Source organism: Diplotaxodon limnothrissa, linkage group LG23 (genome assembly GCF_057381915.1).
Source record: "Diplotaxodon limnothrissa isolate DT_005_m linkage group LG23, D_limnothrissa_male_GT1.1, whole genome shotgun sequence".
NCBI classification, from domain to species: domain Eukaryota; kingdom Metazoa; phylum Chordata; class Actinopteri; order Cichliformes; family Cichlidae; genus Diplotaxodon; species Diplotaxodon limnothrissa.
The window spans coordinates 41,242,562-41,303,509 of NC_140617.1; the positions used below are offsets into that span (position 1 = coordinate 41,242,562).

Consider the following 60,948-nt stretch of genomic DNA (forward strand, 5'->3'; position numbering starts at 1 on the left):
ATTTGTCTCCTATATATGATACACCTATATATGCACTGTCAAAGATACTTGTCTTTGAGTGAAGATTTAAGGTGATAAGACATAAATAACTGCAACTTGAATCTGTACTGAGGCTCAGTATTTGACACAGAGTTCATGTTCACTGCTGTAATAGCTAATAATGATTAATATAATAACTATAATATTGGCCATATTATATTTACATTACCAAAGTGATATGACTTTAGTCTCATGAACAACATTAGCTAATTCTTATTTACTAACTAATCTTAAATGACTGTTCAGTACAGAAATGAAGCCCAAAAATCATGTTTTACTGTCCTGTGGTCTCAGCCTCAGATACTTATCAAATCACACAAAGCTCTTGTAGAAACAAACAAACAAATGAACAAAATATGTTCTCCTTCATTTCTGTCAAACAAAGTTGTATGACACGTTTCCAGCAGTTAGTATCATGGTTGCTAGGCAACCTGGGAAGCGCGACGGAGACTAGACCGTCCCATTTCACAAGCCTCTCACTTCCGCACGTCTCGTACTTATAGTACGCACCGTACGTAGTGCGCGTACTTCAAGCGTGCAGACCCTGCCACAGCCTGAGAACCGTCACAGACAACGGGGGCGGGGCTTAAGCTCGGACAGATCAAAGGCCTTTGCAACGTCACATCAAAGGCCTTTGCAACGTCACAACAAAGGTGCTTCGAAGGAGCTCCCAAATAGCATAAATAGAGCCTTGGCGACACTCTACACCAGTGCACTCCAAAGTTGGTCCGTCTAAAGTATCGCTGAGTCTAAAATACTGCTGAAAGTCAACCGTTATTAAATATGTCTCACGTTTATGGTAGAGCTAACGATCACGTTTCCCGTGCAAAGGTTTGCACAACTGAAGAATTGCGGGCTGAAAAAGAAGCCACAAAAGAGGAGAAAAAATGCGTCAGGTTTGCAACGCTCCCATCACTCCACAACGGCTGGGAGCACACAATCAGACCAACGACAGAGAGAGTGCGGGACGTACAAAGGGTAAGTCGGGAGTGGGGTGAGGCTGGCAGTAGTGATCGGGTTGGTTTCTTCCGTTGTCAGCAACGGAGCAGCTCAGAACAAACAGCACCTAAAACGGAATGCCTGTTTGTTAATAAATCAAATAGGGTTGTGTCTGTAGCTAAAGACTCACCAGCTAAGAATTTAATCCCACCCCTGCCTCCTCTTCCTATTAAACCGCAGAAAACACAGCGTGCCCCTATTATTAAAAAGCAACACGAGGTTGTTGCACCTTATGCACCACGCATATTAGAGACGTGGGACATAAACACAAATAAAAATGTACTTCCACCCCTACCTCCTCTTCCTATTAAACCGCAGAAAACACAGCGTGCCCCCATTATTAAAAAGCAACACGAGGTTGTTGCACCTTATGCACCACGCATGTTAGAGACGTGGGACATAAACACAAATAAAAATGTACTTCCACCCCTACCTCCTCTTCCTATTAAAACGCAGAAAACACAGCGTGCCCCTATTATTAAAAAGCAACACGAGGTTGTTGCACCTTATGCACCACGCATATTAGAGACGTGGGACATAAACACAAATAAAAATGTACTTCCACCCCTACCTCCTCTTCCTATTAAAACGCAGAAAACACAGCGTGCCCCTATTATTAAAAAGCAACACGAGGTTGTTGCACCTTATGCACCACGCATGTTAGAGACGTGGGACATAAACACAAATAAAAATGTACTTCCACCCCTGCCTCCTCTTCCTATTAAACCGCAGAAAACACAGCGTGCCCCCATTATTAAAAAGCAACACGAGGTTGTTGCACCTTATGCACCACGCATATTAGAGACGTGGGACATAAACACAAATAAAAATGTACTTCCACCCCTACCTCCTCTTCCTATTAAAACGCAGAAAACACAGCGTGCCCCTATTATTAAAAAGCAACACGAGGTTGTTGCACCTTATGCACCACGCATGTTAGAGACGTGGGACATAAACACAAATAAAAATGTACTTCCACCCCTGCCTCCTCTTCCTATTAAACCGCAGAAAACACAGCGTGCCCCTATTATTAAAAAGCAACACGAGGTTGTTGCACCTTATGCACCACGCATGTTAGAGACGTGGAAATATTAACAGCAGTAAAATATAAATAACACCCCCCCCCCCCCCCCCCCCCCCCCCAACCGGCTGCAGCAGATAGCCGCCCCTCCCTGAGCCTGGATCTGCTGGAGGTTTCTTCCTGTTCAAAGGGAGTTTTTCCTTCCCACTGTCGCCATGTGCTTGCTCATAGGGGGTCATTTGATTGTTGGGTTTTTTTTTTTCACAACAACAGTTGTGAAAATATTCACAACTGTTGTTGTGAAAATATAACGGTTGTTGTGAAAATATTCACAACAACAGTTATATTGCAAAGTCTTCACCATCCATCAGCCATTACAATACAAATAATAAAAATCTTGAAATACATAAAAATGTTGATGTTTGATTTTGTTTACTTTAGTTTTGTTTACTACTACGTGTCTGATAGTGATTGTCTGAGTAGATAAAACAGTGGTCCTGTACCACCAACATCATTATGGAGATGTGTGAAAATGACTGGGAGACAGACTGGAGGACTACTGTGAAATCAGAAAAAGCAGAGTGGGGAGGTACTTCCTGTACATTGCTTCTCCAGCTGTGTAAATTACATTTTTCTCAGCAGCAACAGCTTTGGGGTTAGGAGAATACCAGGACCAGTTAGTGCACAATTACCAATTCATCAGCTGCATAACAGCAGCTGGAGCCTCACAGCTGGAGCGCACTGTACTGAGTGAAACATTTTCACACTTCGGCGGCTCCGCTCTTTGTGTTTGTCTTTTTTGCGCTAGATTCTGAAGCTGCAGGTTTGATCTATCTTCAAACAACATTGACTGAACCAGCAGCAAAAGAAGATCCAAACTAGCTTCACGTTTCGCTTCACATAAACATTAAATAAACACCTTAAATTCCCTCTTACTTTTGCAGTTTTAACTCCACCACGATAAAAATCACACGTCATGCAGAGCTCTCCGTCTCTCTCTCTCAGGAATAGATTCCCATAAAAAAAGTCTGTTTTCTGCGTTATTCGCTTGCTTATTACCCACCAGGCTACCGTTGTTTACAGCGCTGTCTGCCACTGGTTTTTGTTTTTTAAATTTCCAACACGTAAGCCTAATTTCTTCACTTCAGTACTGAACAAATGTATCTACTGCAGAATATTTTTAAGGTTATCTGCTATAAAATCCCAGGCCAGGAAAATCTCCTTCATGTTTTTCTGTTTTATCCTCAGTTACTTTGACACAAAGGCATCTGCTGAGATGCTTACACCTTTGATCAAGTCTCACAAGTGTCAGCTTTGTTTTTATAGATGTAAAAACAAGGATATGTACTGATAAGTGATCAGAAATACAATATTTCTGACTGTATGGGGCAAAATTTCCCTGATTCAAATATAATCACCGAAATTCAAAAATTGCAGTTTTAATTTTCGCAAATGGCGCTCAATGACTCATTAACTGACGCTACTTATCAGCCAATCGGTGGCATGTAGTCTGACGACGTCACAGTGTAGTACCTGATCAGAATGCTTGGAATCCCGGGCTGTGAACTACTATGACCTAATGGAGAACCCAGAAAAGCATTCAGGATTTTCAGACGGAGCAGAATCATGGTTCCATCAATTGTTTGATGTTCATTTTATGAAATACTGTGTTAGCTTTATGGCCTGTATTTTGGTAAATGGCCTGTATTTATATAGCGCTTTACTAGTCCCTAAGGACACCAAAGCGCTTTACATATCCAGTCATCCACCCATTCACACACACATTCACACACTGGTGATGGCAAGCTACATTGTAGCCACAGCCACCCTAGGGCGCACTGACAGAGGCGAGGCTGCCGGACACTGGCGCCACTGGGCCCTCTGACCATTTATGATCTCACTACCACAAATAACAGAATTCAAACTATCCACAAACTGTCTCATGACTCCACAGAATATTTTCCCTAAGTACTTGAGGATCATCTATCTGTTTTTTTTTTGGAAAACTTAAGGGGAGGTGTTATGACCCGGCTCGAGGCTGCAACATAAAAAAGGAGACGAATATCAGAGTGTAAGTGAGAAGAGGTTTTAGCTTAAAATGACATCCCAGGTTGGCTCAAATGGCTGTTGCCACAAAGGCAACGACTAGTGAGCTTCCTGAATAGCCTGCCACAGGTATGCGTTTATTTATACCTTACTAGGTGTGGCCAATTAGCAACAGCTGAACACACTGAGGAGATTAGGGGCTGCAGAGGGGCGTAACACCACCTCACTCAAAAGGGTTCCTCTAGGACCCCTAAATTTATTAAGCCAAAGCCAAAACTTGAGCAGTTTATTACCTGCTCTCCTGACACAAAACTAAATACTCGCATTTCTTAAGTTGGCATCTTTTTTTTTTTTTTTTTTTCATCCTTTTTTTTTTTTTTTTTTAGGACAGGGGGAAAGAATGAAAGAAAGAGGGGGAGAGAAAGAAAGAAAACCAAAGGGGAGAAGAGACGGTGAGAAGGGGGGGAAGAGAGAGAGAAAAAAAAAAAAAAAAAACCTCCTGGGTCACCTGTATGGAGAGAGAGAAAAACAAAAAAAAACAGGGGAGACAGCAAACAACAAAGAGCAACATAATAATAGAAAAAAAAAAAAAAGCACCATCACAATAAACTAGCTAGTCATAGATATCAATAGTTACTAAATAATAAACGATATTGTGCAGCACGCAAGATAGACAGCGCACAGTGTGCTTTGAGGCAGCAGCCAAGAAAGCTGTAGTCCGCATCTGTGAATACCCATGTGTACACCTGTGTGCATACCTGTGTCCTGGAGGTGTACAGGTCCTGCAGAGATGGGAGTCTGCAGCCAATCACCTTCTCAGCAGAGCGCACAACACGCTGCAGTCTCTGTTTGTCCCTGATAGTGGCTCCAGCGTACCACACGGTGATGGAGGAGGTGAGGATGGACTCGATGATTGCGGTGTAGAATTGTATCATCATCCGTGTTGGCAGGTTGAATTTCTTCAGCTGCCTCAGGAAGTACATCCTCTGCTGGGCTTTCTTAATGACGGAGGTGATGGTGGGCTCCCACTTCAGGTCCTGGGTGATGGTGGTACCCAGGAAGCGGAATGAGTCCACAGAGGTGATGAGGGTGTCAGTCAGGATGATGGGGGGAGTGGAGCTGTGTGCTTCCTGAAGTCTACAATAATCTCCACTGTCTTCTGGGCATTCAGCACCAGGTTGTTGTGGCTGCACCAGGACACCAGACGTTCAACCTCCCTCCTGTAGGCAGACTCATCCCCATCCGAGATGAGTCCAATAACGGTGGTGTCATCTGCAAACTTGATTAGCTTGAAAGACTGGTGGGTGGAGGTGCAGCAGTTGGTGCACAGGGAGAAGAGCAGAGGGGAAAGGGCACAGCCCTGAGGGGAGCCGGTGCTGATGGTCCGGGAGTCCGAGACATTCTTTCCCAGCCTCACATGCTGCTTCCTGTCCGTCAGGAAGTCAGTGATCCACCGGCAGATGGGATCAGGCACATTCATCTGGGAAAGCTTGCCTTGGAGATGGTCTGGAAGGATGGTGTTGAAGGCAGAGCTGAAGTCCACAAACAGGATCCTGGCGTAGGTTCCTGGGGAGTCCAGATGCTGCAGGATGAAGTGTAGAGCCATGTTGATAGCGTCGTCTACAGACCTGTAACCTACGTTGTTGGAGAGAGAAATAACATCGTGGAAGAGGAGGTGAGTAAAAATGTCCTAAATGCATTTCGAATTTATTTAGAACTACAAATTAAATTTCTTTTAGGAATTATTGTTTTTTAATGTCACAATTCCAACCCTGCTCCTTTATCCGGGCTTGGAACAGCAAAAGTGACCTGAAATTGGCACTCTGGTGAAATTAATTTGTGTGTGTGGGTGTGTGTTTATTAGTAGTTTTAAACCTTGTGATCCACAAAAATGCATAACAGTAATCTATTTATACCGCCCACCCCTAATTCAAACCTCTTGCCAAGTTTGGTGCCACTAGTTTACTGTGAGCAACTCCCAGCCTAAAGCGCTAAAAACAATAAAACCCTACCCTTACTTACATAGTCTTCAGTGGTGTACTGAAGAGCAAGTATCACACCGGAAAACAAAGCGCCCTACAGGAGTTTCCCCACCGGAAGTAGTATATGCTAAGGTGCACTGTATTCAGGGTCTGCAGCCTTAAAGGCCGCATTTTAAGGCCGATTAGGTCACAGCGATGCAACGAAGGCTGTCCCAATTCAAAGGCTGCTCCAAATGCGGCCCTCATTTTCCTGAATTTTAAGGATGGGTTGGTGTATCCTCCATGGCCCAACATATCCAAGACTTTATAGCGCGGCGGTGGTGTGGATAATTTTGCCGGAAAAAAACGGCAGAAGCGTGGCACCCGAAGAGTAAACTTTTTTTAAAGTAAGTACTGAATATTATGTCACTTATTTACGCACAAATGTTTAATAAAGAAGAACGTTAAAACATTACTGTTGGCCACATACCGGCAAAGTTAAGTGCCATTAGCAATTTTAGTACTAACTGGGTTTTAAAGCCTTACTTTAAAATATACGCCGTTCAATACTTGACATTAATCTTACAGAAAATGTGATACTTTTATGGATAATTAAAGTCAGTCATATATCCACAAACACAACAAGCTGAAAGTCAGTGAATGCTGCCAAATATCACGGCACAAGCAGGATCCACTGCACTGTTAATGTTAGCTATGTTATATTGCTGCCTCTGTTCGGTGGTGTAACGTGGTTTAACGTGTGTTTGAACGAGCTGACGGTTCACTCGTTAAGCTGAAAGAAAGATGTTTTAATCACAGGAGTCACACATGTGTCCACTGGGAACTCTTCTTGTTTAGCACTCGTAATAACACAAACACTAAATCCTCCTTCTCTTGTGCTGTTTTGTAGCAGTGTGTACACCTGAGACTGTCACCTGTCTGTCTGTCCTGCACTCTCTCTCTCTCTCTCTTTCTCTCTGATTGTGGAATAAAAGTATGAACATGTATTTATAAGTTACTATTCTGCCCCTCGGTTGTTACTTTGTTGGGTTTCTTTGGCTGGCGCATTTCTCAGGTTTCCCAATAGTGGGCAGTATTACCCCTTCAGTTTGTGGCTTCTTCTTTGGTTGTTTGGTGTGCGCTACACTGCCCCCTTTGGTGATGTGTTGTAAGCAGCAAGCAAAGTTCACGCGGGCAGTGTGAGAAAATGCATGGAGCAGAAAACAAGCTGCACAACTTTAAGCCCAGTTTACATCGTTGGGGAGTTTGTTGAGCCATAATCTGTAAGTAAGCAATGTCTAACTTCATTTTCTGTAAGATTGTTACTTTCATGTTACTGTGGCGAGACGAGGATGGGGTATAAAGTAAACACTCTTTGCAGTTTTAAAAAGACAACGCCACCCTGGGAATTTCACCCAGAGAATACTGAAAGTAACACTAAATCACCAGAAAGGCACTTAGGTTCGCTATACTCAGTCCAGAGACGATGTTCAATGATCAACAAATTCACAATTTAATAATAATTATTTAAAACACCATATAAAAGCACAATCATAAATATTCAAATACAAATATGCTTAAAAAGGTATTCAGAGCTGAGGCTTACCAGTGGAGGGGCAGGGATGCCACACACAAACTAAAGAAAGAAAACACACCCAAAACACAAGTGCAGCACACTATCACACACACACTCACACTAATAAACTAGACAAGGCAGGTGTGTACACTCAAGGGATCCCACCACCAAGGCACCCTAGTCTCCTCCACGTCGGCACTCCGCATCTGAATAAAAGAAACAAAGAAAATGTTAATATATTACAACAAACTAATGTGTAGCACCGGGGGATAACCCAACTGCAGGACCACACTGGTGATCCACAGCTAGAAAAAGGGCCTCCCACCAGTGGTGTAACAGAGAATCCAAACTACAAATCAAAAAGCAATAAAACATACAATCTGAATAAAACTCTAAAATCTGGAGCAAACGGAATCGCCGTACTGCTCCAACTTGCCGTCCACACGACGATAAGTTAACAGTCAATCAATATGCACGCCAGCTGACTCCGATAACCGGCATGCATATGGCCGTTGTCCACGCCGACGTCCACTGTAAAAGCTGACAGCAGCAGGGAAGAATTCTCACAACGGGAACAGACGGTAAAAGCACAGCAAGGCAAAACAGCAGCACTTCAGTTCACGTAGCTTGGCGCAAAACTAAGGCCCACACTTCCTGCGAAACATAATAAATAATTACTATAAAAGAACAATAGAAGGCAGAGAGCGTAACAAAAGTTGATTACGTACCAAGTAAGCCGGGTCACAGAACGTAAGCAGAATAGCTCAGAGGAGGCTTCTATAGCTACGACCAGCCGCGATGGAGACTTTAGAGGAGTAACCCACAAACGATCTCTACCACCCCGAGGAAGTCAGGTGACCAAAAAGGAGATCACAGGCAAGCAATGCAGAGACACTCAAATGGCCACTATTTATACCAGCGCCCCCTAATGGGCCAGGCTGAAAGTGGGTTGGACCGAGGGATAACATTCATCCTGCCACATTCTACCCCTCCTTCTTGCATCGTCGCCCCGACGATGAATTACAAAGACACCCAGATTAGTCCCAAGGCCTAAAAAATGCAGAGACAGCATGTACCCTAGGCTCAGAAATAGAGTTAGCAGCCCCTTGTGCCACCTCCCCTGTTGGTCTTGGGAGATGATGGATGTTTGAATGCTGGCCAGCTGTGGACCGGGTTGTTTTTCGCACCACCACATTTCTTGTATCAGAACTCGTAGAGAGAGCAGGAAGAGAGCTAGATGGAACTGGTGCTACACTCGGAGTAACTGTACCAGTGGCTGGAACATCGGAAGTTCGGTCTTCTGGTGGAAGCAACAACTCAGGGCTACTTGGAATCACTGCCACTGGGCTGTAAGATGGTGAAACATTTACTTGAGGAGCTCCTATGCTCAGGAATAACAGGTCACTGTCACATGATGAGTCATGTCCTGGTTCTGGGGAGGATATTTCTGGGCCATGTGAGCTACTGCTTGGAGCAGGCCCTTCTGATGGTGTAGCTGCCGTTACCACAGCCTTCAACAAGGTACGATGAACATGCTTCACACTGCTGGGATCATCTGCAGGTGCAATGGTATATACTGCCCCACCTCCTTTAGGTGCCTTCAGGATTCTATATACCACGGGTTTCCATCGATCTTGGATTTTACATCTCCCTCTTCCACTCAGATCGCGCAGGAACACCAACTGGCCGTCGTTCAATGGTGCCTCTTTCACCTTTTTGTCATGGTGCCTCTTTCTGCGGTCGGCAGCCAATTGCAATCGTTCCTTGGCTCCTTCGTGTACAACCTGTAGCCGGGCTTGATGCTCCTGAATCCACTCGTGCACATCTCCACTGATGGGGTCCGGTACTCTGCCCAACAGAAAGTCCACTGGCAACCTGGGTTCTTGCCCAAACATCAATAAGAATGGGGTTTCCCCAGTAGCCTGATGGGGAGTGGTATTATAACAGTAGAGTAACTGGGGCAAACATACATTCCAGTCTCTTTTTCTGGATACTGGCAGGGTCCGCAACAAATTGTGCAAAGTCCTATTAAAACGTTCACACTGACCATTTCCAGCCGGATGATAAGGAGTAGTGTGGGACTTCTCGATACCATAAAACCTGCAGAGCTGCTGGATCAGGGAGCTTTCAAAGTTACGACCCTGATCGGAATGGATACGCGCTGGTACACCAAACTTCGAAAACCACTCAGTCACGAGAACCTGGGCCACTGTAGCAGCACATTGGTCACGAGTGGGGACAGCCAATGTATACTTGCTGAAAACATCAGTCATCACCAAAACGTTCTCCAGCCCATTCCGGGAAGGTTCGAGCAAGGTGTAATCAATGGCCAAGATTTCATTTGGTCGAGAAGCCAACAAATGTCCCATGAAACTTTGAGCTGCTGGTTGGGTGTCTTTTGCAACTTGGCAACGTTCGCATCTCTGACACCAACGAGCTACCTCAGCAGACATACCGGGCCAGTAGCACCGTGAGCGGAGAAGCGCTAGGGTCCTTTCCACCCCTTGATGGCCATGGTCCTGATGAACATGAATCAACACCTGCTCAATCAGTGCACTAGGCAGCAAAAGCTGAAGTACCACCTCGGCACCGTCAGGGCGATGAACCTGACGATACAGAACTCCTTCCCTTTCAATCAGACGATCCCATTGTCGTAGCAGCACCAGAGCAGGTGGAGCAAGCTGCTGCCGCTCCTCAAAGCTGGGTCGCTGCTTCCGTCTCCAGAACACCAAGATCTCCTTTATCACTGGGTCGACCTGTTGGAGGGCATGAAGATCAGGAGTAGTGAGATGGGGCAAAACCGTAATGGCAGCTTGTGATACCTCAGCTGGTCCCAGCCGCAAGGCTTGTTGAAGAGGTCCAGGCAAGGCTGTACCAGGAACCATGGCTTTAATCTCCTGAGGATCAGGTGGATGCTGGCGAGATAAAGCGTCTGCGTTCTTATTACTCCTTCCTGACCTGTACTTTAAGTCGAAGTCGAACGAAGCGAGCTGAGCTGCCCAGCGCTGTTCAGTAGCCCCAAGTTTAGCAGAAGACAAGTGACTAAGAGGATTGTTGTCGGTGTAAACAATACACTTGTGGCCCAACAAGTACTCTCTAAATTTCTCAGTCATGGCCCACTTAAGTGCCAAAAACTCCAGCTTCATGGAGCTATAATTTAGCATATTGCGCTCAGGGGGCCTCAAACCCCGACTGGCATAGGCTATTGGCCTCACTTTACCTCCCTGCTCCTGGGAAAGCACTGCCCCTAGGCCGGCATGGCTGGCATCCACTTCTAAAATAAAAGGCAAAGAGAAATCTGCATAAGCCAGCACTGGTGCTGTCGTCAGCTTAGTCTTTAATGCCTCAAAACTTTGAGCACACTCTGCAGTCCAGTTCTCCGCGACACCATGCTCTGACCTCTTCTTTGATTTTCTGCCTCCCCACTCTGCCACCAGTCTATGCAGAGGTGCCGCCAACTTGGCAAAACCCTCCACAAAACGGCGATAATAGCTGGCAAACCCAAGGAAGGAGCGTAGTTCCGAAACAGTCTTAGGAGGCTGCCAGTTAGCCACCACTTCCACCTTGCTAGGGTCCGTAGAGACACCTTGATCGGAGATGACATGGCCTAGGTAGCGAACCTCCCGCTGGAAAAAGGCACATTTGGCAAGCTTGGCTTTTAAACCTTCCTGCTGAAGCCGACCTAGCACCACATCCAGCCGCTCAAGATGTTGCGATACTGTTGATGAAAAGATTACAATGTCATCAAGATAGAGAAGCAGAGACTGGCACTGTTGATCACCGAAAAGGCGTTGCATTAGTCTCTGGAAGGTGCTAGGGGCATTACAGAGCCCAAATGGCATTCGGTTCCATTCAAATAGGCCGAAAGGAGTACAGAAGGCAGTCTTGGGCCTATCCTCTTCCGTAACTGGGACCTGATTATAGCCACTTGCTAAATCCATGGTGGAAAACCAACGGGCACCAGTCAGCGCATCTAAGGATTCTTCAATGCGCGGCAGGGGGAATGCATCTTTCCTTGTCTTGTTGTTCAGTTGCCGATAATCAACACACATGCGCGGGCTGCCATCCTTCTTCTTAACGAGCACAATGGGAGAAGCATAGGGGCTGCTACTCTCTCTAATCACCTTGGCCCCTAACAACTGGTTAATATGCTCTTTCACAACCTCGTACTCTGAAGGGGGGATGCGCCTGTAACGCTGCCGCACAGGGATATCGTCTAAGAGTGGAATGTCATGGGAGATCAAGTTAGTGCAACCCAAATCAGTATCATGAGCAGAAAAGACAGAGCTGTATTTCTTAAGGAGAGACCTCACCTGTCCCTGTTCCTCTGCTGACAGTTTAGACAAATCAATCCCTTCCATCTGATCCTGCACAGTAGGAGTGGCGGTGTGAGATGCCATTGTGGCTACGTTAGGGGGTATTTCTGTCACACCAGCGGGCAAACTGACCACATGAACATCTTCCAGGGTCCCTATAACGGTCCTGGGGTGAAGCAAGACCGCCGTGGTCCCTACATTAACAACTGGTATGTATGCAGTACCTCTAACCACTCGAACCAATGCAGGGGACGCTAAAAGTCCAGCAGGCAAGTTAACATCATTAGGTTCAAATAACACGGTGGCACCTGAATATTGCTCCGAACAGGTGGCGGCCACTACTTTCATTACACCACCCGGAATGCAACATGCTCGCTTACCCCTCACTCTCACATGGCCAGACAAATCCAGTGGGGCTCTTATACTAACATCATGGCACTTTTGCAGCGCCTGCACAAGGGGTTTAGGGGCCTCGGTGACAAAGCCCAAACTAAACAATGCTTCACCGTGTTGCCCAAAAAGCTCGTGGTAACACTTCCGAATGACATTCATCCCCAATACACCCGGAACCGTGGAAGGTCCTGCACCTGGAGGATCTTTAACGACCAACACGCCACACTGTGGAAGAAACTTGTCACAGAGCTCTACACTTAGCTCGATATAGCCAAGGTAAGGAATGGACAACCCATTAGCCGCTTTAAGCTGCAACCAATGACAAGCTTGGAGACGCTCTTGACCCCAGGACTCAAAATGCTGGCGGAAAAAACTTTCAGTAATGGTGGAGACCATGGACCCCGTATCAACCAAACAAGGTACTTTTATACCGCCCATGTCCACATCTATATGAGGACAGGATGAAATTAATTTGGAGACTGCCTCTGGACCATTAGAAGCAACCCTTGAGCCAATAGACACCCCACCCGAACTGTGGCTCGGCAATACGGAGGGTGCTAGTTTTCCGAAGCCGTATTTAAAGGAGAGTGCCTGCGATTATGCAGAGGGGCCTGCGAAGGAGGCCGGGAACGAGGGACGCGTTCCCCATCACACTCCCGAGCAAAATGTCCAGGTTGCTGACAACGACGGCATATAATGGAGTCGCCCCGTCCTGAGCGAGGCATTCGATGGGGGCCCTGCAATCGAGCAATGCTCTGAGTGAGCTGATTAAGTTGCTCCTGCTGGCGCTTTAACAATTCCTTCATCTCGCTCATCTCAGACAAATGGGTAGACTGAGCTATTCCTGAGGGACCGCTATGGACCCCATACTGAATGCCATAAACAGAAGGGACAGAACTGCTTCTATGCCTAACGCCACTAGGCAACCCTTCACGTTCCCACCTAATAGCTTCCCCTCTAATCTCCAGCAATGTCAGTGTTGGCTGCCTCCTTACTAGCTGCTTTAACTCCCGCCGCAAGGTACTATCTAAGACCTGTTCAACAAATTGATCTCTTAATAAAACGTCAGCATTGGGCATGCCATTGGGGGCACTCGATTTAACTTTTTCCATAAGACCCAAGAGAGCGAGGGAAAACTCTTGCAGTGTCTCACTTTCCTGCTGTTTTCTAGAGAAGAAAGCTTCCTGCAATGCTACATAGGAGTCTGAACAGCCATACAGTTCTTGCAATATAGTGATTATCTTAGCAGGATCAGTCCTCTCTGCACTAGAGCGATATTTGATCTCCTCACGTGCTTCCCCTTCTAGGTGGTCAAACAGGAAAAATGCTTTATCAGCCAAAGACAAATGACGTGCTCTAGCACAACCTTCTATTTCCTCCAACCATTCATTCAACCCTATACCTGATTTTCCTCTAAACATAGGGCACTTTCTGTCACGGGGCACAAAAACTAGTCTCTCTGCTACAGAGACACCAGCCGTAGGGGGGTTAACAGATGATGCAGTTGAAGTAGAAGGTGTAGCACTAGTACCTGACCCATCAGCCCTCTCCTGACGCAGCCTCTCATTGTCTGCTTTCAGCTGCGCGATCAAGTCCCTGAGTTCCTGTAACTCTTCCTCCATCTCTGTAACACAGCTGTGAAATCCCACACCAAAGTAGCTGCTGCTTTGCCTTTATTCTGTACAAAATAATATAAAAAAAACAATTTACGTTACACCAAACAAAAAAAGAAGAACACACGTCTCTGTTTTAAAGAGTATATCCTGTCGACAACGCCAAGTTTGTGGCGAGACGAGGATGGGGTATAAAGTAAACACTCTTTGCAGTTTTAAAAAGACAACGCCACCCTGGGAATTTCACCCAGAGAATACTGAAAGTAACACTAAATCACCAGAAAGGCACTTAGGTTCGCTATACTCAGTCCAGAGACGATGTTCAATGATCAACAAATTCACAATTTAATAATAATTATTTAAAACACCATATAAAAGCACAATCATAAATATTCAAATACAAATATGCTTAAAAAGGTATTCAGAGCTGAGGCTTACCAGTGGAGGGGCAGGGATGCCACACACAAACTAAAGAAAGAAAACACACCCAAAACACAAGTGCAGCACACTATCACACACACACTCACACTAATAAACTAGACAAGGCAGGTGTGTACACTCAAGGGATCCCACCACCAAGGCACCCTAGTCTCCTCCACGTCGGCACTCCGCATCTGAATAAAAGAAACAAAGAAAATGTTAATATATTACAACAAACTAATGTGTAGCACCGGGGGATAACCCAACTGCAGGACCACACTGGTGATCCACAGCTAGAAAAAGGGCCTCCCACCAGTGGTGTAACAGAGAATCCAAACTACAAATCAAAAAGCAATAAAACATACAATCTGAATAAAACTCTAAAATCTGGAGCAAACGGAATCGCCGTACTGCTCCAACTTGCCGTCCACACGACGATAAGTTAACAGTCAATCAATATGCACGCCAGCTGACTCCGATAACCGGCATGCATATGGCCGTTGTCCACGCCGACGTCCACTGTAAAAGCTGACAGCAGCAGGGAAGAATTCTCACAACGGGAACAGACGGTAAAAGCACAGCAAGGCAAAACAGCAGCACTTCAGTTCACGTAGCTTGGCGCAAAACTAAGGCCCACACTTCCTGCGAAACATAATAAATAATTACTATAAAAGAACAATAGAAGGCAGAGAGCGTAACAAAAGTTGATTACGTACCAAGTAAGCCGGGTCACAGAACGTAAGCAGAATAGCTCAGAGGAGGCTTCTATAGCTACGACCAGCCGCGATGGAGACTTTAGAGGAGTAACCCACAAACGATCTCTACCACCCCGAGGAAGTCAGGTGACCAAAAAGGAGATCACAGGCAAGCAATGCAGAGACACTCAAATGGCCACTATTTATACCAGCGCCCCCTAATGGGCCAGGCTGAAAGTGGGTTGGACCGAGGGATAACATTCATCCTGCCACATTACTTAAAAGGTTATTTGAACGTATAAGGAAAGATGTTAATGGTGAATGTAAAGCATAAGGAAAGCTATGTTGCTAACTTCTGTTTTGTTTACAAAATATGTTGATACTGATGCTACGTATTATTTTACTGTATGTTCACAGTCTTACAAATTAAAAGAGGAAAAAACGGTCTTCAGTTAAAGACACAAAGACAAAGCAATGTGTCCTGTCGTTCCTGGAACCATCTCCTCTTATGTTAAGCTCGCTGCATAGGGTGAATAGCCATACATTCACCTGAGGGCAGCAGAGTAAGAAGATTATCTACCTATCAAGCACCCAAGATGTCTCAGCCTGAGGCGTCACCGCCTCTCTCCCAGATGGTGGTCCGGTCAGAGTGCCACTCACGCTCTTCACGCTCTTCACGTCGTTCATCCACCAGTCAAGCTGCAGCCCGAGCCAGAGCAGAAGCAGAAGCCGCCCGCACTAGAGCACAGTACGCCAAACGCCAGATCGACATGGAGGTTGAGAAGGCACGCATCGAGGCAACACTAAACGCTCTAAAGAAGGAGGGTGAGGCTGAAGCAGCGCTCGCCGCAGCTCATGTCCTGGAAGCGGCAGCCGATGAGGAGCATGACGCCGTTGACCTCACAGAACAAGGAGTCTCCTCTAAAACACCTCCTTCCATCAGACGCGCTCAAGATTATGTGAACGCTCACTTCGCTAACCGCAGCTTGGTAGTTAATGAAGACGGAAAGCCTGATACAGGACAACTGGTTGGTAATAACGACGCTCAGCATCTACGACAGAGTCAACCACCAGTTGCCTCCTCTCCAGGTGAACATCTCACTGACTTTGTAAATCAGAAGCAACCAAAGTCCCCTCCTATAAACAGAAAAACTGACATTTCAACCGAGCCTAAATCTTCATTGCCTCCAAAGACTGAACTCTCAGATCTCACAGCCTATCTAGCACGTCGTGATCTGCTGACAGCGGGATTCAAGGTTTTTGACAACCGTCCTGAGTCTTACTTGTCCTGGAAGTCCATTTTCCGCAACGCCATAGAAGGCCTCAACCTCAAGTTCAGCGAAGAGCTTGACCTTCTCACGAAGTGGCTCAGCGGGGAGTCACTACAACATGCGCTGAGGATCAGGGCGGTCCATGTGAACAACCCACACGCAGGTCTTCAACGTTTGTGGCAACGCCTGGACAAAAGTTTTGGTTCTCCAGAGGTAGTCGAAGCGTCACTTTTCCAATGCTTACAGTCTTTTCCAAAAATATCTAATAAGGACACTCACTTATTGCAGGAGCTTGCAGATCTCCTGTTGGAGTTAGAGTATGCACAAAGTGAAAATTATCTACCCGGCCTTAGCTTTCTGGACACCCCAAGGGGGATAAACCTGATAGTGGAAAAGCTCCCCTACGGACTCCAGGAGTCCTGGGTGAAACAGGGGACAAAATACAAAAGGGACAACGGTGCAGTTTACCCACCTTTCTCATATTTTGTTCAGTTTATAAATGATTATGCAGAAATGAAAACAGATCCTAGCTTTATGTTACAAAGTCCAAACATAGTAGCTCCAAAACCTGATAAGCCATTGTTGAAACCAACTAAATACAGAGGTGCGGTTGCAGTGAACAGAACAGATATTAGTCAAACAAATGTCACAACTCGAACGTCAGTTCTCAACCCAGACAGACAATGTCCTATTCACCACAAGCCCCATTCACTTGCCAAATGCAGGGGTTTTAGGTCAAAAACACTAGATGAAAGGAAAAGCATCCTCAAAGAACATGCTATTTGTTATAAGTGTTGTTCTTCCACAGGTCACCGAGCTAACGATTGCAAAGCCATTATCCAATGCTCGGAATGTAATAGTGACGCTCATGTGTCTGCTATGCATGCTGGTCCACCTCTGTGGACAACCAAGGACTCTAACCTCCTGCCTCAAAGCCACGGCGGGGAGTCTGATCCTTCAAGCCCTGTAACCACAACTGCTTGCACAGAGGTGTGTGGCCCAGCTCTGAAAGGCAAATCGTGCTCTAAGATTTGTTTAGTCAACGTGTATCCCCGCACAAATCCTGAAGAGAAAAGGAGGATGTACGCCATGTTGGATGATCAAAGCAACTCATCCTTAGCCAGGTCTGCTTTCTTCGACATGTTTAATGTAAAAAGCGCTATGCTCCCATACACCATGAAAACATGTGCAGGTTTGTCAGAGGCTGGAGGACGCAGAGCAACTAATTTCGTTATTCAGGATGTAAATGGGGAAGTGTCCATGGTGCTGCCCACACTAACAGAATGTGATCACATTCCAGATAATAGAGATGAGATACCCACCAAGGAGGCTGTGTCAGCTCACCCTCATCTACACGCACTCGTTTCACAGATCCCTCCTCTGGACCCAGCCGCGGACATTCTCCTCCTCTTGGGCCGGGACATCATCCAAGCTCACAAGGTTCGCAGTCAGGTAAATGGTCCAAACAGTGCACCTTATGCCCAACGCCTCGATCTGGGATGGGTGGTTGTAGGCGATGTCTGCCTCTCAGGTGCCCACAAACCCACAGTAAACTCTTTCAAGACAGACATTCTGAATAACGGGCGCCCTACCTTCCTTAGCCCCTGTGCAAGCAAAATCTATATAAAAGACAAATACACAGAAAGCTGTCCTAAATTCGAGAAGACACAAGCAGAAGTAGGCAGACACATTTTCCAGCAAACAGCAGATGATGACAAAACGGCTCTGTCAGTAGAAGATGCATTATTCCTGGAAATTATGCACAGAGACTTTACTAAAGATGAGGCGAACAATTGGGTAGCTCCACTCCCATTCCGCTCCCCCAGACAGCGTTTACCCAACAATAGGGACCAAGCCCTCAGTCGCTTAATGACGCTCCGCAAAACACTGAAAAAGAAACCTGAAATGAAAGAACATTACGTTGAGTTTTTAGACAAAACTTTCAGTAAGGGCCACGCTGAACCAGCTCCAGCTTTAGCTCCAGAACAAGAATGCTGGTATCTCCCTAGTTTTGGCATTTATCACCCTCAGAAGCCAGGAAAAATTAGGGTGGTTTTTGATTCAAGTGCGCAATACAACAATGTTTCTCTCAATGATGTGCTACTAAAAGGGCCAGATCTCAATAATACTCTTGTGGGAGTTCTGATGCGTTTCAGGTCCGACCCATATGCAGTCATGGCCGACGTGGAGCAAATGTTTTACAATTTTGTTGTCAGAGAAGACCACCGCAACTACCTTCGCTTCTTGTGGTTCAAAAACCATGATCTGGATGGAGAAGTACAGGAATTCAGGATGAGAGTCCACGTGTTTGGGAACTGCCCCTCCCCATCAGTGGCCATTTACGGACTGAAACGAACAGCGATGGAGGGAGAAAAAGAACACGGCAATGATGTAAGAGAGTTCATTGAACGCCACTTTTATGTGGATGATGGACTAAAATCATTTCCTTCCACTGATGAGGCCATCAACATTCTCTGTGGGGCTCAGAAGATGCTGGCTCAGTGTAACATACGCCTGCATAAAATCTCATCCAACTGTCCTACCATCACAAACGCTTTTCCAAGTGAGGACCTTGCAGCTGACATGCAGGGCCTTGACCTTGGGCAGACACCCATGCAGCGAAGCTTGGGCTTGGGCTGGGACCTGTCTACAGACTTGTTCAGGTTCCAGATAACCGTCAATGAGAAGCCCTTTACCAAGCGTGGAGTATTGTCAGTCGTTAATAGTGTGTACGACCCACTCGGCTTTGCTGTCCCTGTCATTGTAGAGGGCAGGGTCATACTCAGAGACATTTCCACTGACATTCGTGAATGGGACACTGAACTCCCTAAAGACAAATTACAACAGTGGAAACACTCTCTCAAACATCTACAACAACTTGAGATTCCCAGAATGTTCACCTCAATACCACTCTCTGCAGCAGTAACTAAGGAAATCCATGTTTTCTGCGATGCCTCTACCAAGGCAGTGGCCGCTGTTGCCTACCTTAAGCTCACAGACAGAGATGGTCATAATGAAGTGGGCTTCCTTCTCGGCAAGGCACGGCTTGCCCCAAGACCAGACATCACCATACCCAGACTTGAGCTCTGTGCAGCGGTCCTGGCTGTCGAGGTGGCAGAGTTGGTCGTGGATGAGCTGGACATCGCAGTTGATCAGGTGAGCTTCTATTCAGACTCCAAAGTAGTCCTTGGTTACATCTTCAACACAAAGAGGCGTTTTTACATCTATGTGCACAACAGAGTGGAACGCATCAGGCGATCCACACAAGCTCACCAGTGGCATTATGTGCCCACTCACTTAAATCCTGCTGATCATGCCACGCGCGCATTACCTGCTGAGCACCTTTCTACCTCCACATGGCTCAGTGGACCCGCTTTTCTTACCAAGTCAGAAACAGGTCAGTCTCAGGCAGAGTCATTTGATCTTGTAGACCCAGAGACTGACAACGAACTGCGTCATGCGGTAACTACTTGTGTTACCACTCTTGCAAAGGATGTTCTCAGTGGTGCCAGATTCGAAAGGTTTTCTAGTTGGAATGTACTACTGAAGGCTATATCTAGACTCCGACACATTGTTCAGTCCTTTAAGCAGAACATAGAAGGCACCTGTCAGGGCTGGCACAGCTGTAGTGAGCATTTAACTGAAAAGCAGCTCGATCAAGCTAAGATCATTATCATTCGCACTGTCCAAAGAGAAGTCTATGCAGAAGACATAAGACAGCTTGAAAAGAGTATGCCCCTCAAAAGTTCAAGCCCACTTAGCAAACTGAACCCATTTCTTGACACAAATGGAATCCTCAGAGTGGGTGGGAGACTAAGACGAGCACAGTTGACTTCAGATGAAACAAATCCGATCCTCATGCCTGCCAAACACCACCTTGCCCAGCTCATTATAAGACACTTCCATGTGAAAGTATGCCATCAGGGCAGACATTTTACTGAAGGAGCAGTCAGAGCTGCAGGCTTTTGGATTGTGGGAGGAAAAAGAGCAATAAGCAAAATGATATTCAGCTGCGTGACATGTCGAAAACTAAGAGGCAGACAGCAGGAACAGATTATGGCTGAGCTACCAGAGGATAGGCTGTCCACTGACCCTCCGTTCACACATGTAGGGCTTGATGTATTCGGTCCCTGGTCTGTCACTGTCAGAAAAACGCGTGGTGGGCAAGCGGATGCAAAGCGATGGGCAGTCATATTTACGTGCATGAGTACACGGGCCATTCACATTGAAGTTATAGAATCAATGGACACGTCATCATTCATCAATGCCCTGCGTCGTTTTTTTGCCATCAGAGGTGCAGTCAAACTTCTTAGGTCCGATTGTGGGACAAATTTTGTGGGTGCCTGCAAAGAGCTGCAAATAGACAAACAGGGCTGCTACAACAGCAAACTAAACAGCTTTCTTGAAGACTCTGGCTGCAAATGGCTATTCAACCCCCCACATGCGTCGCATATGGCTGGCTCCTGGGAGCGAATGATTGGGGTCACACGCAAAATCCTTGATGCAATGCTCCTAGAACACAGGAATGCAAAGCTTACCCATGAAATACTAGTGACCTTAATGGCTGAAGTCACTGCAATAGTGAATGCTCGTCCGTTAACAGCAGTTTCTGCAGATCCAGATAACCCAGTCATCCTTACCCCAGCCATGCTGCTCACGCAAAAGGTTACGACCCCACCAATCCCACCAGGTCAGTTTGGAAACAGTGATCTGTTCAAAGCTCAATGGAGGCGCGTACAATATCTCGCTGATGTCTTCTGGAGACGATGGAAAAAAGAATACATCTCAGGACTTCAGGACCGCCGCAAATGGAAAACAGTAAAGCCTAACCTACAAACAGGAGATGTTGTTCTTTTAAGAGAGACACTCGAACATAGGAACAACTGGCCACTTGGACTTATCACCAAAACCTTTCCCAGTGAGGATGGGCTTGTAAGGAAGATAGAGGTGAGGATTTTCCGCAAGGGTGAAAACAAGTGCTACATAAGGCCTATAAGTAAGGTTGTGCTATTGGTGTCTAAGGATTGTACTTAGAAGCAGAAACTTTGTTTCATTGTATGTCACTTGCCTTTTACATGTTAGTTGAGGGTGACATTCCATGGATGTCAGGCGGGGAGTATTCTGCCCCTCGGTTGTTACTTTGTTGGGTTTCTTTGGCTGGCGCATTTCTCAGGTTTCCCAATAGTGGGCAGTATTACCCCTTCAGTTTGTGGCTTCTTCTTTGGTTGTTTGGTGTGCGCTACACTGCCCCCTTTGGTGATGTGTTGTAAGCAGCAGGCAAAGTTCACGCGGGCAGTGTGAGAAAATGCATGGAGCAGAAAACAAGCTGCACAACTTTAAGCCCAGTTTACATCGTTGGGGAGTTTGTTGAGCCATAATCTGTAAGTAAGCAATGTCTAACTTCATTTTCTGTAAGATTGTTACTTTCATGTTACTTAAAAGGTTATTTGAACGTATAAGGAAAGATGTTAATGGTGAATGTAAAGCATAAGGAAAGCTATGTTGCTAACTTCTGTTTTGTTTACAAAATATGTTGATACTGATGCTACGTATTATTTTACTGTATGTTCACAGTCTTACAAATTAAAAGAGGAAAAAACGGTCTTCAGTTAAAGACACAAAGACAAAGCAATGTGTCCTGTCGTTCCTGGAACCATCTCCTCTTATGTTAAGCTCGCTGCATAGGGTGAATAGCCATACATTCACCTGAGGGCAGCAGAGTTACACTTGTGTTTGAATCCTGCAGCTTATCACACATTTGATTTCCATGTGTGACAACTGCAAGTGTCCAGAGTGAGGACAGACTGAGGGACCCACTGCTGCACATCACCTGTGAGGCTTTGCACCCCTGATGATCCACCAGGACAAACTCAGCAGTGAGGAAGAGGAGGAGGAAGAGCCAGCAGCAGCTGACAGATGGAGAGAATAGACAGACTGTTCCCTGTTTGTGAAGGACTGCTAGGAAAGTTTAAAATAACTAATTGCCTGTCCTGAATCAGTCTCATTAGGTAATGTTCAAAATATTTTATCATTCCAGTGTTTTCAGTGTGGGAGAAAGTACTCAGGGCCTTCAAGTTACACACTATGAAAGGCAGCAACAAGTTTAATATTCAGAAACCTAAAGTACAAACCGGATTCCAAAAAAGTTGGGACACTAAACAAATTGTGAATAAAAACTGAATGCAACGACGTGGAGATGGCAAATGTCAATATTTTATTCAGAATAGAACGTAAATCACAGAACAAAAGTTGAAACTGAGAAAATTGATCATTTTAAGGGAAAAATATGGTGATACAAAATGTCATGGTGTCAACAAATCCCAAAAAAGTTGGGACAAGGCCATTTTCACCACTGTGTGGCATCTCCCCTTCTTCTTACAACACTCAACAGACGTCTGGGGACCGAGGAGACCAGTTTCTCAAGTTTAGAAATAGGAATGCTCTCCCATTCTTGTCTAATACAGGCCTCTAACTGTTCAATCGTCTTGGGCCTTCTTTGTCGCACCTTCTTCTTTATGATGCGCCAAATGTTCTCTATAGGTGAAAGATGTGGACTGCAGACAGTACCCGGATCCTTCTCCTACGCAGCCATGATGTTGTGATTGATGCAGAATGTGGTCTGGCATTATCTTGTTGAAAAATACAGGGTCTTCCCTGAAAGAGATGACGTCTGGATGGGAGCATATATTGTTCTAGAACCTGAATATATTTTTCTGCATTGATGGTGCCTTTCCAGACATGCAAGCTGCCCATGCCACACGCACTCATGCCACCCCATACCATCAGAGATGCAGGCTTCTGAACTGAGCGTTGATAACAACTTGGGTTGTCCTTGTCCTCTTTGGTCCGGATGACATGGCGTCCCACATTTCCAAAAAGAACTTCGAATCGTGACTCGTCTGACCACAGAACAGTCTTCCATTTTGCCACACTCCATTTGAAATGATCCCTGGCCCAGTGAAAACGCCTGAGCTTGTGGATCTTGCTTAGAAATGGCTTCTTCTTTGCACTGTAGAGTTTCAGCTGGCAACGGCGGATGGCACGGTGGATTGTGTTCACTGACAATGGTTTCTGGAAGTATTCCTGAGCCCATTCTGTGATTTCCTTTACAGTAGCATTCCTGTTTGTGGTGCAGTGTCGTTTAAGGGCCCGGAGCATCCAGTATGGGTTTACGCCCTTGACTCTTACGCACAGAGATTGTTCCAGATTCTCTGAATCTTCAGATGATGTTATGCACAGTTGATGATGATAACTGCAAAGTCTTTGCAATTTTTCGCTGGGTAACACCTTTCTGATATTGCTCCACTGTCTTTCTGCGCAACATTGTGGGAATTGGTGATCCTCTACCCATCTTGGCTTCTGAGAGACACTGCCACTCTGAGAAGCTCTTTTTATACCCAATCATGTTGCCAATTAACCTAATCAATGTTAATTGGTCTTCCAGCTCTTCGTTATGCTCAAATTTACTTTTTCCAGCCTCTTATTGCTACTTGTCCCAAGTTTTTTGGGATTTGTTGACACCGTGTAATTTTAAATCAACATATTTTTCCTTTGAAATGATACATTTTCTCGGATTAAACGTTTGATCTGTCATCTACGTTCTATTCTGAATAAAATATTGACATTTGCCATCTCCACATCATTGCATTCAGTTTTTATTCACAATTTGTTTAGTGTCCCAACTTTTTTGCAATCCGGTTTGTATGTATCAGCAGCAGAATGGACCTAAAAATAAATGTACTTCTGCCCAGTTTGACCCATTTAGCAGAAGCCAGCCTGTTTAAGGCTCTGATATCTATTCTGTATGACTTAAAGCAGTTATGACATGGTCTGATTTTCTCACCCAATAAAGGAATATTTAATATATCAGTCTACTCTTCATTTTATCAGAAACAGTTATCACAGCTTGTACATTTTCTTTTTATAAATGTATGTAAGCAATGAGCCAAATTTAGTAATGCCAACATACTGAAGGAACAACATTTGTCTCCTATATATGATACACCTATATATGCACTGTCAAAGATACTTGTCTTTGAGTGAAGATTTAAGGTGATAAGACATAAATAACTGCAACTTGAATCTGTACTGAGGCTCAGTATTTGACACAGAGTTCATGTTCACTGCTGTAATAGCTAATAATGATTAATATAATAACTATAATATTGGCCATATTATATTTACATTACCAAAGTGATATGACTTTAGTCTCATGAACAACATTAGCTAATTCTTATTTACTAACTAATCTTAAATGACTGTTCAGTACAGAAATGAAGCCCAAAAATCATGTTTTACTGTCCTGTGGTCTCAGCCTCAGATACTTATCAAATCACACAAAGCTCTTGTAGAAACAAACAAACAAATGAACAAAATATGTTCTCCTTCATTTCTGTCAAACAAAGTTGTATGACACGTTTCCAGCAGTTAGTATCATGGTTGCTAGGCAACCTGGGAAGCGCGACGGAGACTAGACCGTCCCATTTCACAAGCCTCTCACTTCCGCACGTCTCGTACTTATAGTACGCACCGTACGTAGTGCGCGTACTTCAAGCGTGCAGACCCTGCCACAGCCTGAGAACCGTCACAGACAACGGGGGCGGGGCTTAAGCTCGGACAGATCAAAGGCCTTTGCAACGTCACATCAAAGGCCTTTGCAACGTCACAACAAAGGTGCTTCGAAGGAGCTCCCAAATAGCATAAATAGAGCCTTGGCGACACTCTACACCAGTGCACTCCAAAGTTGGTCCGTCTAAAGTATCGCTGAGTCTAAAATACTGCTGAAAGTCAACCGTTATTAAATATGTCTCACGTTTATGGTAGAGCTAACGATCACGTTTCCCGTGCAAAGGTTTGCACAACTGAAGAATTGCGGGCTGAAAAAGAAGCCACAAAAGAGGAGAAAAAATGCGTCAGGTTTGCAACGCTCCCATCACTCCACAACGGCTGGGAGCACACAATCAGACCAACGACAGAGAGAGTGCGGGACGTACAAAGGGTAAGTCGGGAGTGGGGTGAGGCTGGCAGTAGTGATCGGGTTGGTTTCTTCCGTTGTCAGCAACGGAGCAGCTCAGAACAAACAGCACCTAAAACGGAATGCCTGTTTGTTAATAAATCAAATAGGGTTGTGTCTGTAGCTAAAGACTCACCAGCTAAGAATTTAATCCCACCCCTGCCTCCTCTTCCTATTAAACCGCAGAAAACACAGCGTGCCCCTATTATTAAAAAGCAACACGAGGTTGTTGCACCTTATGCACCACGCATATTAGAGACGTGGGACATAAACACAAATAAAAATGTACTTCCACCCCTACCTCCTCTTCCTATTAAACCGCAGAAAACACAGCGTGCCCCCATTATTAAAAAGCAACACGAGGTTGTTGCACCTTATGCACCACGCATGTTAGAGACGTGGGACATAAACACAAATAAAAATGTACTTCCACCCCTACCTCCTCTTCCTATTAAAACGCAGAAAACACAGCGTGCCCCTATTATTAAAAAGCAACACGAGGTTGTTGCACCTTATGCACCACGCATGTTAGAGACGTGGGACATAAACACAAATAAAAATGTACTTCCACCCCTACCTCCTCTTCCTATTAAAACGCAGAAAACACAGCGTGCCCCTATTATTAAAAAGCAACACGAGGTTGTTGCACCTTATGCACCACGCATATTAGAGACGTGGGACATAAACACAAATAAAAATGTACTTCCACCCCTACCTCCTCTTCCTATTAAAACGCAGAAAACACAGCGTGCCCCTATTATTAAAAAGCAACACGAGGTTGTTGCACCTTATGCACCACGCATGTTAGAGACGTGGGACATAAACACAAATAAAAATGTACTTCCACCCCTACCTCCTCTTCCTATTAAAACGCAGAAAACACAGCGTGCCCCTATTATTAAAAAGCAACACGAGGTTGTTGCACCTTATGCACCACGCATATTAGAGACGTGGGACATAAACACAAATAAAAATGTACTTCCACCCCTACCTCCTCTTCCTATTAAAACGCAGAAAACACAGCGTGCCCCTATTATTAAAAAGCAACACGAGGTTGTTGCACCTTATGCACCACGCATGTTAGAGACGTGGGACATAAACACAAATAAAAATGTACTTCCACCCCTGCCTCCTCTTCCTATTAAACCGCAGAAAACACAGCGTGCCCCTATTATTAAAAAGCAACACGAGGTTGTTGCACCTTATGCACCACGCATGTTAGAGACGTGGAAATATTAACAGCAGTAAAATATAAATAACACCCCCCCCCCCCCCCCCCCCCCAACCGGCTGCAGCAGATAGCCGCCCCTCCCTGAGCCTGGATCTGCTGGAGGTTTCTTCCTGTTCAAAGGGAGTTTTTCCTTCCCACTGTCGCCATGTGCTTGCTCATAGGGGGTCATTTGATTGTTGGGTTTTTTTTTTTCACAACAACAGTTGTGAAAATATTCACAACTGTTGTTGTGAAAATATAACGGTTGTTGTGAAAATATTCACAACAACAGTTATATTGCAAAGTCTTCACCATCCATCAGCCATTACAATACAAATAATAAAAATCTTGAAATACATAAAAATGTTGATGTTTGATTTTGTTTACTTTAGTTTTGTTTACTACTACGTGTCTGATAGTGATTGTCTGAGTAGATAAAACAGTGGTCCTGTACCACCAACATCATTATGGAGATGTGTGAAAATGACTGGGAGACAGACTGGAGGACTACTGTGAAATCAGAAAAAGCAGAGTGGGGAGGTACTTCCTGTACATTGCTTCTCCAGCTGTGTAAATTACATTTTTCTCAGCAGCAACAGCTTTGGGGTTAGGAGAATACCAGGACCAGTTAGTGCACAATTACCAATTCATCAGCTGCATAACAGCAGCTGGAGCCTCACAGCTGGAGCGCACTGTACTGAGTGAAACATTTTCACACTTCGGCGGCTCCGCTCTTTGTGTTTGTCTTTTTTGCGCTAGATTCTGAAGCTGCAGGTTTGATCTATCTTCAAACAACATTGACTGAACCAGCAGCAAAAGAAGATCCAAACTAGCTTCACGTTTCGCTTCACATAAACATTAAATAAACACCTTAAATTCCCTCTTACTTTTGCAGTTTTAACTCCACCACGATAAAAATCACACGTCATGCAGAGCTCTCCGTCTCTCTCTCTCAGGAATAGATTCCCATAAAAAAAGTCTGTTTTCTGCGTTATTCGCTTGCTTATTACCCACCAGGCTACCGTTGTTTACAGCGCTGTCTGCCACTGGTTTTTGTTTTTTAAATTTCCAACACGTAAGCCTAATTTCTTCACTTCAGTACTGAACAAATGTATCTACTGCAGAATATTTTTAAGGTTATCTGCTATAAAATCCCAGGCCAGGAAAATCTCCTTCATGTTTTTCTGTTTTATCCTCAGTTACTTTGACACAAAGGCATCTGCTGAGATGCTTACACCTTTGATCAAGTCTCACAAGTGTCAGCTTTGTTTTTATAGATGTAAAAACAAGGATATGTACTGATAAGTGATCAGAAATACAATATTTCTGACTGTATGGGGCAAAATTTCCCTGATTCAAATATAATCACCGAAATTCAAAAATTGCAGTTTTAATTTTCGCAAATGGCGCTCAATGACTCATTAACTGACGCTACTTATCAGCCAATCGGTGGCATGTAGTCTGACGACGTCACAGTGTAGTACCTGATCAGAATGCTTGGAATCCCGGGCTGTGAACTACTATGACCTAATGGAGAACCCAGAAAAGCATTCAGGATTTTCAGACGGAGCAGAATCATGGTTCCATCAATTGTTTGATGTTCATTTTATGAAATACTGTGTTAGCTTTATGGCCTGTATTTTGGTAAATGGCCTGTATTTATATAGCGCTTTACTAGTCCCTAAGGACACCAAAGCGCTTTACATATCCAGTCATCCACCCATTCACACACACATTCACACACTGGTGATGGCAAGCTACATTGTAGCCACAGCCACCCTAGGGCGCACTGACAGAGGCGAGGCTGCCGGACACTGGCGCCACTGGGCCCTCTGACCATTTATGATCCCACTACCACAAATAACAGAATTCAAACTATCCACAAACTGTCTCATGACTCCACAGAATATTTTCCCTAAGTACTTGAGGATCATCTATCTGTTTTTTTTTGGAAAACTTAAGGGGAGGTGTTATGACCCGGCTCGAGGCTGCAACATAAAAAAGGAGACGAATATCAGAGTGTAAGTGAGAAGAGGTTTTAGCTTAAAATGACATCCCAGGTTGGCTCAAATGGCTGTTGCCACAAAGGCAACGACTAGTGAGCTTCCTGAATAGCCTGCCACAGGTATGCGTTTATTTATACCTTACTAGGTGTGGCCAATTAGCAACAGCTGAACACACTGAGGAGATTAGGGGCTGCAGAGGGGCGTAACACCACCTCACTCAAAAGGGTTCCTCTAGGACCCCTAAATTTATTAAGCCAAAGCCAAAACTTGAGCAGTTTATTACCTGCTCTCCTGACACAAAACTAAATACTCGCATTTCTTAAGTTGGCATTTTTTATTTTTTTATTTTTTTAGGACAGGGGGAAAGAATGAAAGAAAGAGGGGGAGAGAAAGAAAGAAAACCAAAGGGGAGAAGAGTCGGTGAGAAGGGGGGGAAGAGAGAGAGAAAAAAAAAAAAAAAAACAAAAAAAAAACTCCTGGGTCACCTGTATGGAGAGAGAGAAAAAAAAAAAAAACAGGGGAGACAGCAAACAACAAAGAGCAACATAATAATAGAAAAAAAAAAAAAGCACCATCACAATAAACTAGCTAGTCATAGATATCAATAGTTACTAAATAATAAACGATATTGTGCAGCACGCAAGATAGACAGCGCACAGTGTGCTTTGAGGCAGCAGCCAAGAAAGCTGTAGTCCGCATCTGTGAATACCCATGTGTACACCTGTGTGCATACCTGTGTGGATCAGCATGCTTGCATTCCAAAGGTTTCTCCATGCAATGATCTGCTATAGAGTGTGGGGAGCCACAGCCCTGTCCTCTATGGTATCAAGCAGGTATGGAGGAGATCAAAACTCCAGACATCCAGAGGCCCCCAGAACACAAGAGACCAAGGAAGACCCACAGAGGGGCAGCTGCGCCACTGTCCCAGTAAGAGCTAAGGAGAGTCCCAGATGAGGGCTCATTCAGCAGCCGCGGAGCAGAAGCCAGGGGGAGTTGCAGTGACGCGCCCGTGAGCTCCGCCGGCAGCCAGCTGCGCCTGAGTGACCGAGCCCCAGGCCGAGAGGCCGGGGGCACCCCACCTCCGAGGTGGCCCGAGCGAGCCCCAATAAGCGGCCGCCAAGGAGTGAGCTGGTGTGTACCCGGACGCCCACCCCCAGATACAAAGAACCACCAACGCACCGATACCTGAGGGAGTCCGCCACCGGCAGGGGAAGTGGTGGTGGGTGGAGATAGGCCTCCAAACCTTGGAGGGCCCGAGATGTCCCCAGAGAGGTGGCGTCTGATACCCAACCTGACATATAGACACAGACATACAGGCACACACAGACACAAACATCCATTCCCACCCTCATGCTCTCATATGTACTTCACACTCAACCGACGTGGAGACAGACATAAAGGGACGCTGTATACACGATCACACTCCCCAAGCGTACTCTACTAACCGGGTCTAGGTACCCTTGCCCCTGGAGGGGGGAACTGCACCCAGACCCAGGTGGTGTTACCCTTTTCCCTGCGGTGGGGAGAGGCAGACCGCCCCGACTCCGCAGCAGCAGGGAGGCCCCAGACCGCAGTCGGACGGCCCACTCCTCCTAGCCCCCCCGCTCCAGTAGGCCGCAGAGAATGGGGGTGAGAGAAGACTCCAAACCTTGGAGTTGGCATCTTTAAGCAAGGATGCCTTAGGATTTAAAGTTGCCACACTGAATGCACAAAGACTAACATGTGACCAACATAAAGGGGTACAAAGGTCAAATCCAAAACGATTATTCAACCTGCTACAACACAAAATCAGAGCAGCCACGAATAATCACATTCACAAGTGATCGGTGGTTCCACCACACAAACGGTCACATACAAGTGGCCTCATACCACAACAAGTTGCTGTAATATACAAAATTCATTAAAGCAACGCTAAAAACAATAATACCCTAACTTTACATACCTACATGCCGGCAAAGTTATGTGCCATTAGCGATGTTAGTACTAACTGGGTTTTAAAACCTTTACTTTAAAATATATGCCGCTATATATATACCTGACATTAATCTTACAGAAAATGTGATACTTTTATGGATAATTAAAGTCAGTCATATATCCACAAACACAAAAAGCTGAAAATCAGTGAATGCTGCCAAATATCACGGCACAAGCAGGATCCACTGCACTGTTAATGTTAGCTATGTTATATTGCTGCCTCTGTGGTGTCGAGCCAAACGGGCTTTAACGTGTGTTTGAACCAGCTGACGGTTCACTCGTTAAGCTGAAAGAAAGATGCTTTAATCACAGCAGTCACACGTGTCCACTGTACCATCTGGGACTCTTCTTGTTTAGCACTTGTAATAACACAAACTGTTGGATTGTGTGTCCACAGGTGTTTGTACTTTGCATCGTAATAAAATGACGGTAAAAGGCCCCGCCCATAACCTATCCATGTCTTACCATGCAACGACTCTGTGAGTGGACTGGGGAAGGGTTGTGGTAGAGTCCTCCGTCAGGAATGAGATATGTGTGCCAACCTTTTATTCTTCCTTACAATTATTATGCCATAATGTTGTAAGGAGCCGCTCTGCTAACAGGTTATGGGCCCAGAGCAGCAGGAAAGAGATCCTGGAACTGCCAAAGGAAGGGCAGCGTTTCCTGAAACCGCAAGTTACCGGCAGGTGTTAACAGTTTGGCACGATCGAGTGAGTAAGCGTTTTTGTGCATCATGAGCAGACGCACGGCAGAGTCGGGCAGTCGATATTCCCGTTTGCAGTTTGATGGAGATGAAAGGAAATATGAGATATGGGAAACGAAGTTCCTTGGTCATCTCAGGCTACAAGGTTTGAAAGATGTCATCTTGAAGGCTGAGGGTGATGAAGAAGCCGATGGTGAAGATGATGACAAAAATGCAGAAGCATATGCAGAGTTGATACAATTTCTAGATGACAAAAGTTTATCGTTAGTTATGAGAGATGCAGTGGATGACGGACGGAAAGCCCTAAAAATTTTGAGAGGTCATTATGCAGGAGTGGGCAAGCCGAGGATCATAAGTCTGTACACCGAACTTACTTCTCTCACAAATGAAAAGGATGAAAGTGTGACGGACTATATTATCCGAGCAGAAGCAATTATCACAGCGTTAAAAAATGCGGGCGAGTCATTAACTGATGGACTTCTGATCGCAATGGTAATGAAAGGTCTACCAGAGATGTTTAAACCTCTGATTGTGCACATTACACAGAGCGAAGCAAAAACCACATTTTCAGAGTTTAAAGTAAAACTCAGAAGTTATGAAGAAACCGAGAGAATGCGTGCGGCTGTGACGGATGACAACGTAATGAGGACAAAAGTGCAATTAGACCAGGATCCTACTTCATGGCGAGCAGATGACCGAAGATCAAAGAATAATGAGATTGTGTGTTTTAAATGTGGACTAAAGGGACACACTGCAAGAACGTGCCGATCCAGAGTATGGTGCAGTTTTTGCCGGAGTAGTACACACAAAGATGCGACCTGTAGAAGGAAGCTAATACGGGATGAAGCGAGAGGGGTTGTGGAGAAGGACTACGCGTTCAAGACGGGATCCGAACCTCTGAGGGTCCCGGACGGCGGCCAAGAGATGCTGGATAACCAGCTACTGGTGGATACGGGAGCGACGTCACATATCTTTACGAAGATCGAGAGTTTTAAGACTTTTGATGACACATTTCGACCCGAGGCTCATTGTGTAGAGTTGGCTGACGGGAGGCGGAGCAGAGGAGCTGCAAAGCGGCGTGGAGATGCTGAGATAAGTATGATTGACAGTAAAGGACGCAGTCACAAGGTAACATTGAAACAAGCACTCTACATTCCATCGTTTCCACAGGACATTTTTTCAGTAAAAGCAGCTACTAGTAACGGAGCCACTGTGGTTTTCAAACACGGGGACAGTTTTCTTAAACATGTTGATGGAACAAAATTCCCTATATATGAACATGAGAGACTGTTCTTTATAAACACTGTGCAAGAGTTTGAAGAGAAATGTAATGGATGTTTTGATATGCAAACGTGGCATGAAATTCTAGGACACTGTAATTATGAGGATGTTCAAAATCTGCAAAATGTCGTTGATGGAATGGAAATTAAGGGTAAAATCAACAAAAATATGCAATGTGAAACCTGTATACAAGGGAAGTTCATTCAAACTAGGAATCGAGAACCAGATGAAAAGGCCAGGGCAGCATTAGAGTTGGTACATACGGACTTAGCTGGTCCGATTACGCCGAACTCTAAAGAAGGGTTTAAGTATGTTCTGTCGTTTGTTGATGATTATTCAGGTGCAACATTTGTATATAATCTGAAACACAAAAGTGATACAACTCAAGCAACTGAAAGATTTATTGCAGAGATGGCGTCATATGGGAAAATCAAGTGCATTCGTTCTGATAATGGAACTGAATTTACAAGCAGACAGTTCAGAGATTTATTAAGTAGACATGGCATTAGGCAGGAAACTTCGGCGCCATATTCGCCTCATCAAAACGGAACAGCAGAGAGGAACTGGCGTACACTTTTCGACATGGCGAGATGCATGTTAGTTGAGAGCGAATTGCCAAAGTCTTTATGGCCATATGCAGTACAAACCGCGGGAGTGATTCGGAACCGATGTTTTAACAAACGTACAGGTCAGACAGCGTATAAGATGTTAACTGGAAAAAGACCTGATCTTTCTAGAATGAAAAAATTTGGATCATTGTGCTATGCTTATAAACAAAATAGGGGAAAGCTGGATCCAAGATGTGATAAAGGTGTTTTCTTGGGATATGACAAAAATAGTCCAGCATATTTGATCCATTTCCCAAAGACCGGGAAGGTTGAGAAGCACAGATTGATAAAAATACTAAATCCCACGACAATGGATCAACAAACACAGAGTGATCAGATGTATGAAGATGAGGTTTATGAATCCAGAAAAGATGGTGAACCCAAACAGACGAAGGATGAGGATATTCCAGATGGTAGTGAAAGCAGTCAAACTGAGTCCGAGGTTAAAACTGATGATAAAGTAGATGCTGGAGCTACACGTTATCCATCCAGAATTAGAAAGAGACCTGATTATTTGAGTGATTATATCACGGATGTGAAAGAGTGTGAAAATGAACAGATGCAAATCAGTGTTGATTATTGCTACAGATTGTTGTGTGAAATACCCACATCATTTAGTGAAGCTATTGTGTCAAGTGAGTCAAAAGAATGGGAAAGGGCGATGAATGAAGAAATTCAATCCCTTAAGGAGAATGACACATTTACTTTAACCACTTTACCAGAGGGTAAGAAAGCAGTGGGGGGTAAATGGGTCTATGCCGTTAAAAAGAACTCAGACAGATATAAAGCTCGATTTGTGGCTAAAGGGTTTAGTCAAACAAAAGGAGTTGATTATGAGGAGACTTTTTCACCGACTGCTAACTTATCGAGTGTGAGAGTTTTGATGCAGAAAGTGATTCAAGATGATATGTTGGTTCACCAGATGGATGTCAAAACCGCCTATCTACACGCACCAATAAATGAAGAAATATATATATACAACAACCAGAAGGTTTTGAGACAGAATCAAGTGAGACTAATAAACTGGTGTACAGACTAAAGAAATCACTTTATGGGCTGAAGCAATCAGGTCGTAACTGGAATCAAACCTTACATGACTATTTAAGCAGTTGTGGATTTAGACAAAATATTGCTGATCATTGTGTGTATTCAAAAGAGACTGAAAGTGAAAAGGTAATCATCATAGTGTGGGTGGATGATTTACTCATTGCAGCTAACAATGAAAATGTGCTTTCAGGCGTGAAAGAAATGCTCTCTTCTAAATTCCAAATGAAAGATCTGGGGAAACTTAACCATTTCCTAGGAATAGATTTTCTTCAAGAAAAAGAATGTGTCCAAATGTCACAGAAAATATATATTGAGAACATTTTAGAGAGATTTAACATGCAAAACTGTAAGCCAAGGTTAACACCTTGTGAACAGAAATGGGCTCATTCTGATAAATCCGAGACATTACCAGATGTGAGGAGATATCGTGAAGCGGTAGGTTGTCTTATTTATCTGAGCTATTGTACGCGACCTGATTTATGCTATGTTGTCAGCAAACTGTCACAACATTTCAATGCGCCAACTGCTGATGATTGGACAGCAGTGAAACATGTTTTGAGGTATTTAAAAGGTAGTCGAGGAAAAGAACTGTGTTTTAGGAAATGTTCAAGTGGAAAACTAGGTCTACAAGCATACAGTGATGCAGATTGGGCATCCGATGTTTCTGATAGACGCAGTATGACAGGTTATTGTGTAAGCCTAAATGAAAATGGTCCTTTGATATCATGGAAAACCAAAAAGCAGACAACTACAGCATTATCAACTTGTGAAGCCGAATACATGGCATTAGCAGCAACAATTCAGGAATGTATGTATTTGACTTATTTGATTCAAGATCTTGATGAGTTTAAGTATGAAACACCTATGATATTGGAGGACAATCAGGGAACAATCGCTTTGTCAAAAAATCCAGTGAACAGACAAAGATGTAAACACATTGATGTGAAATATCATTTTATAAGGTCAGCTGTACATGAAAGGAAAGTGCTCATTGATTACTGTCCAACTGAGTCAATGGTAGCAGATATGATGACGAAACCAGTTTCAAAGTCTAAGCTAGAAAAATTCTCTGTATTTGTGTTTGGAATGTAAGATGTTTTTTTGGAGGATTGTTCTTCCCAACCTGTGTACAAGTGGGGGTGTTGGATTGTGTGTCCACAGGTGTTTGTACTTTGCATCGTAATAAAATGACGGTAAAAGGCCCCGCCCATAACCTATCCATGTCTTACCATGCAACGACTCTGTGAGTGGACTGGAGAAGGGTTGTGGTAGAGTCCTCCGTCAGGAATGAGATATGTGTGCCAACCTTTTATTCTTCCTTACAATTATTATGCCATAATGTTGTAAGGAGCCGCTCTGCTAACACAAACACTAAATCCTCCTTCTCTTGTGCTGTTTTGTAGCAGTGTATACAACTGAGACTGTCACCTGTCTGTCTGTCCTGCACTCTCTCTCTCTCTCTTTCTCTCTGATTGTGGAATAAAAGTATGAACATGTATTTATAAGTTACACTTGTGTTTGAATCCTGCAGCTTATCACACATTTGATTTCCATGTGTGACAACTGCAAGTGTCCAGAGTGAGGACAGACTGAGGGAGCCACTGCTGCACATCACCTGTGAGGCTTTGCACCCCTGATGATCCACCAGGACAAACTCAGCAGTGTGTGAGGAAGAGGAGGAGGAAGATCCAGCAGCAGCTGACAGATGGAGAGAATAGACAGACTGTTCCCTGTTTGTGAAGGACTGCTAGGAAAGTTAAAAATAACTAATTGCCTGTCCTGAATCAGTCTCATTAGGTAATGTTCAAAATATTTTATCATTTCAGTGTTTTCAGTGTGGGAGAAAGTACTCAGGGCCTTCAAGTTACATACTATGAAAGACAGCAACAAGTTTAATATTCAGAAATCTAAAGTATGTATCAGCAGCAGAATGGACCTAAAAATAAATGCTTGTTTCAGCTCTATGAAGCTTTGAGTATTTTGGATTAGTAGCACTGCTGTGTTTGTTGCATCATATTGCCGTAATTGTTTATATGCTTTATATATTCTGAGGTAAGTTGATCGGGTCTCGAACCAGCGACTTTCTTCTTACAAAACGAACGCCCAACTCTTGAGCCACGATCGCCCCGTTTAAGGCTCTGATATCTATTCTGTATGACTTAAAGCAGTTATGACATGGTCTGATTTTCTCACCCAATACAGGAACATTTAATATATCAGTTTACTCTTTATTCTGTCAGAAATAGTTATCAGAGCTCGTACACTTTCTTTTTACACATATACGTAAGCATTGAGCCAAATTTAGTAATGCCAACATATTAAAAGAACAATATTTGTCTCTTATGTCTCAGCTATCTTTTACGGTGTGGTCTGCTGGGGCGGCAACATCTCTGCTGCAACAGGAAGAAACTGAACAGGCTGATTCGAAGGGCCAGCTCTGTTGTAGGATGCCCTCTGGACTCAGTGGAGGTGGTGAGTGACAGGAGAATGTTTGAATGGTTAAGCTTTCATCCCTGTTGGACAACATCTCCCACTCCATGCAGGAGAATCTGACAGCTCCTTCAGTGGCAGGCTGCGGCACCCACGGAGAGGTTTCGCAGGTCTTTCCTCCCCACTGCTATCAGACTCTACAACAAAGACTTTTGCAGCTGATCAAGCCCACACGTGCAATAAGACTGCTATAAGTGCAATTCTTTTTCTGACAAAGTTGTACTTTTGTATTTTCTTACTCAGCCGTATATAGCATTTGTATTCTATTGTGTTCTATTGTATATATTATTCTATTTCATTATTTTGTTATAGTTTTATCTTATCTTATCTTATTGTATATAGTATTTTATTTTATTTTATTCCATTCCAGTGTTTTCTAATTTCTGCTACATAACTTTGCACTTTTGCTGTAACGAAACAAATTTCCCACCTGTGGGACTAATAAATAGAATAGAATAGAATAGAATTCAACTTTATTGTCATTGCACATGCACAGGTACAGGGCAACGAAATGCAGTTTACATCCATCCAGAATTGCTTTAGTGATATAGATATATTACAATATATATTAGCAATAATATAGATATGTAAGTATATTACAGAAATGGGTCTATTATGGTATGTTATAATGTACATGGTATGAAGTATGTTGTGAATATTCTATAACTATAAGTATGTACAGGCTGTAGTGAGTACAAGCTATGTACAGGATATGAACAGGATATAAATATGAAAAACTATACAGAATATGAAATAAATAACTTTACAGAATCTGGGATATACAGCTATACAGAAATGGGAACTATGCAAGTTGTAAACAGTTGTAGGATTAAAAATTATCGTATGTACAGAATGATTATTTACACAGAGCTATACAGTAGTGCAGTTAAGATAAGTGAGGGTGTGGATAATTTCTACAGAGGCTATATAAAGTGCTAGTGGTTGTGAGTGGTGGTTCAGTCCATGTTATTATTGTGTGTTTGAGGGTACAGTTGTCCATTGTGGGTGTGTGTATGTTCAGTCCATGTGTTAACGTGGGTCAGATGTCAGGAGGCAGAGTTCAGGAGTCTGACAGCTGTGGGGAAGAAGCTGTTCTGGTACCTGGTGGTCTTAGTCCGGAGGCTCCTGTAGCGCCTCCCAGAGGGCAGGAGGGTGAAGAGTCCATGTGATGGGTGACTGGGGTCTTTGATGATTTTCCCAGCCCTTTTCAGACACCGCTTCCTGTAGATATCCTTTATGGCAGGAAGTGGTGCTCCGGCGATGCGCTGGGCAGTTTTCACGACCCTCTGCAACGCCTTCCGGTCCGAGGCAGAGCAGTTCCCGTACCAGACTGTTATACAGTTGGTCAGGATGCTCTCGATGGTGCAGCGATAGAAGTTCACCAGGATGTCTGAGGACAGGTGGTTCTTCCTCAGAGTCCTCAAGAAGAAGAGGCGCTGGTGAGCCTTCTTGACCAGCTTGGAGCAGTTGGTCGTCCAGGTGAGATCCTCGGAGATGTGGACTCCCAGGAACTTGAAGCTGCTCACACGCTCCACAGCCGTCCCCTTAATGTGGATGGGTGGATGTGGGTCAGCATTCCTCCTGTAGTCCACGATGAGCTCCTTGGTCTTCTCGGTGTTAAGCAGCAGGTTGTTTCTGTCGCACCACTCAGCCAGACGATTCACCTCCTCCCTGTAGGCAGCCTCATCGTTGTCACTGATGAGGCCAATCACCGTGGTGTCATCTGCAAACTTAATGATGGTGTTGGAACCATCAGCCGGTCTGCAGTCGTGGGTGAAGAGGGAGTAGAGGAAAGGGCTCATCACACAGCCTTGTGGTACACCGGTGTTCATTGTGATGGTAGATGAGCAGCGGTTATCCAGCCGGACATGTTGGGGGCGGTTAGTCAGGAAGTCCAGTAACCATTTGCAGATGAGGGAACTGATGCCCAGGTCTGTCAGTTTCCTGACAAGATAAGATAAGATAAGATAAGATCTTATATATAATACATCTACATATACACTGTCAAAGATACTGGTCTTTGAGTGAAGATTTAAGTTGATAGGAAATATAAATAACTTCAACTTGAATCTTTACTGAATCTCAGTATTTGTCAGAGTTCATGTTCACTGCTGTAATAACTAGGGCTGGGTATCGTCACTGATTTCTAGAATCGATTCAATTCCGATTCACAAGGTCCCGAATCGATTCGATCCACGATTCGATTTAATTCGATTCGATTCGATTTAAATCTGGGAAATTTTGACAGTCAGAAATATAATTCAGATCAGTACATTTACATATTTTTGTATCAATAAAAAGGAAGCTGACACACGCAAGACTTTATCAAAGGTGTGAGCGTCACAGCAGATGCCTTTGTGTCAAAGCAGCTGAAGATAAAACACAGAAAAACATGAAGGTGATTTTCCTGGCCTGGGATTTTATAAAAATATTCTGCAGTACATCAAAAACGAAAGAAAACCATTAATCAACATATGAACATTACCTCTGACGTTACAGCGGTTTTATTAGAGACACGGTTAAGCGTTTTGCATTTTGAATAATTTTAAAAAGTTTAAATTTGTTCAGTATTGAACAGCAGAAATGAGGTTTTCTTTTCGGAAGAATGTAAAAGGGAAAAAAACAGCGGCCGACAGCGCTGTAAGCAACAGTAGACTTGTGCGTAACAAGCAAGCGAATAATGAAGAAAGGGAAACTGTTCGAGAGAGAGAGAGAGAGAGAGAGAGAGAGAGAGAGAGAGAGCTGTGCATCGTGTTGGAAGCAAAACAGTAAAAGTCAGAGTGAATTCATGACAATGTTTATGTGAAGCTTCTTTTGCTGCTGGTTCGGTCAATATTGTTTGGAGAGACATCAAACTAACAGCTTTAGAATCAGCGCATAAAGGGCGTGAACACAAAGCGCGGACCCGCCGACAGATCAGAATCAGCGAGCTGTCGGCTTTCAGCCCGGACCGTGAGAAAGGCGACATCTAACTGATTCTGATCCGCGGGTCGCGCTGTCTGTTTAAGTCTATGTGCAGAATCCGTGTACCTGCTCTCATTTACTGTCTTAACTGTTTGGTGGTTCTTGAAATTTTGTGATCTTTCACCAGAGATTCTGGCATTTCGGGCAAAATAAATTTATATTAAAAAATCGATTCAGGATTTTAATGAATCGATTTTACGTTATCCAAGCCAGAATCGATTTTAATCGATGAATCGATTATAAAAACCCACCCCTAGTAATAACTAATAATGATATAATTGATTAAATATAATAATAACTTTAATATTGGCCAATAAAAAAATACTACTATATTGGAACATAGTGAAGACCAATTATTTAAGAGAATAAAGAGAGGTTAGTTTATTTTGGAGACAAGCTCCACTTATTAAGAAACTTTTAAAAAAGGCAGGAACGCTCTTTAGAGGTTTGTGGGTGGCTCTTAAAAGAGCCGTTGTGGGGAAGTCACTGGGACTTCAAATAGGCTATTCTTTTGGCTGCCAAGACACTGCTCCCTCCGCCAAGAAGTGGGCCATGAACTTCTCCCTCACCGGGACAACCTCTCTGGAGAAAATGTTGGCTGCTACACGACCCAGGCCTTGCAACGGCCAGAATTAAACCAGGTCTAAATAAAACAAAAAAAAAAGGACTTTATAAGATAGACCTTTGAGTTAAGGCTGGGCGATATGGCCTAAAATCCATATCACGGTATAATTTGAAGCATGTGCGGTAACGATATATATCGCAATATATTCTTTTTACTGTATAATGTATTTTGCACACTTTAAGGCACACTTACAATCCCTTAATTTTCTCAAACATCGACAGTGTGCTTTATGTATGAATTCTGGGTGTGCTTACTGACGTCGAACCGATTTTATGTGGTACACGGCGCGCAGAAATCTGTCAAAAATGTTTTAGTACGACTTTGGTAAACTATGAAGGCACACCACTTGATGGATTATTGGAGCATTACGGCTGCCGTAGTCAGGAGCCTCGCGGAGTAATCTGGGTCCTAAACTCCAGCAGGTCCCAAAGTCAAACGAAAACTGCAGCATCACTGAGAGTTAAAACTGTCTAAATTCTTTCATCTTTAATAAAAATGATCGGCGTTGCTGCTTTACCAGGTGTAACAATTAAACGTAACATCCAGACATCCATGAAATCAGAACTTATTAAATTCAACGGAGTTAGAAGTTAGCAGGAAGTTAGCTCGCTAGTTTCCACCTAAACAGATATACCATGTTCTGACAGATTTCTGTGTGAATGTGTGCGTAAATGGGTGGATGACTGGATGTAAAGCGCTTTGGGGTCCTTAGGGACTAGTAAAGCGCTATACAAATACAGGCCATTTACCATTTTTGAAAAATTGAAAACGTACAGCTCTGCTAATGATGTGCTACGTAACCACTAGCAAAACAGCTACGTTAGCATAACATTAGCACATTGAAGCTGAAGGATGAACACTAACTTCTTACCACTCGATAAAAGTTAACGTGAGGAGTTCTGGTGGTTAGGGACAAATGCAGTTCCATGGCAGAATGCTATAAACAGACCAAACTTCAGTCAGGAGAACAACTGAGATGATCCATCCACAATATGAGGTTAGTGATTAATATACTGCAACAACATGGGAATAGAGCAGCTGCGAGAGAATTCAGCACTAATGAATCAATGGTAGGGAAGTGGAGGAAGCGCATTTTTTGGCTTTCCCCATATTCCAAAAGTGCTTGTCTCTTTGCTATTACTGTCGCCCGGCATAAGTGGCTGATGATGTTGTTTGCAGCTGCTGCAACGCTTTCGACCAAAACGTGGAATAGACCTTTTGTTACGTTGTGACTTTGATTGCAGTTCGTTACCTGTTAAACTCTCAGCTTTCCATCAGCAGGTCCTTCTCTACTGGAAATTAATCTATAAACATAACTTTACTCCTCACAATACCCCTATATGGAACAACAGGTATATCCGTTTGTGTAGGAAATCTGTGTACGTGGATGAATGGAGATCTAAAGGGATTTGGGCTGTAGCTCATTTTATGGATGATAATGGGGTCTTATTAAAACATGAGACGTTTTGTGAGAAATTTGATGTAAGATGTACTGTTAAGAGATATAAATCCCTAGTGAAAGCCATCCCAGTCCCTTTGAGATCAATGATAAAACAAGATATTGTGCACTCTAAAATTTCTCCTGGACTGAGGCAGCTCTGCTGAATTTGGTGACAGCAGGTTTACAAACAAAGTGATCAGAAATATTTTGATCAACGACATTTGCCCTAATCCGGTTAAAAGAAATTATATCCTTAAAGAATTTGAGACCATGGAGGTTAAGGCGATAAGAAAAAAGTATATCTCACTTCCTCTTTCCCCTAAAGTAAAAGAGGTTCACTTTAAAATCATTAATGAGGTTTATCCAACCAATGAATTCTTAAGACGGAAATTTAACTTAGATGTGAACGCCTGCACATTTTGTGAAAATGATATTGAAAGTCTGGATCACTTGTTTTTCAACTGTGAATCAGTGCACTCCTTCTGGACTGACACACTGGCGTGCACAGATAGAGACGAGGTGGTGCTGAAGCACTTGCCCTTTTGCCCTCAGTCCAAAAAAGTGCCCTTTTGAAAGACGTGATTTTTTTTTTTTTTTTTTAAAGCTGCGCGATTTAAAAAGGTGTGAAAATAATGGCTTGATTTGTGCCCCTTCTTCAAAGACACCCGAACCCTGTCGCTTTTTCACTGTCACCGTGTCACGTGAACACGCTTGCAGTTCATTTGTTGTGAGGCGTGTAGCAGCGGCATGACATAGGAGTACTTGGAGTAGGCATAGTAGGCTAACTATAGCGACTGGGAGCCACGGCGGACAACACGGCAGCTCTTTCCCTTCCCAACCAGTCAGGTAACCCATGAATTGAGTGAAATTATTCTGTTTGCCCTCTAAGACCAACCTGCAATTGTTTTGTTGTGAAGTAGCCTGTCAGAAACTGCACATGACAAACTTTGCCAGCTTGCCCCCTCCATCCATCCATATGGATAAACAAAAAAACGACACATTTAAAATGTAACCTAAACCATTTAGGCAACCCCACTCTCCATCAATTCCGACCTTTTTGCATACACTATTGAAAATATCACGTTATGCTATAGGCTACATGCCATTAGGCAGAGGGCTCTTTTGAGCCCATTTTTCGTTACAAATTTTAGGATGATCTCACGGAAATCTGTGAATAAATACAAAGTTTTCAAACTGAAGTCAGTGACGGGAAGACATCACACTTTTTAGAGATGGAACTGCAGAAAAACCTAAAACCTTGACATGATTATGAATAATAGAATTATGGACGTTTCTCCGTTTTTGTGGATTAGCCTTTCCATAACTAACGTCAACTACTGTCCTACTTTGGTAAGATTGAAATTAATGTCTTTGACTGTCTTTAGTAGGTGTCTCCTGTGAGAAAGTTAGAACACCGTCCAACTGTCTAAAGATGCAGTCTTTAGCCTAACTGGTTGTTACTGACTCAGCGATGCTCGCAGACATTTACGCACTGTGTTGTGACCTGATTGTGACAGAACAGTGACGTTGTTATTGGTAGTTTGAAGGGTACGGTGTTGGGGGTGGTGCATGTTAAAAGTTTTGAGAAGCACTGGTTAGACATGTTAATTTTTTTTGGTGTAACATATTGGCAACATTAACACATTAATTTGCTAAAGGAAAAATAGGCAGTTCCCAATTGCCTGTGAAAACGACCATTCTGCCCTGTTCTTGTAATGACCACAGTCAGTCTTATTCGTTCTCATACATTTTGGTCTATTTATTTACTAATTTCAGCAAGCATAATGCCTAGGAAAGAGAGGCTGAGAAAGGAGAAAGAAAGGGATCTACAACAGGCAGCCCAGGGAAGCAGTTCTCTGCTCTCCTGGATGAAAGCAAAGGAAAATGAAGATGAAAGGTCAGAGTCAAGGGCAGAGTCAGGTTCTATTTTAATGTTTTAATGTAACCTGCTCCTTGCAGTTAATTCTATTGAAAAATCTTAAAAGCTGTTCACACTTAGTTTTTAATGAACTTAATCAGCAGGCATTGAGCTAACTATTATTTTGTACCTACGAAAGTTATTTCTATGTTACAAGACTTGCAGTATGGGTTATTATTAAAACTATCTGTTTAAGCTTATTATTATGATAAATAATAATACTATTATTATTATTATTGTTCCATTGTAGTCAGTCACAGCAGGGAAGCAGCTCTATGCCATCTACCAGCATAGCAGAAGAGGGAGATATAGAAACAGATGAAGCCGCGACCAATGCAGCAACAGGTTCAGTTAGGCCTACAGACACTGATGTAGTGCTCTCTGAAGACCACAATGAGGAAGAACAGATCGATCACATAATGTCAAAGTTAGCAGCTTTACAATACCCAACAGATCCAACACACATCCATACATTTAAAATAAAGCGCAATGACAGATACGTTTCAATGTGCTGCAATGTGGGCCCATGTCAGCCTGATATACCTTACCCAAAAACTGAGGGGAGATCATTCCAGAAACAGTGGTTTTCTGCTAATGTGTGGCTGGAATACTCACCCACTGCTAATTCAATGCATTGTTTTAGTTGTCGGCTTTTCCTCTCGGATGAAAAATATAAAAGCAGAACAGCCTGGACAACTGATGGCATCAGAAAGTGGAGTACTGCTCTTGAAAAAATCAAACAACACTCCAGCGCAGAGATGCACATGACAAGCATGGTTAGATGGATCAATTTCCAGAAAAAGGCCCTTCAGTCTGCATTTGATGTTTCAGACGTAAAAGGGGTGGAAGTTAGAGAGCGAGAGAGGCAGACAAACAAAGAAATCCTGACAAGATTAATTGACCTAACAGTGTATCTTGCACGTCAGGGACAAGCATTCCGAGGTCATGATGAGAGTGAGTCCAGTGATAACCGTGGCAATTTTCATGAATTAGTCAATGTATTTTCCCGCTACGATAGTGTGCTGAAAATGCATTTGGAAAAAATTGCCACAGTTAAAGCCACCAAGACAAGGCCCCAGGTGTCACTGCTTTCCAACAGAAGTCAAAATGACATCATTGCAGCACTAGGAACTTACATCAGGAAGGAGATACAACGTGAAATAAAAGAGGCTGAAATGTATTCCATTCTACTTGATGAAACCTCTGATGTTTCACACAAAGAGCAAGTGTCATTTGTTGTGCGATATTTTCATCATATGCAAATAAAGGAGAGATTCATCGAAGTGTGCAATGTTGATACAACTACAGGCCAGGAGCTGGAGAATACAGTGTTCTTGCTTCTGCAAAAGAATGGCCTAGAGATGAAGAACATGTATGGTCAAGGCTATGATGGAGCAGCCAACATGAGTGGCATGTATAAAGGTCTCCAAGCTAGAATCCGTGCACACAATGAGAAGGCCCTCTATGTGCACTGCAAAGCCCATTGCCTCAATTTGGTACTAGTGGAGGCATCAAAGTCCAGCAAGCATTTTGTGACATTTTTCAACTTGGTGGAGAAATTGTATGCCTTTTGCTCAGGCTCCCCAAAGCGTCATGCTGCCTTGGTCAAATTTCAGGAGTCTCTCTTTCCTGGACAACGTGTTATGGAGCTCCAGCAGCTGTCAGATACTCGATGGGCTTGCAGGGAAAAAGCACTGAAGGCACTTCAGAGAAATTTGAAAGCCATTTTGATGCTCCTTGATGACATCAGTGACAGTGACCCACCTAACCTGGCCCAAGGTGATGCTCAGATGTACAGAAATGCCATTGATTTTATGTTCATTCTCTGCATGGAAATCACCACACCAGTATTCGAAGTCACTGCTTTGGCATCAGATTCTCTGCAGGAAGAAGGGTTGGACCATTCCACTGCCTACAAGGTAATTGATGGTGTGCTTCACACATTGCAAACCATGAGGTCTGAGGAGAAATTTGGAGAGATATTTAGATGTGCATCAGAGAAGGCAGAGAGTTTCAACATTCCAGTACCTACCGTGGTGCCTGGTCAGGAGAGAAAGCGGAAAGTTCCAGTGCGTTTCCAACACAGCACCACAGTGTCTCAAGTAGGTGCTCAGTTTGAGTCAGTGGAGGCATATTTCAGGAGTGGTGTATATTTCACCTTTCTGGACATCATGACTGGGGAACTGAACAGGAGGTTCAAAGGGGACAATACTGGAAGCCCAACGGCCAGAATCATTCAGTCCTTCCAGCCCTTAACTGTGCATGCTAACTGGGTAGGCCCACCAAACCCAGAAGCCATTGAAGCTGTCCACATCCTCTGTGAATTCTATGGAGAAGATGAGGACCAGCTCAAAACAGAATTAAAGGTCTTCCACTCCAGCTTTAGTTCAAAAGACCTCAGAGAAATATTTCTGATACTGAGGGAAAACAATGGCCAGCTGATCTTTCCTGCCTTTGTCAAAATGATTCAGATCTACGCAACACTACCAGTGACAACTGCGACAGTTGAAAGATCTTTTTCAAAGCTAAAAATAATCAAAAATAAACTAAGAAGTTTGTGTGGAGAAGAAAGGTTGTCTGATCTCCTCTTGTTGGCCATTGAGAAAGATGTGGAGATCAATTACAACGAGGTCATCAACATCTACAAAGACATGGCACCAAGAAGGATGCTTCTTTAGAGCAGTACACTCCATTTAATGGACACTTGAGAATATGTATGTATATAGTTTAGAGTTGGATACAGATTTTATCTTTTTGTGGTGTGATTTTTGATTTTTAGAGAATGTTTTGAAATAAAAGTCAAATTGCATTTAACCTGTGCGATTTTTTTATTATAGAAAGAAAAGGTTTTCCACATATGCAAAAAGTGCCCTTTTTTCCCCCTGGAGCACTTGCCCCCCAAAATGTCTGTGCACGCCACTGATAATAATATTTATAAACCTACCTGGCCAGCTGTCCAGTGATTAATTGCATAAGTACATGGAGGCAGGACCTCACAGCAGAAGCATACTTCTTAATATGTTATACATTATTATATGTATATTATATTTATTTTTCATCTATTGTATTTACAAACAGCAAGAAGTTACAAGCAAAGAAAGACCACACCATGGCACATGCTTAAATATCGAAAGTTTATTGATCAAATTTATTTATTAAAAAAATAGACATAATTTTTTCACCCAAAAAATACATGTTCAAAGCAACACGAGGTGGACCAATATCAGACAGAATTGTGAACTCAACTCTGTAGAGTAGGCAGTCATGAAGCAGTATTCCATGTTTGGCACTGATCACCACCTGCACTCATGTATATATCTTTCTACGTAGCACTTTTAATTCTTATTCTCATGTATATATCTCATGTATATCTCATGCATATATCTTTCTACGTAGCACTTTTAATTCTTATTCTTACTTTTATTTTTTTCATGTCTACTTAATCGCAATTTATGACAGTATGTTTGCACTGAAGCACCGCAGCAATTTCCTAATGTTGTAAACCTGCTCAACATTTGGCAATAAAACCCTTTCTGATTCTGATTCTGAGTACACTTTAATTTGTAAATTCAAGCTGTTCTTCATATTTTTGGCCACCAGATGTCACCAGAGATGACTGTGTTGAAAAGCTTCGGCATCAATAAGCCAGTATTGAAATATAATGTTTTTTCTGCTACATTTACAAAACAAGTTTTCCCGGTAGCCGAGTTTTAATCTTAGCTAGCTAGGACTCAATGGGCCATCTTTCAAGATTTATATCTTGTGTGTATGTGTGTAAGCCACCGCAGATGAACTGGGGAAAAATATAATTAAAAGCTGTACTTTTTTTTTTTTTCAAATATTAAACTTTATTAAGAAACAGTATACAGAACATGTATACAATCAGAACAAAATTAACATATGCCAGGGGGTGTAATACAAAGAATTACAAACATTCAAATAATTTGTAATTACTACAAATAGTAATAGTTTTCATAGCCTTTTTGTTAAGTGATCCACTAATCAATTTTATGTAACATAAAACATCATTATAGTAATGTTTAAAATTAGGTTTTTTGTTACTGTATTTGCATTTGTGAAAATAAAATTTAGCTAAGATAACTAACAAGTTTATTATAAAGTAAACATCTTCTTTTTTTTGCCTTCGAAAGAAACAAAATACAACATTTTCCCATTTCACAGTAAAGTCTTTATAGAGATGTCCAGCAATGAATCTACTGAAGTCTTTCCAAAATGTTCTAGCGTATGAACAGATCCAGAAGAGGTGTTGCACAGTCTCAGGATGGCTTCCACAAAATCCACAGTTCACATTTATGTCCCTTTTGAACTTCGTCATGTAATGATTAGCAGGATAAAATTTATGCAGTATTTTAAATGAGACTTTCTTCACTTTATTCGTTACCAGATACTTGTTAGGAATTGTCCATACTCTTTTCCAGTTAATGTCACTGACAAAGAAATTCCAATAAGAGACCACATGTGGGATAGTTAGAGATTCTGTCTGGAATAAAGCACGGATATTCTTATTACTTTTACTGTGGTTTGTTAGACAGATTCTTCCTATGTGTGAATCTAAAGGGTTGGGGAGAGAAACAGATGATATGCAAGGTTGAATACCTTTAAAAAGCATTATAATACCCGTAGGTATTGCATCAAATAATATGGCATATTCTTTGGGTGTGGCTGGAAATTTATAGGTGTTTAAGAATTCTGAATAGGACATAAGCTGCCCATTAGGATTAAACAGCTGATTCACTAAAACAATCTGTTTCTCAACCCACCTAGAAAAAAATAATGATTTATTTTTATACACTATGTTCCTATTATTCCAAATTGAATACGTGTGGGGTGTAAAGTTGTGTTTATATATAAGGGACCAAGCTAGTAGAACTTGTTTGTGAAACATCGAGAGCTTTTCTGGAAGCTTATCTATATTATAATCACAACCTAAGATAAAACTTAGACCACCAAACTTAGAGAAAATGTAGTGAGGAATAAAATTCCAAATGGATACCGGATTTTTAAGAAAATGTTTAGCCCAATTAATCTTAAATGTATTGTTTAGAGTAGTAAAATCCAAAACATTGAGACCACCGTGTTCATAGTCATTCATCAATACACTTTTTCTGATGTAATGTGTCCGGTTTTTCCAAAGGAAGTTGAAGAGCATTCGGTCAATATCCTTACAAGTTTTGCCGTCCACATGCAGAGAAATTGCTGCATAAGTCAGTCGAGACAGACCTTCTGCTTTTGAGAGCAATACCCTTCCTCTTAAACTTAAATCTCTCTGCAACCATTGATTTAATTTGGTTTGAGATTTTTTAATAATTGGGGGAAAATTTAGTAAAATTCTGTCTTTTGGATCTTTGCAGATAATCAGACCTAAATATGTTGCTTCATTTTTAACTGTTATATTACAAATACTCTGAACATTACACTCTTTGACAGGTAATAACTGACATTTATTTAAGTTTAGGACCAATCCAGACCCTTTTGAGAAATCCTCTATTACACGTAAAGCAATTGGCACTTGGCTGGCATTTTTAAGAAAAATTGTGGTATCGTCTGCCAATTGACTGATGACAATCTCTCTGTCTGCTATGTTTATACCCTTCACAGGGCTATTCGAAATATGAGAGGCAAGAATTTGGGTGCAAAGTAAAAAAAGATAAGGGCTAATCGGGCAACCTTGGCGTACACTTTGATTAAGACTAAAACGAAAAGTGGTGCCATTTTTCATTCTAATAGAACTATTAGCATTGGAATACAGAGTTTTGATAGCTCTGCAGAAGATATCACCAAAACCAAATTTCTGAAGTGTAAGAAATATAAATTCATGCTCAACTGAGTCAAAGGCTTTATAGAAGTCCAGGAGAAGGATAAATGAGTCATCAGATATTAATGCTGAGTAGTCCAGAATATCCAAGAAGAGTCTAATATTATTGGAGATGTGCCTGTTTGTCATAAAACCAGACTGTGTCTCGTCTACAATATCGTCCAAAATATATTTAATTCTTCTAGCTAGCAATAGAGCTAATGTTTTATAATCATTATTTAGGAGGCTTATTGGTCTCCAGTTGTCTATATAAAAGCTGTACACATGAACAGGCGGTGGCGGTAAATGCTTCGCCGCGGAGGTTGAGTTCCTCATTCACAAACCACAAAAGAAGAAGGACCAATGACGCGCACTCTCCGCCAATATGAAGGCACCCAGGGCAGTTTCTGCCTTTGCTTTTAAAGAATAAGCCTTGTAATTTTTTTTACAAGTGCTAAATCCGCCAGCCTGATTAAAGTAGGTGTGACACCGAAAAAATATCTTGGGTGAGACCGTGTTTTCATTTACAGATTAGCATGCAGGCTACTGGAGCAGGCTAAGATAGGCCCCGCGCTGAGATAAAACATGACACAGTTAACTTTAGCATTAGCCTGCATTCGCTTGTTTTATTCTAGTATGAGATATGCAGAATAATTACTGTTAATCTACGACGCTTTTTGAATTTCAGAAGCATCCTGGTTAGTTAAAGATGGTAAACAGAACTCAGTTCTTGTAGTTAACGGGGAACTTCAGCTTACTTAAAGGTAGCATGCGTTGTTGCTCGCTATAAGTTAGCGCAGAGCAGCTGCACTGACGGCAGATATTTGCATGTGTTTATGTTTTGGATGCTCCATTATGCACAGGAGTACTAAAGCATCCGGGAAGGCCATGTGATTATCAAACGGTTGCAACAGTAACAGTGAGAAATGGGTTTTCGGTTGCAGTTTAAGATCGGTTGTAGGGAATGAATAAATTCAGGGAGTTTGAGGGAATCGCACTGCAAAGAAAGTTTCCTGCCAGACTTGCTTTGTTTTTTTGTTTTGTTTTCTTTTTAAGTCATTTTTTTTCTAAAGTGCCAAGTTGTAAACATGCAGATGATTAAAGAGAGTTCACTGAGCGTTGTTTGTCATATTTGCAGTCCTGCAGAATGTCCAAGATCAGGCGGAAGGTAACAGTGGAAAATTCAAAAACCATATCTGACAGCAGCAGCAGCAGCAGCACCACAACCAGCAGCAGCACCAACCCCGCTGCTCCGTCCCGCAGGCCAAGTGTGTTTGAAAGGCTTGGACCCAGCACTGGGAGTAATGCTGCTGATGTATGTATAACCCAGAGGTCAGAGAGGGTTTTCCCCCTCCAGGGGGAAATTTCCAAGTCTCTGTGTCTTTGAATGAATATGGCACAGTGCGCTGTTTCTTCTTTGGCCTGGCTCATCTGTATTTTGTTTTTTTGTTGTTGTTTTTCTTTTTTTTTAGAGTCACTGTAGAAATTGGCTGAAGACTGGGAATTGCAGTTACGGCAACACTTGTCGCTACACACATGGAACTCAGCCACGAGGCAAAGGATTTAGCTTTAGCCGGTAAGATGGCTGCGGTTATTGAATTTGTATTGAGTGTTGCTTTTAAAATCAAATCGACCTTTGTGCATGTGTTTTTCTAATCTCTGCGTTAATGAAACAGGTCAACCGAGAGGCCCACAGGTGATCTGCGGGAGAGGATGAAAAATAAAAGACAGGATGTTGAAGCAGAAAACCTGAAACGAGACCTAGATGAGCCCTCGTCCCCCACAGTAAGAGTGAGTCCTCTGCTCTTTTGGTCTTTGATAATAACGCATTTCTGAATGAAGAATCTAGTTTAGATTTGAAATCGCTTTGGAAAGTTTAGTACATTGTGCAAAACGGTTTGTTTGTGTGTGCTACTGTAGCAGAGAGAGTCCTCCAGAGGCCGACACAGAGAGAAGGAGGATATAAAGATAACAAAGGAGCGTACCCCAGGCAGTGAAGAAGAACCCACAGAGTGGGAAACCAATCGTGAAGGTTCGGTGTTTTGTTTTGATGACGTTTAAAGGGAAATTGACACATTTATTTGTAAATACCATTTTGATGTTGTGGATTGAAACGCTCTTCTCCATTCCAATTTTACTGTTTTGGTTTGGGTTTTTTCCCATTAATTTTCAGACTCTGATATCGGTGATTACGACTATGAGCTATCCCTAGAGATGAAGCGTCAAAAGATTCAGCGTGAACTAATGAAATTAGAGCAGGAAAACTTGGAGAAGAGAGAAGAAATTGTCATCAAGAAAGACGAAACTCCGACGAAAGCCAGAACCACAGCCTTGCCAAAGGTAAGCGATGAGATGCTTTGATTATTTCAATACGTGACCTCTGGATTTCAAAAGTATTAGCACAGCTCACTTCCTCCGTTGAAGTAGCTGTCTGCAAGGGTGGTTGTCATCTGAATTTTAGCTCGATCTGTCACATTCGTCCTTCAGGCTTCCCCTGAGCAGTTAAGCTCCAAAGATTCACCCTCATCCAGAAAGTCCAGTGGCTCGCCAAAACATAAACGGGGAAACAAAGGGCTGGGCTCGGGGAAGAAAGAAAAGAAGGCATCAATATCCTCACCTGTTTTAGAAACTACCAGGTAGGGAAGAAAAACAAAATATGAGACCTACAGATTTGATGAGGTTCTGATAAATATTTTCCGTCATTCTTTGACCAGGTCTTCGAAAGGAAGCCACAGCAAGAAGAAAGGGCCCCGTACCCCCAGTCCCCCTCCACCGGTCCCTCTGGACCTGCCCGTGGTTGGGAAAAAACACAAAGGCAAGCACAAAAATAAGGAGAAGTCTGACGAGAAGCAGAAGGAGGGTAAAGATCGTGGACGAGATGCAGAAAAACACAAAGAGAAGAAGGAAAAACGCAGGTAAAGTGGGGATTTAGTGCATCCTGCAGCGTGTGTATGTTTTTAATTCGTTGAGTCATATTCACAGTTATCCTGAGTTATCCTTTTCAACTTCCAGTGCTCGCTCTTTATAATGTCACCTTTTTGTTTGAAGGGACAGATCTGACAGTTCCCACAAGGCCAAGAGGTCTGTGACATCAGAGGAGCGTTCTGGTAGCGTGTCATCTCCCTCCAGGGGTGCGTCGCCCTCAGCCAGGAAGAAATCTACCTCTCCTAAAGCTTCCTCCCATAAGGCTTCTATCTTGGCATCCCCTCCTCACAGGTGAGCACACAGAAACCTTTTTTTCCAGGGCTGTAAACATTGCAGGATCACTCACCTGTACTTCTTTCTTCACAGTTGGGTAAATATTTGATCATGACAGCCAAGAGGAAATAACCTTTTGTCACTGCAGGTCTCCTTCTCCTCCACGCCACCAACGCAGCCCCACTCCTCCCCGTCACCGCTCGCCTTCGTCCCACTCCGGTTCCTCTGCCCAGCGGCACTCTCCCTCTCCTCGACGCCGTCGTTCTTCTTCCCCCATCTACCACAGAAGCGCCACCGCTCAGGCCTCCGCCTCCTCACCTCAGAGCTCCCGGCGCTCTCGTTCGCCTCCTGCTTCTCATGACACCTCGTCACCCCATCGGCGATCTGACAGGTTGAGCCCCAGCCGGCGCCACTCCAGGGGCCGCGAGAGGAGTCGTGGCGACAGAGAGAGGAGTCCTCCCATCCAGGACCGCAGACATGAGCGCAGAGATGGTATCGTCATCTTCCATTACTGGATTTCTATTTATCAGTCTGTTGGCTGGAGCCTTGCTTTAAAATATAGGCTGTCAATTAAAAAAATGTACATTTATCTGCTATTAAGCTATTTGTCTTTTCTCCACACAGATAGTCACAGCAAACGAGAGAAGGACAGCATCCGTGACGACCGGGACTATGACTCTGAACAGATCTCCCGGGATGCCCGTGACGACCGGGACGCCCGAGATGCTCGTGACCGACGGGACGCTCGTGACCGAGGAAGGGAACCAACTCGAGATTCTCGTGATAGCAGGGATGTGAAGGACTTGAGAGAGAGCAGGGTGGAGACCTGCTCCAGTCGAGACCGCGAACGGGAGCGAGAGAAGGACCGGGAAAAGGAGAGGGAGCGAGAAAAGGAAAGAGACAGAGAGAGGGAGAGGATTGATGCACACAGGAAGGAGGACCTGACTCAGGATGACAGGAGCTACGGGAGAGGGCATGGACGTGACGATGGAGGCAGAGGAGAAGCAAGGACTGAGAGCAGGATGGACAGAGCTGATAGGAATGGACGAGGTAGAGGACGCGCTAATGACATACCTGAGAAAGGCAAGTAAATAAAAGCAAAGTGATTATTTCAGTCTTTTTAAAGAATGAATTTGAAATACTGCTGTGAGTTTTGAGAGTGTGTGTGCGGCAACAAAAGACGAGACATTTTGATAATAAGCTGCTGGAACATCTCATATCTAATGAGGGAAATTAACAAAATAATTGAGAGTGAAAAGATGACTGGAGATTTCTGCGTCCCATGATCAATAAAAGATTGGAAGGATCTGCAGAAATCTTTTTTACGCAAAGGAAAAGCAGAAATGCTAGCTAAAATCTTCACTGTATCCCAAATTTGATGGTAATTGTTTTCCCTCTTAGTCTTTTTGGGTGACTGTCTTGAAATATATGTCAACCCATTTTCTCATTTTTCCTTCTGTTAGGCTCCAACAGAAACTCTCGGGGTTCCCAACTGGAAAGCAGCCATGACAACTGGGAATCGCGGAGCAGTGCCGTTCGTGAACGGAGTGTGGAGAGGAGCACAGATCGCAGTGCCAATGAAAGAAGCTCTGACAGGGTGCCAGACCGAGATCGCTACGAGTGTGAGAGAAGAGGGGAGCAGACCAGAGACCCCTCGTATGACAGGAGAGGAGGACATGGAGAGCGGGATCGCAGAGACAACCGCGAAAGAGGTGAAGATTAGAAGCCCGCACATGATTTCCTTCGTTAAAGTGAGTGTGTAGTTATTCATGGCTGGTTTCTCTGTTTAACAGACCAAAGGGCAGCTTCTCCAAGCAGACACCAGGGGAGGCTGGAGGAGTCTGAGAGGGACGAGAGGAGGGACGAGCGCAGGACTGAGAGAGCTGAAGACAGGAGAGACGACAGGACTCGCGAACGGGAGAGGGAGCGAGAGAGGGAGCGGGAGAGAGAGAAAGAGAAGGAGAGAGAGCGGGAGAGAGAGAGGGAAAAGGAGCGGGAGAAGGAGAGGGAGGCGGAGAGGGAGCGGGAGCGAGCCAGGGAGAGAGAACGAGAGCGAGAAAGGGAGAGGGAGCGAGAGCGAGAGAGGGAAAGGGAGCGCGAGGAGCGGGAGAGAGAGAGGGAGAGGAAAGAGAGGGAACGGGAGAGAGAACAGCGCGAGCGGGAGAGACTGCGGGAATGGGAGGCCCGAGAGAGGGGAAGGGAGGAGAGGCGGGAGAGGAGAGACGACGCCAGGGATGAACGGCCGGTTCGAGACAGCCGGGACGATCGCAAGTTGAGGCATGTGTCAGTTTTTAATCCGTGTATTTGTGCGACTTTCTACGTTAAATAGTCATCCGCACATAATCCAGCAATTATTTACAAAGTAAAGTTTCCTGAATGTTCGGATTTAGTTTTATGTAGCCGTTATCGTGCTAATCTCCAAATACTGATCTGCGCTTATTATAATGTCCTCTCCTTCTAGTCGTAAGAGGCCCAGGATGGATAGCAGCCAGAGTCCCCGATCCTCTCCTAAGCGAACGACACTGGACCTCAGTCCAGCAGACAGCGACGACTACAATAGTGCCGAAGATAAAAGTGAGCGCCCGATTGGCCGAGGGCAGGCCAAGCTCCACCCTCAGCCCCTCCTCCCCAGCCCAGTGTGTCTGCCTCCATCTGACAGTAGGGAAATTCTTTTTGAAAGGGCACACTTATATTTTAATGGGGGGTTGCACTTTTATACACATCCTTCTGTAAACGTGTGTGCTCTGTGTAAACACTTTTAAGTTTCATTTCTCTTTGTAAAATGTGCTGGTGCTTTGGAGTCATTGGCTGTCAAGTGAAAAGAAAATGAAAGAGCTTTCATGTCAAAGGGCTCCTTTAGGTTAGATTTTCCTTTCACTGCATTTTCAGCCGATACCTCCAAGGAAAAACTTCTGTACTTGACTCCAATGCTTTAAAAGTGCTGAACGTGTTTATGTGACACACAGATGGGGACAAGCATCGTCTGCTGAGCCAGGTGGTACGGCCCCAGGAGCCGCTGTTACGATCGCCGCCGAGAACTGCCGCATCCGATGACAAGCCCACTCACTGGAAGGATGAGGACCGCAGGGTAGTCGGGGACAAAAGGGAACCACGCGGTCGCCATGAGGACCTGGAGCCTCGTGGGGAACGAAGCAGAGGGGCCGACAGGCGTGGAGAGCACCTCTCAGACGCGCCTTCTGACTTGCGTACCAGAGGCAGAGATCCTACACCACCTCCGCATCTACCCCTTGCCGCTGCCACTGAAGACAGAGAGACCAGTGGTTCCCAGTTGCATGAGGAGGGGAAAAAGAAGACAAAGTCACAGAGGAAGGGCTTGAAGAAGGGTCGCAAAGACGAAGAGACTGTCGCTGGCAGCGCCCTGGCTGCTGCAGGGGACCGATTCAACCCCGAGCCCCCATCTGGGGCTTCTGCAGACGTGCCTCCACCCTTACATTCTCCCAGGAAAGGGGCAAAGAAGAAAGCTCTAGAGCGAAAGAGGAAGCGATCGCGAGGGGCAGAGTCTGAAGCATCCGAGGAGGAAACTTCAACCTACCTGCCACACAGTAAGAGGAAGAGGGGTCCTCGGACACCGCCGCCCTCAATGAGACCTGATCAGCGAGGCGCTGGAGGGAATACAGAGCGCTCTCCTCTCTCCAAAATGGACAATTTCAGTGACTGGTCAGATGAGGAGGTGACAGACCGGGGAGGCTCGCTGGAAACACTTGCTCCTTTGGTTTCTGCTGATAGGGCTCCTGCTGAACCTCTCAGGAGAGGTGGAGGCCCCAGGATGGGCCGGGGTAATCCACCACCCATTGCACCTCTGCTCTCCCAGGATCCTCCAATGCTGCTGCAGACTTTGCCTCCGCAGCCTCTGATGTCCCAACCGCTGCTCCGCAAACCCCCACCAGAGCAGACGCGCAGCAGCAGCATGGGGAGCAACCAGAGTCGGACATCGTCTCGACGCCTGCGTTCACCCTCTAACGAGTCAGCCCACAGAGAAGATCCCCAGGGCCCACGATCGCGCCGGGGCATACTTCAAGGCACCAACTCTCGGGACCGGGAAAGAGAGCGGGAGCGAGAGAGAGAACGGGAGAGGGAGCGAGACCGCGAGAGGCCGGCGGCGAATGACCCTCCGTGCTCTGAGAGGAAGTCCCGGATTGATCAGCTGAGGAGAGGAGAGCCCAGCCGTAGCACCTCATCAGGTAAAAGCCTCACCTGAATCCTGAACGTGACACAGAATTGCACACATCCTGTACTACCAGGATCACTCTGAATTTGACCTATGTTTATTTATTTATTGATTTATTTTTTAATTTAGACCGGCAGGATTCTCGCAGCCACAGCTCCCGACGCAGCTCTCCTGATTCTGAGAGGCAGGCCAGGTCCAGGTCCCGTGCCGGCTCCTACGACAGTCGAGAAAGGGAAAGGGAGCCGTTTGAACGGGAGAGGGAAAGAGAGAGGGAGAGAGAACGCAAGGACCTCCGACCTCAGCAGCAACAGCAGCAGCCTCTGCTTCTTCAACAGCAACTACAACAACCACCATCAAGAGAATGGGAGCCTGAATGGCCAAGCCGGGGGCGGGAGCCCCTGCTGATGCGTCCTGGTCGCGAACCTCTCCTTAGGGAGCGGGACATCCGGGACAGGGAACGCTTACTCCCCGAAGGACTCATCCAGCAGCATGAACGGGAAAGGGAGAGAGAACGGGAGAGAGACAGTCGAGGTGACCGAGGTGTTGACCGAGAGAGGGAAAGGTTGATGATGATGGATATCACGCCCCACGGGGACCCCAGGGCTCCAGTACGAGGGGACATCAGAGGAGACTTGCGAGGAGACATGATGAGACAAGACAGGATGGATTACGAGCCTCTGCTGCCCAGAGAAGCTTTCAGTCCTCCAGAGCCCGAGAAACCAAGCAACAGTCCCCATCTAACTGGAGATCAACGGGAGGTGGAGAAGGCAGACAGCATCGATGGTAAGAAGATAAAAACGTGCATAAATGTTTGTCTTTTCCATTTCTTGTTTTTCCTACAAGGATTTTAAGAAAACTGTGTGTGGTGGTTTTAGGAGACGATGATGGGAAGGAAGACGATGTCCAGTCTATGGCATCTGTTGGCGAGGAGTACGAACCGATCAGCGATGATGAGCTGGATGAAATTCTGGCTGACAGCCAGAAAAAAGAAGATCAACAAGAAGAAGAGAAAATCACAGGTACAATAAAGACATTCTGTGGATAATATATACACACATGAAAGTGTGTCGTCAGTTTCTCTCCCCTCTTTATTTCTTTATTTTTATTTGATTGTCTTGAATTCTGACAGGCCTGAAGTTCATCAACTCTACAATTAATAACAATTGAGAAAATGCAAAGTATTCAGTGGAATTTTCTCTGGTGATCTTTAACAAATGAAGCCTCTGCCTTTGTCGTGTGCCGACAGGTCCTCTGGATGTGATAGATGTGGACTGGTCCAGCCTGATGCCCAAGCAGAAACAGGAACCGCGGGCAGCGGGGGCAGCCTTGCTCCGCTTCACCCCAGGGGCGGTGCTTCTTAGGGCAGGCATATCCAAGAGACTTGCTGGCCCAGAACTCCTGGAACAAGTCAAAGAAGTGTGCAAGTCTGAGCTGGACGATCCCAAAGGTGAGTTAGGGACATAAAAACTGGATGTATTGAGTCAACAGTCAAATCTCATTAAAGGAAAAAACAATTTTCTGCAGAATGCGTATGTGGTTGGAGGTTGGCCAGAGAAGAAAAGTCGTAGGCTTTTGGATACTGTGGAGGGGACGTTTAAATTCATGTCTGTACCTCTAGACTGAAAATATGAAGTGGCATGCCACCGGCAACTTAATAAACTGCCATTCCCTTCCTCCTCTCCTCAAGCGTCATCTCCCGAACTGAAGCCGGGATCCAACACATGACAACGTGATTAAATGTGCATATGTGTTCCAGATATTGTTGCAGTTATTGTCAGCAGATTAGACATGGGACCCTCTCCGTCTCTGGACAGCTGTGGCAGCTAATGTTAGGTTCGAGTGGCCTAAAATTCACACCTCACAGTTTGGTTACATTTTCACATTGTATGAGAGTTTATTCACTAACTGTAACAGAGTTACATCCACTTCAAAGACAGTTTCACTCATGCTGGCTAACAGCAGAGCTTGTCTGACTTCTTGACGTGGATCAGGCTCCTTTTACAAAGTTTCACAACCTCTTCCAGAAGAAATAAAGCTGAACGCTTCTTTTTTAAAAATTCCTGTTGATCCATCAAATTAAACCTCTGTTGTCGTCATCTTGGTAGATGCTGACAAGCTCTTTGAGCATGACCTGGGAGCCTTGAATATGGCAGCTCTGAACAGGCGGGTGGAGAGGGCAGGTTTATTGAGGAATCTGGGGCCGTGCTGTAAGGCCCTGTGTGCTCGCAGGGACTTCGCCATCCGCCGGCAACTGTTGAAAAACGAAAAGGTATGTGCTCTCCAGTTACAGACCTAAATTGAGATCAACAAATTGTTTATTAATCTTAAATGAATGTGCTTAAATCTTTTAACTCTTAGCTCTTAACTATTTTTTTCTCAGGGTCTATCCAAGCATGACCCCACCACACCTGTGGTGGACAATGAACTCCTGCAGATGAGCATGCGTCTCTTCAGAAGGACCATGGCTGGCCAGGCATCGGCCCCGGAAAGGTCGGACAGTGGGTCGGCACCAGCAGCTGAAATTACTGAAGCTGGTAGTAGTAGTAAGCTCAGCACAGCACAGCCTGAGGTCTGTGTGTCCTGAGAGTAAAACACATCAGAGGTGAATGCTTCTAGGCCTTTACTTCCTCTCACTCCTAACTCTGTTTCTCGCTGTCTCATTTCGTTACATACGTAGCCTTTTTAGTCACGAGAGGGAAAAAGGCAATGTTATGACTCTTTCAGTTATTTGTTTTTCATGATGTGTTCCATAGACTGATAACTAGCCTATGGAGGGGTGCAACTATCCATGTATGAGAAATCTAAAACGCCTAAAATGACTTCATGTTTTTGTGGATTTACAGTGTTTTAGAGCAGATTTTTAACGATCAGTTTCACCTGCCTGACAAAGATTTGTTTCCTATGTTGTGCATTGGTTAGTACAACTGTGCATTAAAATGGTTAGATGTTGATTTTTTTTTTTTTTTTGTATGAAACGACTGTTCAGCCATGACATAATGGGACACTTAATATTGTTCTGGTTTTTTTGTTTGTTTGTTTACACCATAATACATGAATCCGAGTCTATAGCATTGGCTGCAGATTTTATTGACTCACAACAGTGAAACATCCTGCAGGAACTTGAAAGAACATTTCTCACTAAAAAGCACTGCCAAGCTATTCCTTCACTGAATGTAATTAGTTAAAGCTTTTAGTTTGTGGAAACACTCTTTATTTTTTGTGTTTCTTTTAAATGGTTTGGCAGTGTCTTTCTTACAGGAACTGAAGGGAGTGCAGATCACCAGGTCACGAACATGAACGAGTGGAATTCCTCTTCTCACGAGCCCACATCATCCATGATGGAGCCAAAGCGCTCCCAGTAGGAAAAGACAGTGTACTGCTTAGGAAATAATGACTGAAAACAAGCCATTAATCTGAACTTTCAATCTGTCATGGAGGCGGCTAAACAAGGTCACGGTAGTCTTGCACAGATGGATAAGGTGCACCTTTACAATGTGGTTGTATCAGGAGACAGTTGCTTAACAAAAAGCGCAAGATTTGCCTTATGCGTGTGCTGGGATAATTTTAAAGGACTGAAAAGATTAGGAAGGGGCAAAGTACTTTTGTCCTAAAGCTCTGGATTCAACGTGATCCACCACCCAATCCAGCTCCATGACAGGAAATCTCATTCCTCTTCTCCACCCATTCGGGGTCAGCGCCTGTCCTACACCCAGTTTTCACATTTTGACTTCTGAAAATTTCTGCCAAAACGAAATTGGCAATAACACAATACCGAAAATAAATAAAAATTTTCCAGAATTGGGACCACTTACTAAGGAAAGGACTACCTCATGAAATCCTGTCCCACTGAGGAAACAATTCACCATCTGCTACATAATGTGTGGTTCACGATGTGGGTCGGTTTCGAGAACTAACAGGAGTGGCCGAAAAGTAGTATCAGTAATTTTATCGACACAGAGACATCGAACTCAGTTTCCCATTATTTTTCAGTTTGACCATGACTCTGGTTTTACAGAAAACATTTTTACAAACTTTTTTTTGTCCTTGTCTCTAATATTCGAGTAATGATATCTGGTTCAATGCTGTAATTTTTTTTTTTTTTACTGTAAAATAAAT

The 60,948-nt window shown here is 44.0% G+C and overlaps 2 protein-coding genes and 1 long non-coding RNA gene across 3 annotated transcripts; 2 read left to right on the forward strand and 1 right to left on the reverse strand.

The window, feature by feature from the left end:
* Window positions 1-13,899: 13,899 nt before the first annotated feature.
* LOC146608687 (uncharacterized) lies at window positions 13,900-15,297 on the reverse strand. Its single transcript, XR_014905140.1, has 3 exons — window positions 15,101-15,297; window positions 14,492-14,578; window positions 13,900-14,029 (listed from the first exon to the last, which is right to left on the reverse strand). It is a non-coding gene; the product is annotated as an uncharacterized LOC146608687 (long non-coding RNA).
* Window positions 15,298-43,892: 28,595 nt separating this feature from the next.
* Window positions 43,893-46,308, forward strand: LOC146608688 (uncharacterized). The gene is made up of 3 exons (XM_085348022.1): window positions 43,893-44,329; window positions 45,659-45,673; window positions 45,923-46,308. The coding sequence occupies exons 1-3, from the start codon at window positions 43,906-43,908 to the stop codon at window positions 46,306-46,308; spliced, it is 825 nt and encodes a 274-aa protein (XP_085204148.1). The 5' UTR covers window positions 43,893-43,905.
* Window positions 46,309-49,813: 3,505 nt separating this feature from the next.
* On the forward strand, window positions 49,814-59,739 carry zc3h13 (zinc finger CCCH-type containing 13). Its single transcript, XM_085348187.1, has 20 exons — window positions 49,814-49,951; window positions 50,584-50,760; window positions 50,918-51,021; window positions 51,122-51,236; window positions 51,366-51,477; window positions 51,619-51,785; window positions 51,933-52,081; window positions 52,160-52,360; window positions 52,494-52,661; window positions 52,792-53,135; window positions 53,268-53,726; window positions 54,107-54,355; window positions 54,437-54,920; window positions 55,105-55,301; window positions 55,610-56,845; window positions 56,962-57,615; window positions 57,708-57,851; window positions 58,079-58,279; window positions 58,938-59,101; window positions 59,213-59,739. The coding sequence occupies exons 2-20, from the start codon at window positions 50,593-50,595 to the stop codon at window positions 59,414-59,416; spliced, it is 5,520 nt and encodes a 1,839-aa protein (XP_085204313.1). The 5' UTR covers window positions 49,814-49,951; window positions 50,584-50,592; the 3' UTR covers window positions 59,417-59,739.
* The last annotated feature ends 1,209 nt before the right edge of the window (window positions 59,740-60,948 follow it).

Coding starts and splice junctions, on each gene's coding strand:
- LOC146608688 (XM_085348022.1), top strand. CDS start 43,906: ATGCCATCTACCAGCATAGCAGAAGAGGGAGATATAGAAACAGATGAA.
- zc3h13 (XM_085348187.1), top strand. CDS start 50,593: ATGTCCAAGATCAGGCGGAAGGTAACAGTGGAAAATTCAAAAACCATA. Junction 50,761..50,917: donor CTGGGAGTAATGCTGCTGAT/GTATGTATAACC, acceptor CTTTTTTTTTAG/AGTCACTGTAGAAATTGGCT. Junction 55,302..55,609: donor GTGTCTGCCTCCATCTGACA/GTAGGGAAATTC, acceptor TGTGACACACAG/ATGGGGACAAGCATCGTCTG.